The sequence below is a fragment of the Chiloscyllium punctatum genome, chromosome 51 (genome assembly GCF_047496795.1).
Source record: "Chiloscyllium punctatum isolate Juve2018m chromosome 51, sChiPun1.3, whole genome shotgun sequence".
Taxonomy (NCBI): Eukaryota; Metazoa; Chordata; class Chondrichthyes; order Orectolobiformes; family Hemiscylliidae; genus Chiloscyllium; species Chiloscyllium punctatum.
In genome coordinates, this window is record NC_092789.1 from 37,328,806 (window position 1) to 37,400,705 (window position 71,900).

At 51.6% G+C, this 71,900-nt stretch overlaps 2 protein-coding genes across 2 annotated transcripts in view; both read left to right on the forward strand.

Moving 5' to 3' along the window:
* Window positions 1–7,314: 7,314 nt before the first annotated feature.
* On the forward strand, window positions 7,315–34,241 carry LOC140470500 (cardiotrophin-2-like). The gene is made up of 3 exons (XM_072566609.1): window positions 7,315–7,433; window positions 21,974–22,110; window positions 33,540–34,241. The coding sequence occupies exons 1-3, from the start codon at window positions 7,418–7,420 to the stop codon at window positions 34,002–34,004; spliced, it is 618 nt and encodes a 205-aa protein (XP_072422710.1). The 5' UTR covers window positions 7,315–7,417; the 3' UTR covers window positions 34,005–34,241.
* A 35,028-nt stretch (window positions 34,242–69,269) lies between these two features.
* The window catches only part of LOC140470493 (uncharacterized), a 3,849-nt gene continuing 1,218 nt past the window's right edge, over window positions 69,270–71,900 (forward strand). The window contains exons 1-2 of the mRNA XM_072566604.1: window positions 69,270–69,439; window positions 70,940–71,900. The exon at window positions 70,940–71,900 is cut by the window's right edge and continues 1,218 nt beyond it. Coding sequence (XP_072422705.1) covers window positions 71,273–71,900 — 628 coding nt within the window. The 5' untranslated portion in view covers window positions 69,270–69,439; window positions 70,940–71,272. The remainder of the gene's footprint in view (window positions 69,440–70,939) is intronic.

The window sequence follows — 71,900 nt, forward strand, 5'->3', positions numbered from 1 at the left end:
TGTGATAGATACACTGTCCTTTCCCCCTCTGGGGCTGGGGGGGTCACAGTGTGATTGATACACTGTCCTTTCCCCCCTCTGGGACTGGGAGGTATCACAGTGTGATAGATACACTGTCGTTTCCCCCATCTGGGACTGGGGGTCACAGTGTGATAGATACACTGTCCTTTCCCCCTCTGGGACTGGGGGTCACAGTGTGATAGATACACTGTCCTTTCCCACTCTCTGGGACTGGGGGTCACAGTGTGATAGATACACTGTCCTTTCCCCCCTCTGCGACCAGGTATCTCAGTGCCGTACGGCTTTGTTTACCCCGGAGTAGTTTCCCGGTGTTCGGGAATGAGTGCCTGGAGAATTGTGCCATGTTTCCGGATCTTCGTGGAACTGACGGACACGATGGTGTGACTCAGTCACGTGGTGAAAGAGAGAGAGAGAAAGACAGGGAGACCAGGCGGGTCACTGGCCCCAGACCATCTCCCTCTCCAGCAGCTCCTGGTGCATTCTGGCTTCTTTCCAGGAGCTGGTGACAGACCGTCCGTTGTCATGGAGCTGTGGGATTGGCATTGCAGCTTTGGTGGTTTCTGTGTGGGTCAGACGATCGGGTTTACTCACTCATTGCTTCATCGCTTTTGTGAGGTTATTACTGAGTCTGAAATCAGCACTGCGGATGACCCGGTCATACACTCACCTCCTCAGGGATTTCTCAATTACTTCCTCCTCTCCCGAAACCGCTGCATTGGGTCGAGCTGTGTCGAAATCTCATTACTTTCCATCTCTGATGGCCATCCCCACAACCCCTGACAGCAATGTTGCATTCCCACAGCACTGACCCTCCGACAATGCCCACTCCCACAGCACTGACCCTCCGACAGAGCCCACTCCCACAGCACTGACCCTCCGACAGAGCCCACTCCCACAGCACTGACCCTCCGACAGTGCCCACTCCCACAGCACTGACCCTCCGACAGTGCGGCACTCCCTCAGCACTGACCCTCCGACAGTGCCCACTCCCACAGCACTGACCCTCCGACAGTGCGGCACTCCCTCAGCACTGACCCTCCGACAGTGCCCACTCCCACAGCACTGACCCTCCGACAGTGCCCACTCCCTCAGCACTGATCCTCTGACAGTGCAGCACTCCCACAGCACTGACGCTCCAACAGTGCCCACTCCCACAGCACTGATCCTCGACAGTGCGACACTCCCACAGCACTGACCCTCTGACAGTGCCCACTCCCACAGCACTGATCCTCCGACAGTGCCCACTCCCACAGCACTGACCCTCCGACAGTGCGGCACTCCCTCAGCACTGACCCTCCGACAGAGCCCACTCCCACAGCACTGACCCTCCGACAGTGCCCACTCCCACAGCACTGACCCTCCGACAGTGCCCACTCCCACAGCACTGACCCTCCGACAGTGCCCACTCCCACAGCACTGACCCTCCGACAGTGCCCACTCCCACAGCACTGACCCTCCGACAGTGCGGCACTCCCTCAGCACTGACCCTCCGACAGTGCCCACTCCCACAGCACTGACCCTCCAACAGTGCGGCACTCCCTCAGTTCTGACCCTCTGACAGTGCACCCTCAGCACTGATCCTCTGACAGTGTGGCACTCCCACAGCACTGACCCTCCGACAGTGCGGCACTCCCTCAGCACTGACCCTCCTACAGTGCCCACTCCCACAGCACTGACCATCCAACATTGCGACATTGTGTGTTGACCCTGTTTGTCAGTGATGGAGGTTCAGCTGCTGGGACAGTTTGCCTAACCTTCACAGACAGAGCTCCGTCACTGAACATTGTCCCCCCATAATGTAAGGTCTGTCCCCTGAGAGGAGATTCCATGTCTCTGGGATGGAATTGTTCAGAGTGTGTGTGTGTGTGTGTGTGTGTGTGTGTGTGTGTGTGTGTGTGTGTGTCTGTCTGTCTGTCTGTCTGTCTGTCTGTCTCAATGGGTGATTCAGATATGTAGGGAGAGAGCAGGGCAGTGGGATTAGTTTGGGGACTGATACAGGGCTATGGGCATAGAGATCGGGGTATTGGGATTAGTTTGGGGACTGATGCAGGGCTATGGGGAGAGAGCGGGGCAGTGGGATTAGTTTGGGGATCGATACAGGGCTATGGGGATAGAGAGCGGGGGCAGTGGGATTAGTTTGGGGACTGATACAGGGCTATGGGGAGAGCGATGGGCAGTGAGATTAGTTTGGGGAGTGATACAGGGCTATGGGGAGACAGCGGGGACAGTGGGATTAGTTTGGGGAGTGATACAGGGTTGAGAGCATAGGGCAGTGGGATTAGTTTGGAGATTGATACAGAGCTATGGGGATAGAGAGCAGGGCAGTGGGATTAGTTTGAGGACTGATACAGGGCTGTGAGCATGGGGCAGTGGGATTAGTTTGGAGATTAATACAGCGCTATGGAGATAGAGAGCGGGGCAATGGGATGAGTTTGGAGATTGATTCAGGGCTATGGGGGGAGAGCACGGGGACAGTGGGGTGAGTTTGGGGATCGATACAGGGCTATGGGGTGAGAGCAGGGGGCAGTGGGATTAGTTTGGGGATCGATACAGGGCTATGGGGTGAGAGCAGGGGGCAGTGGGATTTGTTTGGGGATCGATACAGGGCTATGGGGTGAGAGCAGGGGGCAGTGGGATTAGTTTGGGGATCGATACAGGGCTATGGGGTGAGAGCAGGGGGCAGTGGGATTTGTTTGGGGATCGATACAGGGCTATGGGGTGAGAGCAGGGGGCAGTGGGATTTGTTTGGGGATCGATACAGGGCTATGGGGTGAGAGCAGGGGGCAGTGGGATTTGTTTGGGGATCGATACAGGGCTATGGGGTGAGAGCAGGGGCCAGTGGGATTAGTTTGGGGATCGATATAGGGCTATGGGGTGAGAGCAGGGGGCAGTGGGATTAGTTTGGGCATTGACTCAGGGCTATGGGCAGGACTTCAGATGACACATTACGTGATGTATAGAATTGCAATAAATTGGTAAGCTCACAGCTGGCCTGTAACCAGAGACACTGTTTGGAAACAGTCCCATCGTTGTCTGCCTTTGAACAATTTCTAAACACGTTGCTTTTCCTGGAATGGTGTTATATCCTTGTTCCCACTGTCATGGATACGCCCCTTTCCCACTGAAAAGGTCAGGGCTTGCCACATTGCCTCAGACATCCTTCAGCCCATTGAAATCTGATTCAATTCAAGCCACAAAATTCCCTCCTTTGAATTAATCATCCGGCCGAGGCCGTGATGCGGGTTGGGTTCAACTGATTGTCTCGGACCTGTTTCCTCATATATCAAAGACAACACCTTCCGTTTTTAGAAATGGAGCAGCTATGGGATCCTCCACTGCGGGCCTAGCATTGAACCCGCTGTGTGGGAGTGAGAGTATCTCCTTGACATGCATTCAGACTTGGCGAGACCCAGGCTCCACCTCGGGCCTAGTGTTGACGGTTTGCCGACCTGGCTTGTGAGGCTACAAGTGTCTGTCTCCCTTACACACACTCAGACTGCGCGAGGCCCAGGCTTCACCTCGGGCCTATCTGGATCGATCGCTTTCCCCCTCCCTCCCAGAGTGTGAGTCTGAGAGTGTCTCTCTTACACTGGGTGAAGCTCAGGCTTCACCTCGGGCCTAGCTGGATCGATCGCTCCCCACCCCAACCTCCAGTGTGTGGGCCTGAGAGTGTCTCCCATACACGAATCCAGACTGGGCAAGACCCAGGCTTCACCTCGGGCCTAGCCGGATCAATCCCTTCTCCCCCTTCCTGCCCCTCAGTGTGTGGGCCTGAGAATGTCTCCCTTACACCCATCCAGACTGGGCGAGGCCCCTGCTCCACCTCAGGCCTAGTGTGGGCCTAGCCTTGACAGACTGAGAGAATGAGTCAAGGTTCGAGTGGTGCCGGAAAAGCCCAGCAGTTCAGGCAGCATCCGAGGAGCAGGAGAATCGACATTTCAGGCAGGAGCCCTTCACCAGGACTGAGAGAATGCCAAGGAGATAGACAGTAATGTCCGATGATAGAATGATTCAGACAGCTCGCATGACGAAGTGTAGAGGGAGGGATGGAATGGCAAAGAGATCGATGAGAAGGCAAAGAGATGGATAAAGAGGCGAAGGGACTGACAGGAAGGTGGAAAGTGTTTGGCAAAACGGAGGGATAGATGGAAGGAGAGGTAGAACGTTGACAATCGAGAGTTGGAGAGAAAGATGGAGAGATTGTGAGTGGATTGGAGTGATTGGTGGGAACATGGAGAGAGACAGACAGTGAACTAGCCCAGATTTTTTGATTGCGAACAGGACAGTTATTATTCCAGTGTCAGTGCGAGTTATCTACAGGGAACTCCTGAGCAATCCCCATTATAGATCACTCCGAGGGCGGTGGAGAGATAGGGCAGAGATTGGAAGGGTAGAGAAGGAAATGGAGAGATCGAGAAAAAGGTGTAGATAGACAGAAAGATGGAGGGAGTTAAAGGCAGAGAGAAAGGTGTAGAAACAGAGAGAAAGATGGAGAGATACAAATGGACGGTGGAGAGAGGGAGGAAGATGGATGGGTAGAGAAAAAAGTGGAGAGTTGTAGGGAAAGGTGGAGAGCACAGAGCGACAGCGCATATGAGATAGACAGAAAGACGAAGAGAGAATGAACGAGGGAGGGATGGAGAGGAAAGTGGAGAGATAGAGAATGGAAGAAAGAATGTGAGAGATAGAAAGTTAGCAAGATAGGAGAAAAGTTGAAGAGATGGAGTCGAAGATGAACAGGTTGAGAGAAAGACTGCGAGAGATAGAGTGAAAGAAGGACTGAGAGAAAGTGGGAGAGATTGAGGGAAAGCGGGCAAGTTAGAGAGAGAGAGAGAGAAAAAACGAAGACGATGGAGTGATAGAGTGAAAGGTGGGGAGATAGAGAATGATGGAGAGATAGGCAGTGTGTGTTGGGGAGGTGGCATATTTGTGTGTGGAAGGGACTGAGTGAGTGTGAGAGAGAGTGTGTGTGAATGCATGTAAGATCCCGTGTGTGTGAATCTCTGTGTGTGTGTGTATGTGTCTGTGCATGTGTGTGTGTGTGAGTATGTGAGTCTGTGTATGTGAGTCTGTGTGTGTGTGAGTATGTGAGTCTGTGCATGTGTGTGTGAATCTGTGTGAGTATGCGTCTCTTTGTGTGTGTGTGGATCTATGTGTGGGTGTGTGTGAGTCTGTGTGTGTGAGTCTGTGTGAGTATGTAAGTCTCTTTGTGTGTGTGTGTGTGTGTGTGTGTGAATCTATGTTGGGTGTATGTGAGTCTGTGTGTGTGAGAGTATGTGAGTCTGTGCGTGTGTGTGTGTGAGTATGTGAGTCTGTGTGTGTGTGTGTGAGTATGTGAGTCTGTGTGTGTGTGTGTGTGAGTATGTGAGTCTGTGTGTGTGAGAGTATGTGAGTCTGTGCGTGTGTGTGTGTGAGTATGTGAGTCTGTGTGTGTGTGTGTGTGAGTATGTGAGTCTGTGTGTGTGTGAGAGTATGTGAGTCTGTGTGTGTGTGTGTGTGTGTGAGTATGTGAGTCTGTGCGTATGTGTGTGTGAGTCTCTCTGTGTTGCTGTGTGTGTGAATATGTGAGTCTCTATGTGTTGCTGTGAGTGTGTGTATGTGAGTCTGTTTGTGTGTGTGTGTGAGAGAGAGAGAGAGAGAGTATATGAGTCTTTGTGTGTGTGAGAGAGTGTGTGTGAGAGAGTATGTGAGTCTGTGTGTGTGTGAGAGAGTGTGTGTAAGTATGTGAGTTTGTGTGTGTGTGTGAGAGAGAGAACGTGAGTCTATATGTGTGTGCGTGTGACAGAGTGTGTGTAAGTATGTGAGTCTGTGTATGTGTGTGTGAGAGTATGTGAGTCTGCGTGTGTGAGTGTGTGAGTCTGTGTGTGTGTGAGTCTGTGGGAGTCTCTTTGTGTGCGTGTGTGTGAGTCTGTGTGTGTGGGAGTCTCTTTGTGTGTGTATGTGTGTGTGTGAATCTCTTTGTGTGTGTGTGAATCTATGTGTGTGAGTCTGTGTGAGTATGTGAGTCTCTTTGTGTGTGAGTATGTGTGTGTGTGAGTCTGTGGGAGTCTCTTTGTGTGCGTGTGTGTGAGTCTGTGTGTGTGGGAGTCTCTTTGTGTGTGTATGTGTGTGTGTGAATCTCTTTGTGTGTGTGTGAGTCTGTGTGAGTATGTGAGTTTCTTTGTGTGTGAGTATGTGTGTGTGTGTGAATCTATGTGTGGGTGTGTGTGAGTCTGTGTTTGTGAGAGTCTATGTGTGTGTCAGTGTGAGTCTCTTTGTGTGTTTGTGTGAATCTATGTATGTGTAGTGTGTGTGAATCTGTGTGAGTATGCGTCTCTTTGTGTGTGTGTGTGAATCTATGTGTGGGTGTGTGTGAGTCTGTGTGAGTATGTAAGTCTCTTTGTGTGTGTGTGTGTGTGTGTGAATCTATGTTGGGTGTGTGTGTGTGAGTCTGTGTGTGTAAGAGTATGTGAGTCTGTGCGTGTGTGTGTGTGAGTCTGTGTGAGTACGTGAGTCTCTTTGTGTGTGTGTGTGAATCTGTGTGTGTGTGTGAGTCTGTGTGAGTACGTGAGTCTCTTTGTGTGTGTGAATCTGTGTGTGTGTGTGTGTGTGAGTCTGTGTGAGTATGTGAGTCTCTTTGTGTGTGTGTGTGAATCTGTGTGTGTGCGTGAGTCTGTGTGAGTACGTGAGTCTCTTTGTGTGTGTGTGTGTGAATCTGTGTGTGTGTGTGTGTGAGTCTGTGTGAGTATGTGAGTCTCTTTGTGTGTGTGTGTGTGAATCTGTGTGTGTGTGTGTGAGTCTGTGTGAGTACGTGAGTCTCTTTGTGTGTGTGTGTGTGAATCTGTGTGTGTGTGTGTGAGTCTGTGTGAGTATGTGAGTCTCTTTGTGTGTGTGTGTGAATCTATGTGTGGGTGTGCACGTGTGCAAAAAGATCAAGCCTGATTCATGTAGCAGTGGATGGTGATGGGGCATCTCTCTCTCTCACACACACACACACTCAGAGTTCAGCCTCCGATTGTGAAAGAGCTGGTTTGCATCGCAGTTTGGTTGCATTTCTTTGAAGGAACTTAGAGCCTGTGATGGTAATAGTGAAGAATGCGCTGAGTAATCCCTGTGACGGAATGCCTAGGTGAGTAATGAACGGAAATAAGTGCCCATTCGAGAAAGGTGTTCACGGGAGTTCCCTTTTCTCACATGTGGCTCTCCCAGACAGAGGTTGAGAGACAATCTCTTTAAATATCCACACAGACTGTGTTGTCAGACACAATCACCCCAGTGGGGGTGGACTGGGGAGTTTGTGATCAACCAGCTTTTCCGTTTCAGGGAGGTATTTATAGAGGGTTTTGATGTCACCCAAACCCACACTCAGAATCATTCAAACTTTCAACATAGGTGCAGGCACCAAAGTCAGCTCACCATGCAGGATCTGCGAGGTAAGACAAGTATTCTCTCAACATTACCCTCCTCTCTAATTTCCCTCTCTTCCTCTCCCCCTCCATCCCTCTATTTCCATTTACCTCTCTCTATTTCTTTTTTACCCCTCCCTCTCTCCATCCCACTCTTTTCTATCTCTCTCTTCCTTTCTTCCTCCCTCTCTCTCATTTCCTCCCTCCGCCTTTCCTTCTCTCTCTCCCCCTTCTTCATCCCCATCCATCTCCCTCTCTCTCTCTCTCTTTATTTCTTCTTCCTGCCCTCTCCATTGCATTCTTTCTCTCTATCTTCCCTGTGTCTCGGTCCATCCATAGCTCTCCCTCCCTTCCTTTCTTCCTCCCTCGCTCTCACCATCACTCAATTTCCTCTCACTCTCTTCCTCTCACCTCCTCTTTCCCGTCGCTCTCCCTCCTTCTCCCTCTGTTTCTTTCTTCATCCCTCTCTCTCACTATTTCACTCTTTCTCTCTCCTTTCACTTGTTTCTCTCTCTCCCTCCTCTCCCCTCTTTCTTTCTTCCCCTTGCGCTTCACTTGCTCTCTCTCTCTCTCTCGCTCAATGTATCTCAGTCTCCCCCCTCCTTCTTTCCTCTTTTCTCCTATCTCCATTCTCTCTCTCCTCTCTTCCTCCAGCTTTCTCTCACTCCCCTTCTCTCTCTCTCTCCCCTCTCTCTCTTTCCCTTCTTTCCTCTTCTTGCTTTTTTCTTCCTCTCTGCCTTTTCCACCCCCTTCGTTTCTTGCTCCATCTCTCTTTCCTTCTCTCTCTCCCTCCTTCGTCCCCATCCATCTCTCCTTCGCTCTTTATTTCTTCTTTCTTCCCTCTCCATCCCACTCTTTCTCTCTAGTTTCCCTGTGTCTCTCCCTTCCTCCTCTCCCCATCCTTCCCTCTCTCAGTTCCTCACTCACACCTTCCCACTCGACATCCCCTCTTTCATTCCCCCATTTTCTCTCCTTCCACTGAGCACTTCAGCTGAAGACCATCTCTTGCTGCAGGTCAGCTGCAGATGGAGGGAGCAAGAGATGGGGAAGAGAGAGACAATGCTGGAGAGAAGGAGAGAGTGTGAGAGAGAGATAAGGGAAGAGAGAGAGAAGGAAGAAGAGGCAGAGGAAGAGGAACAGTAAAAGGGAGAGTGAGTGAAGGAGAGAGTGAAAGATGGAGCAGGAGAGATGGAAGAGAGATGGAGGGGAAGATAGGGAGTGAGAGAAAGAGAGCGAGACCAGGGGGGAGAGAAAGAGAGAGAGAGGCAGCAAGGAAGAGATCGAGGAGAGATCAAGGGAGACAGACAGAGGGAGTAAGAGATGGGGGAGTGAGACACAATGATGGAGAGAAGGTGAGGGTGAGAGAGAGAGGAGGGCAGAGAGAGAGAGAAGGATGAAGAGGCAGAGGAAGAGGAACAAAGGGATGGAGTGAAAGGGAGAGTGAGTGAAGGAGAGAGTGAAATATGGAGCAGGAGAGATGGAAGAGAGATAGAGGGGAAGATAGGGAGTGAGAGACAGAGAGAGAGAGAGACAGCGAGGAAGAGATTGAGGAGAGACAAAGAGAGACAGACCGAGGGAGTAAGAGATGGAGGAGTGAGAGACAATGATGGAAAGAATGAAAGGGTAGTGAGAGAGGAGGGAAGAGAGAGAGAGGGAGAAGGAAGAAGAGACAGTGGAAGAGGAACAGAGGGATGGAGTGAAAGGGAGAGTGAGTGAAGGAGAAGGTGAAAGATGGAGCAGGAGAGATGGAGGAGAGATGAAGGGGGAGATAGGGAGTGAGAGAGAGAAAGAGACAAGGGGGGAGAGAGAGAGAGAGAGAGAGAGAGAGAGAGAGAGAGAGAGAGAGAGAGAGAGAGGCAGCAAGGAAGAGATCGAGGAGAGACCAAGGGAGACAGACAGAGGGAGTAAGAGATGGGAGATGATGGAAAGAAGGAGAGTGTGAGTGAGAGAGGAGGGAAGCGAGAGAGAGAGAGAGAAAGAAGGAAGAAGAGCCAGTGAAAGAGGAACAGAGGGATGGAGTGAAAGGGAGAGTGAGTGAAGGAGAGAGTGAAAGATGGGGCAGGAGAAATGGTGAGGGAGACGCAGTGTATGTGTGAGAGAGAGAGAGTTAAAGGAAGGTGATAAGAGAGAAGGAAAGGCAGGTAGGGAAAACAACAGAGGGAGAGAGAGTATGGAGAAATAAGAGAAAGAGAAAGGGAGAGAGATGGAGGAAGAGAGAAGATGGAGGGAGAGGAAGACGGACGGTGGAAAACTAAAAGAGGGGAGGCAGGAAAACAGGGATGGAGCGAAGGAGTAAATGGCTGGAGTGCAGAGCAGGGAGTGGAGTCAGATGGGATTGACACGAAGGTGGGAAGGACGTCAGGAAGGACGGATAAAAGGACGGACATGAGGAAGAACTGAAGCAATAACGGGAGGAAGGATAAAACGGACAGAAGGAAAGAGAAATCAGAAATGGAGGGTGTGAGACAGGACAAAATGAAGAGGTGAAACAGAAAAAGGACACCGAAAATTGATGAGAAAAAGAGAGAGAGAAAAATTAAAGCCAAGCAAAGGGAAATGGCAATGATCAGGGAATAAAGGAAAAACACATTGAAAATAGAGGAGAAAAAGAGACAGCAAGATATAGGGGAGAGAGAAACACTCCGACAGTGCCCACTCCCACAGCGCTGACCCTCCAACAGTGTAGCACTCCCTCAGTTCTGACCCTCCGACAGTGCGGCACTCCCACAGCTCTGACCCTCCGACAGTGCGGCACTCCCTCAGTTCTGACCATCCGACAGTGCGGCACTCCCTCAGCAATAACCCTCCGACAGTGCGGCACTCCCACAGCTCTGACCCTCCGACAGTGCGGCACTCCCTTAGCACTGACCCTCCGACAGCGCGGCACTCCCTCAGCACTGACCCTCCGACAGTGCGGCACTCCCTCAGCACTGACCCTCCGACAGTGCGGCGCTCCCTCAGCAATAACCCTCCGACAGTGCGGCGCTCCCTCAGCAATAACCCTCCGACAGTGCGGCAGCACTCCCACAGCTCTGACCCTCCGACAGTGCGGCACTCCCTTAGCACTGATCCTCGGACAGCGCGGCACTCCCTCAGCACTGACCCTCCGACAGTGCCCACTCCCTCATCACTGACCCTCTGACAGTGCTGCACTCCCTCAGCACTGACCCTCCGACAGTGCCCACTCCGTCAGCACTGACCCTCTGACAGTGCGGCACTCCCTCAGCACTGACATCCAACAGTGTGGCACTCCCTCAGCACTGACATCCAACAGTGTGGCACTCCCTCAGCACTGACATCCAACAGTGTGGCACTCCCTCAGCACTGACCCTCCGACAGTGCGGCACTCCCTCAGCACTGACCCTCCGACAGTGCGGCACTCCCTTAGCACTGACCCTCCGACAGTGCGGCACTCGCACAGCACTGACCCTCCGACAGTGCGGCACTCCCTCAGCACTGACACTCTGACAGTGCGGCACTTGCATAGCACTGACCCTCCGACAGTGTGGCACTCCCACAGCACTGACCCTCCGACAGTGCGGCACTCCCTCAGCACTGACCCTCCGACAGTGCCCACTCCCTCAGTACTGACTCTCCGACAGTGCGGCCCTCCTTCAGCACTGACCCTCCGACAGTGCGGCACTCCCTCAGCACTGACACTCTGACAGTGCGGCACTTGCATAGCACTGACCCTCCGACAGTGTGGCACTCCCACAGCACTGACCCTCCGACAGTGCGGCACTCCCTCAGCACTGACCCTCCGACAGTGCCCACTCCCTCAGCACTGACCCTCCGACAGTGCGGCACTCCCTCAGCACTGACTCTCCGACAGTGTGGCGCTCCCTCAGCAATAACCCTCTGACAGTGCTGCACTCCCTCAGCACTGACCCTCCGACAGTGCCCACTCCCTCAGCACTGACTCTCCGACACTGCCCACTCCCACAGCACTATCCCTCCGACAGTACCCACTCCCACAGCTCTGACCCTCTGACAGTGCGGCACTCCCTCAGCACTGACATCCAACAGTGTGGCACTCCCTCAGCACTGACATCCAACAGTGCGGCACTCCCTCAGCACTGACCCTCCGACAGTGCGGCACTCGCACAGCACTGACCCTCCGACAGTGCGGCACTCCCTCAGCACTGACCCTCCGACAGTGCGGCACTTGCATAGCACTGACCCTCCGACAGTGTGGCACTCCCACAGCACTGACCCTCCGACAGTGCGGCACTCCCTCAGCACTGACCCTCCGACAGTGCCCACTCCCACAGCACTGACCCTCCGACAGTGCGGCGCTCCCTCAGCAATAACCCTCCGACAGTGCGGCACTCCCTCAGCACTGACATCCGACAGTGCGGCACTCTCTTAGCACTGACCCTCCGACAGCGCGGCACTCCCTTAACACTGACCCACCGACAGTGCCCACTCCCTCAGCACTGACCTTCTGACAGTGCTGCACTCCCTCAGCACTGATGGTCCGACAGTGCCCAGTCCCTCAGCACTGACTCTCCGACAGTGCGGCGCTCCCTCAGCAATAACCCTCCGACAGTGCTGCACTCCCTCAGCACTGATGGTCCGACAGTGCCCACTCCCTCAGCACTGACTCTCCGACAGTGCTGCACTCCCTCAGCACTGATGGTCCGACAGTGCCCACTCCCACAGCACTGACTCTCCGACAGTGCCCACTCCCACAGCACTATCTCTCTGACAGTGCCCACTCCCACAGCTCTGACCCTCTGACAGTGCGGCACTCCGTCAGCACTGACCCTCCAACAGTGCGGTGCTCCTTCAGCAATGACACTCTGACAGTGTGGCAGTCCCTCAGCACTGTCTCTCCAAAAGGGCCCACTCACTCAGCACTGACCCTCCGACAGTGCAGCACTCCCACAGCACTGACCCTCCGACAGTGCCCACTCCCTCAGCACTGACCCTCCGACAGGGCCCACTCCCTCAGCACTGACCGTCTGACAGTGCGGCACTCCCTCAGCACTGACATCCAACAGTGTGGCACTCCCTCAGCACTGACATCCAACAGTGTGGCACTCCCTCAGCACTGACCCTCCGACAGTGCAGCACTCCCTCAGCACTGACCCTCCGACAGTGCAGCACTCCCTCAGCACTGACCCTCCGACAGTGCGGCACTCGCACAGCACTGACCCTCCGACAGTGCGCACTCCCACAGCACTGACCCTCCGACAGTGCGGCACTCGCACAGCACTGACCCTCCGACAGTGCGGCACTCCCTCAGCACTGACCCTCCGACAGTGCGGCACTCGCACAGCACTGACCCTCCGACAATGCGGCACTCCCTCAGCACTGACCCTCCGACAGTGCCCACTCCCTCAGCACTGACCCTCCGACAGTGCCCACTCCGTCAGCACTGACCCTCTGACAGTGCGGCACTCCCTCAGCACTGACATCCAACAGTGTGGCACTCCCTCAGCATTGACATCCAACAGTGTGGCACTCCCTCAGCACTGACCCTCCGACAGTGCGGCACTCCCTCAGCACTGACCCTCCGACAGTGCGGCACTCGCACAGTACTGACCCTCCGACAGTGCGGCACTCCCTCAGCACTGACCCTCCGACAGTGCGGCACTCCCTCAGCACTGACCCTCCGACAGTGCGGCACTCGCACAGTACTGACCCTCTGACAGTGCGGCACTCCCTCAGCACTGACCCACCGACAGTGCCCACTCCCTCAGCACTGACCCTCCGACAGTGCGGCGGTCCCTCAGCAATAACCCTCCGACAGTGCGGCACTCCCTCAGCACTGACCCTCCGACAGTGCGGCGGTCCCTCAGCAATAACCCTCCGACAGTGCGGCACTCCCTCAGCACTGACCCTCCGACAGTGCTGCACTCCCTCAGCACTGATGGTCCGACAGTGCCCACTCCCTCAGCACTGACCCTCCGACAGTGCTCACTCCCACAGCACTGACCCTCCGACAGTGCGGCACTCGTACAGCACTGACCCTCCGACAGTGCGCACTCCCACAGCACTGACCCTCCGACAGTGCGGCACTCCCTCAGCACTGACCCTCTGACAGTGTGGCACTCCCTCAGCACTGACCCTCCAACAGTGCGGCACTCCCAAATCACTGACACTCCGACACGCAGCACTCCCTCAGCACTGACCCTCCGACAGTGCGGCACTCCCACAGCACTGACCCTCCGACAGTGCGGCACTCGTACAGCACTGACCCTCCGACAGTGCGCACTCCCACAGCACTGACCCTCCGACAGTGCGGCACTCCCTCAGCACTGACCCTCTGACAGTGTGGCACTCCCTCAGCACTGACCCTCCAACAGTGCGGCACTCCCAAATCACTGACACTCCGACACGCAGCACTCCCTCAGCACCGATCCTCTGACAGTGCGGCACTCCCTCAGCACTGATCCTCCGACAGTACGGCACTCCCTCAGCACTGATCCTCCAAAAATGCGGCACTCCCAAATCACTGACCCTCAGACAGTGTGGCACTCCCTCAGCTCTGACGCTCCGACAGCGCGGCACTCCCTCAGCACTGACCCTCCGACAGTGCGGCACTCCCCCAGCACTGACCCTCTGACAGTGCGGCACTCCCTCAGCACTGACCCTCTGACAATGCGGCACTCCCTCAGCACTGACCCTCTGACAGTGCGGCACTGCCTCAGCACTGATCCTCCAAAAATGCAGCACTCCCAAATCACTGACCCTCCGACAGTGCGGCACTCCCTCAGCTCTGACCCTCCGACAGTGCAGCACTCCCTCAGCACTGACCCTCTGACAGTGCGGCACTCCCTCAGCACTGACCCTCTGACAGTGCGGCACTCCCAAATCAGTGACCCTCTGACAGTGCGGCACTCCCTCAGCACTGACCCTCCGACAGTGCAGCACTCCCTCAGCACTGACCCTCTGACAGTGCGGCACTCCCTCAGCACTGACCCTCTGACAGTGCGGCACTCCCTCAGCACTGACCCTCTGACAGTGCGGCACTCCCAAATCAGTGACCCTCTGACAGTGCGGCACTCCCTCAGCACTGACCCTCCAACAGTGCATGACTCCCTCAGTATTGAAGCTCTTATGGTCGAGTTTTGTCGAGGCTAGGGGAGGTCTCTGTCGTCAGGCGGCATGTAGGGGCCTGGAGGAGGGTACAGAGATACAGAGACATGTAGGGGCTGGAGGAGGGTACAGATATACAGAGAGGTGTAGGGGCTGGAGGAGGGTATGGAGGGTACAGCGACACAGAGACGAGTAGGGGCTGGAGGAGGGTACAAAGATACAGAGACGTGTAGGGGCTGGAGGAGGGTACAAAGATACAGAGACGAGTAGGGGCTGGAGGAGGGTACAAAGATACAGAGACGTGTAGGGGCTGGAGGAGGGTACAAAGATACAGAGACGTGTAGGGGCTGGAGGAGGGTACAGAGGGTACAGCGACACAGAGACGAGTAGGGGCTGGAGGAGGGTACAGAGGTACAGAGATGTGTAGGGGCTGGAGGAGGGTACAGAGGTACAGAGATGTGTCGGGGCTGGAGGAGGGTACAGAGGGTACAGCGACACAGAGACGAGTAGGGGCTGGAGGAGGGTACAGAGGTACAGAGATGTGTCGGGGCTGGAGGAGGGTACAGAGGTACAGAGATGTGTCGGGGCTGGAGGAGGGTACGGAGGAGTATAGAGCCAGGTGGAGGTTGCCGAGATAGAGTGTGGGGCAGAGAATGCAGGAAATTGGAATGTTGGGGGGGATGCAGGGGACAGTAGGAGGTTAGATTCAGACTTGATTAGGGAACTTAATGTGAAGGAACCTGTCAGCATCCAAACATGACAAAACGTATTTTGCAGTTGGAGAGGGAAATAGTGGAATCAGATCCATCTGTATTATAGGAAGAGGCATGAGGGAAGAGCTGACCAGGATTGACCGGGAGAGGAGCCCAACAGGAAAGACAGTGGGACAGCAAAGCAGGAGTTTCTGGGAGTAATTCGGGAGACACAGCAAACATTCATCCTGAGGGAAAAGAAGCGTGCTAAAGGGAGGATGAGGGGACCGTGGCTGACCAGGGGAGACAGGGACAGCAGGGAAGCAGAAGAGAAAATGCATAATGCGACAAAGGGTAGTGGGAAGTCAGAGGATTGGGAAGCTTACCAGGACCAACAGAGGGCAACGAAGAAAGAAATGAAGTGGGGAGAAGATTATTAAAGGATTGGACACTCTGGAGGCAGGAAACATGTTTCCGCTGATGGGTGAGGGCCGAACCAGAGGACACTGCTTAAAAATACGGGGTAGCCATTTAGGACAGAGATGAGGAGAAACTTCTTCACCCAGAGAGTGGTGGCTGTGTGGAATGCTCTGCCCCAGAGGCCCAGTCTCTGGATTCATTTAAGAAAGAGTTGGATAGAGCTCTCAAGGATAGTGGAATCAAGGGGTATGGAGATAAGACAGTTACAGGATACTGATTAAGGATGATCGGCAATGATCATATTGAATGGTGGTGCAGGCTCGAAGGGCAGAATGGCCTACTTCTGCACCTACTGTCTATTGTCTATTGTCTAAGATTAAATATGAGGGTAAGCCAGCCAGTAATATTGGGAAAGATTGCAAGAGGTCTTTTTAGAGATATAAAGGGCCAAAAGAGAGGCAAAAGTAGATATTGAGCCATTGGAAAAAGATGCGGGAGATGGAGTAATGGGGAACAAGGAAGTGGATGAGGAACCGAAGAAGTACTTTGTGTCAGTCTTCATGGTGGGAAACAGGAGTAACTTCCTAAAACTTCAAGAGAGTCGGAGATGAGTAGGGCGGCCGTCACCAAGAAAAAGGTGCGAGAAAAACTGAAAGGTCTGAAAGTGGATAAATCACCTGACCCAGACAGACTGTGCCGCAGAGTTCTGAAGGAGCTAGCTGAAGAGGTAGTGGAGGCTTGAGTCGTGATACCTCTGGAGTCAGGGAGGGTCCCAGAGAACTGGGAGATCACTGAAGTAACGTTCCCTGTGTAAAGAGGGAGCGAGGCAAATTATAGGCTGGTGAGGCCTACTCTGTCATTGGTCAGACGTTGGAATCCATTGTGAAGGATGGCATTTCTGAATGCTTGGACGTTGCATGGGAGAACAGGGCTAAGTCGACATGCTCTCGTCAACGGGAGGGCATGCCCGGCAAATCTGTTGGAATTCTTTGCAGAGCTAACGATTAAATTAGATTCCCTACAGTGTGGAAACAGGCCCTTCGGCCCAACCAGTCCACACCGACCCTCCCGAAGAGTAACCCACCCAGACCCATTTCCCTCTGACTAACGCACCTAACACTATGGGCAATTTGCCATGGCCAATTCACCCTGACCTGCACATCTTTGGACAATGGGAGGAAACTGGAGCAGTCAGAGGAAACCCACGCAAAGACGGGTAGAATGTGCAAACTCCACCCAGACAGTTGCCCGAGGGCGGGAATCGAACCGGAGACCCTGGTGCTGTCAGGCAGCGGTGCTAACTACCGTGCCACCATGCCGCGCCCGAGCCACCATGCCACCCAGTAATGGGCAGGTTGGACATTGGACTTCAGGAAGGCCTTTGATAAGGTGCCGCACGGGAGGCTGCTGAGTCAGGTAAGGGCCCATGGTGTGAGAGGCAAGGTACTAGTGTGGATAGAAGCTCAGCTGCCTGGCAGAAGGTCATCTCAGGAAGGAAGATGGTGACTCAGGGTACAACACAAGAGTCAAGATCAGAGTAGCGCTGGAAAAGCACAGCAGGTCAGGCAGCGTCCGAGGAGCAGGAAAATCGACGTTCGGCCCTTGATCAGGAAGAGTCAGCGTTGGGACCCCAGCTTTTCACTTTCGACATTAATGAGCTGAATGAAGGAACTGAGAGCATTCTGGCTAGGTTTACAGATGTTAGGTGGAGGGGCAGGTCGTACTGAGGAGACAGGGAGGCTGCAGAAAGATCGAGACAGGTGAGGGGACAGGGCAGGACAGTGGCCGATGGAGTACAACGTGAAAAGGTTTTGGGAGGAAGATGGACGATTTCAAACATGGATGATTTTCAAAATGGGGAGAGAGTTCAGAAGGCTCGAGTGTAAAAGGGGACATGGGAGACCTGGTCCTGGTTTCTCTTAAGGTCAATGTGCAGGCTGAGTCGGTAGTTAGGAAAGCAAATTCAGTGTAACCTTCACCAATCCCCACGGCACTCCCTATCTCTGTAAACCCCTCCAGCCCCGACACCCCCTCCATACCTCTGCAACACCTCCAACCCCTATGCCTCTCCCTATAACTGTAACACCCTCCAGCCCTTAAACCCCCAGCCTATCTCTGTAACCCCCTAAACCCCGTCCCTATCTCTGGAACCCACTCCATCCCCTACACCCCCTCCCTATCTCTGTCACCTCCTCCAGCCCCTACACCCTCTCCATATATCTGTATCCCCCTCCAGACCCGACACTCCTTCCCTATTTCTGTATCCCCCTCCAGCCCCGACACTCCCTCCCGATCTCTGTCACCTCCTCCAGCCCCAACACCCCTCCCTATCTCTGTATCCCCTTCCAGCCCCGACACCCCCTCCCAATGTTTGTAACACCGTCCAGCCCCTACAACCCCCTCCCTAACTCTGTAACACCCTCCAGCACTTGCACCCCCTCCCTATCTTTGTAACCCCCTCCAGCCCCTACACCCCCTCCCTATCTCTGTAACCCCCTCCAGCCCCTACACCCCCTCCCTATCTTTGTAACACCCTCCAGCCCCTACACCCCTTCCCTATCTCTGTAACCCCCTCCAGCCCCTACATCCCCTCCCTATCTTTGTAACCTTCTCCAGCTCCTACACCCCCTCCATATCTCTGTAAACCCTACATACCCTCCCTATCTCTGTAACCCCCTACACCCACTCCCTATCTCTGTAACATCCTCCAGCCCCTACCCCCTTCCCTATCTCTGTAACCCCCTCCAGCCTCTACACCACCTCCTTATCTCTGTAGCCCTTTACACCCCCTCCCTATCTCTGTCACCCACTCCAGCCCCGACACCCCCTTCCTATCTCTGTAACACCCACCAGCCCCATACACCCCCTTCCTATCTCTGTAACCCCCTCCAGCCCCTACACCCCCCCATCTTTGTAAACTCCTCCAGCCCCTACACCTCCTCCATATCTCTGTAACACCCTCCAGCTCCTACAAATCCTCCCTATCTTTGTCATCCCCTCTAGCCCCTACACCCCCTCCCTATCTCCGTAAAGCCCTCCAGCCCCTACACCCCCTCCATTTCTCTGTAACCCCTACAACCCCTCCCCATCTCTGTAACACCCTCCAGCCCCTACACCCCTTCCCTATCTCTGTAACCTCCTCCAGCCCTTACAACCCCTCCCTATCTCTGTAACACCTACACCCCTCCCCATCTCTGTAACCCCCTCCACCCACCACATCACCTCCCCATCTCTGTAACCCCCTCGAGCCCCTACACCCCCTCCCTATCTCTGTAAACCCCTCCACCCCCTCCATCCCCTCCAACCCCTCCCTATCTCTGTAACCCCCTCCAGACCCGACACCCCCTCCCTATCTGTAACTCCCTCCTGCCCCTCACCCATTCCCTGCCTCTGTAACCCTCTCTAGTCCCGAGAGGACTCACATATAAAAGTGGGGATGCACATCTGAGGCTTTATCGGACTCTGGTTAGACCAGATGTGGAGTATTGTGAGCAGTTCTGAGCGCCATGCCTCAGGAAAGTTGTATGGGCCCTGAAGTGGGCCCAGAAGAGGTTCATGAACACGATCCCAGAAATGGAAGGCTGACCATATGAGGAATGTTTGAGGACTCTGGGACAATATTCGATGGGGTTGAGAAGAACGAATGGGTGGTGAGGGGGAATCTGATCGAAACGTTCGGAAGATTGAACGGCCGGGACAGAGCGGTGTTAGGGAAGATGTTGCCATTGGCAACAGAGATGAGGATCCAAGGGAACAGCCTCAGAGTAAAGGGAAGAACTTTTAGAATGGGGCAGCACGGTCAGTGGTGCCCTGACTTCCAGCACCAGGGACCCGGGTTCGATTCCAGCCTCGGGCGACTGTCTGTGTGGAGTTTGCACATTCTCCCCGTGTCTGCGTGGGTTTCCTCAAGGTGCTCCGGTTTCCTCCCACACTCCAAATATGTGTAGGTCAGGGTGAATTGGCCGTGCTAAGTTACCCATAATGTTTGGTCAGGGGTAAATTTAAGGGAATGGGTCTGGCTGGGTAAATCTTCGGAGGGCCAACGTGGACGTGTTGGGCCAAAGGGTCTGTTTCCAAACTGTCGGGAATGTCATCTAAAAAAACGACGGAGATGAGGAGAAACGTCTTCAGCCAGAGTGTCGTGAATCTATGTGCAGGCCAGGTCATTGAGTATATTTAAAACACAGGTTGATGAGTTCTTGATCACCGGGGGGATCAAAGGTCACGGGGATGAAGCGGAATAATGGGATCGGAAAACCTATCAGCCATAATCGTACGGCAGCGCAGATCTGATTGGCTGAATGGCCTTAACTTCTACTCAGACATGGTTAGAGATAGAGAGGAGTGGGGAGATTACAGAGAAAGGGAGGGCTTTAGGGGCCAGAGGGGGTTACAGAGAAAGGGAGGGGGTGTAGGGGCTACAGAGATAGGGAGGGGGTGTAGGGGCTACAGAGATAGGGAGGGGGTGTAGGGGGGTTACAGAGATAGGGAGGGGGTGTAGGGGCTACAGAGATAGGGAGGGGGTGTAGGGGCTACAGAGACAGGGAGGGGTGTAGGTGGTTACAGAGACAGGGAGGGGGTGTAGGGGCTACAGAGATAGGGAGGGGGTGTAGGGGCTACAGAGATAGGGAGGGGGTGTAGGGTGGTTACAGAGATAGGGAGGGGGTGTAGGGACTACAGAGACAGGGAGGGGGTGTAGGGGGCTACAGAGATAGGGAGGGGGTGTAGGGGGCTACAGAGATAGGGAGGGGGTGTAGGGGGCTACAGAGATAGGGAGGGGGTGTAGGGGCTACAGAGATAGGGAGGGGGTGTAGGGGTTACAGAGATAGGGAGGGGGTGTAGGGGGTTACAGAGATAGGGAGGGGGGGAGGGGGTGTAGGGGGGTTACAGAGATAGGGAGGGGGTGTAGGGGCTACAGAGACAGGGAGGGGGTGTAGGGGGCTACAGAGATAGGGAGGGGGTGTAGGGGCTACAGAGACAGGGAGGGGGTGTAGGGGGCTACAGAGACAGGGAGGGGGTGTAGGGGCTACAGAGATAGGGAGGGGGTGTAGGGGCTACAGAGATAGGGAGGGGGTGTAGGGGGGTTACAGAGATAGGGAGGGGGTGTAGGGGCTACAGAGATAGGGAGGGGGTGTAGGGGCTACAGAGACAGGGAGGGGGTGTAGGGGGCTACAGAGATAGGGAGGGGGTGTAGGGGCTACAGAGATAGGGAGGGGGTGTAGGGGTTACAGAGATAGGGAGGGGGTGTAGGGGGTTACAGAGATAGGGAGGGGGTGTAGGGGGGTTACAGAGATAGGGAGGGGGTGTAGGGGCTACAGAGATAGGGAGGGGGTGTAGGGGGCTACAGAGATAGGGAGGGGGTGTAGGGGCTACAGAGATAGGGAGGGGGTGTAGGGGTTACAGAGATAGGGAGGGGGTGTAGGGGGTTACAGAGATAGGGAGGGGGTGTAGGGGGGTTACAGAGATAGGGAGGGGGTGTAGGGGCTACAGAGACAGGGAGGGGGTGTAGGGGGCTACAGAGATAGGGAGGGGGTGTAGGGGCTACAGAGACAGGGAGGGTGTGTAGGGGGCTACAGAGATAGGGAGGGGGTGTAGGGGGTTTACAGAGATAGGGAGGGGGTGTAGGGGTTACAGAGATAGGGAGGGGGTGTAGGGGGTTACAGAGATAGGGAGGGGGTGTAGGGGTTACAGAGATAGGGAGGGGGTGTAGGGGGTTTACAGAGATAGGGAGGGGGTGTAGGGGCTACAGAGATAGGGAGGGGGTGTAGGGGGCTACAGAGATAGGGAGGGGGTGTAGGGGTTACAGAGATAGGGAGGGGGTGTAGGGGGTTACAGAGATAGGGAGGGGGTGTAGGGGGTTTACAGAGATAGGGAGGGGGTGTAGGGGTTACAGAGATAGGGAGGGGGTGTAGGGGTTACAGAGAAAGGGAGGGGGTGTAGGGGCTACAGAGACAGGGAGGGGGTGTAGGGGGCTACAGAGATAGGGAGGGGGTGTAGGGGGCTACAGAGATAGGGAGGGGGTGTAGGGGTTACAGAGATAGGGAGGGGTGTAGGGGCTACAGAGATAGGGAGGGGGTGTAGGGGCTACAGAGATAGGGAGGGGGTGTAGAGGCTGGAGGGGGTTACGGGGATGGAGGGGATGTAGGAGCTTGAATAGGTGACAGAGATAGTGAGGGAATGTAGAGGCCGGAGGGAGTTACAGAGTGAGGGGATGTAGGGGCTGGAGGGGGTTACAGAGATAGTGAGGGGATATAGAGGCCAGAGGGGGTTACAGAGATAGGGAGGGGTGGAGGGGCTTGAATAGGTGACAGAGAGAGGGAGGGAGAGCCCCTGAGCCACAGAGGATAATCCAGTTTTACTCTTCTCCGTTTCCCTCTCCACCCAATCCTCCCCCTGTTCCTTTTCTTCCAGGGATCCTGAGCCTTCTCCTGATCCAGTTGCTGGGTCACCCCCAGGGGGCGCCCATTCCAGTGCCCACTTTAATCGGGCAGACCCGGGACCTCATACTGCTCCTGCAGGAGAAAGCCTCCTCTCTGCTGAACTCCTACGTGAGTATCACCATAAGTGGGCAGCGCCCTTTGGGTTGGCATTGGGGACGAGGGTGAGAGGGATGCCTGTTGGGGGCGGGGAGTGGGGCAGAGATGGCGGGGCGGAGAAAGAGCGGAACTGGTCAATGAAGGATCGGGGGAGGGGGGAGTCAACATTTCAAGTCGGAACGTTTCAGGCAGCGGGGGAGGGGGGAATTTGCAAAATATATCCAGGAAGGGGGAACGTGGGCCTGGGGGAATGGTGCGTGGGGTGGCACTCGGCGGTTACAGGGCGGAGGAGGCTGGGATTGGGAATGGGGAGAGGTGGAGCAGGTCGGCAGGAAGGAAGATGGACACATAACAGAAGGGAGCATGGACAGGGTAAATAGACAAGGTCCCTTCCTTGGGGTGGGGGGGAGTCTAGAACGAGAGAGGGCATAGGTTTAGGGTGAGAGGGGAAAGATATAAAAGAGACCTACGGGGTAACCTTTTCACGCAGAGGGTGGTACGTGTGTGGAATGAGCTGCCAAGAGGATGTGGTGGAGGCTGGTACAGTTACAAAATTTAAAAGGCATCTGGATGGGGACATGAGTAGGAAGGGTTTACAGGGATACTGACCGGGTGATTAGATTAGGTTAGATTCCCTACAGTGTGGAAATAGGCCATTCGGCCCAACCAGTCCACACCGACCCTCCTGAAGAGTAACCCACCCAGACCCATTTCCCTCTGACTGATGCACCTAACACTATGGGCAATTTGCCGTGGCTAATTCACCCTGACCTGCACATCTTTGGACTGTGGGAGGAAACCGAAGCACCCGGAGGAAACCCACACACACACACACTGGGCGAACGTGCAAACTCCACACAGAGAGTTGCCAGAGGCTGGAATCAAACCCAGGTCCCGTGCGTTGTGAGGCAGCAGTGCCTCTAACCACTGGGCCACATACGTTTGTGCTCGGTTTGTCCGATGTAGAGCAGACCAGATCGGCAGCGACAAATGTCATCAATCAGATTAGAGGAGGTATACCTGAATCTCGGCTGGACTCGGGATGATTCTTTCCAGCCTTGGATGGAGGTGAGGAGGGGGAGATTTTGCACCTCCTGAGGCCGCAGGGGAAGGGTCCGCTGGTGGACGCAGGAGTCGGGAGGGGGATGTGGACCCGAACGAGGGAGTCGTGGAGGCAACGGTCCCTGTGAAACGTGAATCGAGGTGGGGAGGGGGAAACCATTTTGATGGCGGGGACAGTCCTAGAAAAACGGGGCGGCATGGTGGCCCAGTGGCTCAATGGTTAGCACTGCTGCCTCACAGCACCAGGGACCCGGGTTCGATTCCAGCCTCGGGTGACTGTCTGTGTGGAGTTTGCACATTCTCCCCGTGTCTGCGGGGGTTTCCGCCGGGTGCTCCAGTTTCCTCCAACAGTCCAAAGATGTGCAGGTTAAGTAAATTGGCCGTGCTAAATTACCCATAGTGTTTGGTGCATTAGTCAGGGGTGAATGTAGGGGAATGGGTCTGGTTGAGTTGCTCTTCAGAGGGCCAGTGTGGACTTGTTGGGCCTGTTTCCACACTGTAGGGAATTTAAAACACTTTCTGAACAGCATTGAAAAGGCATCTGGGTGGCTCTATGAAGAGATTAGATTAGATTCTCTCCAGTGTGGAAACAGGCCTTTGGGCCTAAAAGTCCACATTTGCCCCTCTCGAAGAGTAACCCACCAAGATCCATTCCCTGTATTTACCCCTGACTAACGCACCTAACACGGTGGGCAATTTAGCATGGCCAATTCAGCTGACCTGCACATCTTTGGATTGGTTGAGGGGTATATGGGCTGAGTGCTGGCAAAAGAGACTAGATTAGATATCTGGCCAGCATGGATGGGTCAGACTGAAGGGTCTGTTTCTGTTCTGTCCATCTCTATGACTTGATGACAGAGCATTGAATATCTGACCTTTCGGCCCACTATATCTATGCTGAACATGAGGCCCATTCTGAACTAATCTCATCTGCCTGCACATGCTCTGCATCCCTGTCTTGTCAGCGTGTTCACATCCGAATCTAAATGCTGGTGTCTTTCTTCCTTGAACAAGTTACAGACAACACTGACCAGAATGTTAGGAAAGAATTTGCCCACAATAATGAACCGGTCGAATCGATACGGTACAAGCCGGTCCCAAAGTGAAACAAACCCACTTTGTGAGGAACAAAATTACAAGAAACTCTTCCTAATCCTATCTGGCCCCCTCAGGTTCCCGAGTCTCTTGTAGGTTTATGCCGCTGCTCTCTCTGTAGTTCTGTCCCTGGGTCTGCAAAGTTGCTTATTCTCTTGCTCTCTCTCTCTCTCTCTTTTTGAATCTGAATTTGAATTGAATTTATTGTTACTTGTACCGGGGCACAGTGAAAAGCTTTGTTTCACTCTTTCTTTCTCTCTCGCTCACTCCCTTTATCTCTTTCTCTCTCTCTCTCTCTTTCTCTCTCTTTTACACTCTTTCTCTCTCTCTCCCCCTCTCTTTTTCTCTTACTCTCTCTCTTTCTGTCTCTCACTCTCTCTCCCCCCCCTTTGCCTCTCGCTCTCTTTCTCTCTCACTCTCTTTCTCTCTCTCTTTGCCTCTAGCTCTCTTTCTCTCTCACTCTTTCTCTCTCTCTATCTCTTTACCTCTAGCTCTCTTTCTCTCTCACTCTCTTTCTCTCTCACTCTCTCTTTGCCTCTCACTCTCTTTCTCTCTCACTCTCTCTTTGCCTCTCACTCTCTTTCTCTCTCACTCGCTTTCTCTCTTTCTCTCTCCCTCTCGCTCTCTTTCTCCCTTGCTCTCTTTCTCTCTCGATGACCAGTTGGTCTCTGTCTCTTGCCATACTGGTCTCATCTGAGGACCTCAAACGATTCCAGAGATTCCGAGAGCAGTTCCAAAAACCAACACAAGAGAGAGATTTGCAGGTGCACTCTTTTATTCTTATCGGATGGTTTTCTGGAACTTTCCATAGTTCTGGCCAACCAGGGAGATGCACTTAACGGTTTGAAACAAGAATCGGTCAGTGAAATGGCTTGCGACTGTTTTGTTTCTTTGTGGAGCAGGGCCATCCTGCCCTGGGCTGTCCTTTGTTCAGTGGGGAGGCTGTTGGGGGTGTCTGTGCAGGATAACTGCTGCCTTTTATGTGATGTGAATGTCATTAGCACTCAGTTGTTGTGCTGCATTGTGCCTGTTGTCTGCGTTTTGTACAGTTCTAGTCACTGCATTATCGGAAGGATGTGGAAGCTTTGGGAAGGGTTCAGAGGAGATTTACTAGAGTCACAAAGACGTGCTGCACGGAAACAGACCCTTCAGTCCAACCCGTCCATGCTGACCAGAAATCCCAACCCAATCTAGTCCCACTTCCAGCACCCGGCCCAGATCCCTCCAAACCCTTCCCATTCATAGACCTATCCAGATGCCTTTTAAATGCTGTAACTGTACCAGCCTCCACCACTTCCTCTGGCAGCTCATTCCACACATGTACAACCCTCTGCTGTGAAAAAGCTGCCCCTTTAGGTCCCTTTTATATCTCTCCCCTCTCACCCTAAATCTATGCCCTCTCTAGTTCTGGACTCCCCCACCCCAGGGAAAAGACTTTGTCTATTTATCTTATCCATGTCCCTTCATGATTTTATAATTTGGAGACGCTGGTGTTGGACTGGGGTGTACAATGTTAAAAATCACACAACCCCAGGTTAGAGTCCAACAGGTTTAATTGGAACAACTAGCTTTCAGAGTGCCGCTCCTTCATCAGGTCATTGTCACAACCAAAACCTAGTGCTTCGAATTAAACCTATTGGACTATAACCTGGTGTTGCATGATTTTATAAACCTCTATAAGGTCACCCCTCAGCCTCCGATGCTCCAGAGAAAACAGCCGCAGCCTGTTCAGCCTCTCCCTGGAGCTCAGATCCTCCAACCCTGGCAACATCCTTGTAAATCTTTTCTGAGCCCTTTCAAGTTTCACAACATCTTTCTGATAGGAAGGGGACCAGAATTGCATGCAATATTCCAACAATGGCCTAACCAATGTCCTGTACAGCCACAACATGACCTCTCCAAAATATTGCCTGGTATGGAGGGAAGGTCTCACGAGGAAAGGTTGAGGGCGTTGAGGATGTTTTGGTTGGAGAGAAGAAGGTTGAGAGTCGACTTAATTGAGACATATAAGATAATCAGAGGGTTAGATAGGTTGGACAGTGAGAGCCTTTTCCCTTGGATGGTGATGGCTAGCACGAGGGGATATAGCTTTAAATTGAGGGGTGATAGGAATAGGACAAATGTCAGAGATAGTTGCTTTACTCAGAGTAGGAGGGGCATGGAACAGTAGTAGACTCACCAATGAGGGGCTGCACGGTGGCTCAGTGGTTAGCATTGCTGCCTCACAACGCCAGAGACCCGGGTTCAATTCCCGCCTCAGGCGACTGTCTGTGTGGAGTTTGCACATTCTCCCCGTGTCTGCGTGGGTTTCCTCTGGGTGCTCCAGTTTCCTCTACAGTCCAAAGATGTGCAGGTCAGGGTGAATTGACCGTGCTAAATTACCCATAGTGTTTGGTGCATTAGTCAGGTGTAAATATAGAGTGGGGGAATGGGTCTGGGTGGGTAATTCTTCAGAGGGTCGGTGTGGACTGGTTGGGCCGAAGGGCCTGTTTCCATACTGTGGGGATTCTAATCTAATCTAAAAAAGACTTTAAGGGCATTTAAATGGTCATTGGATTGGCAGATGGATGAAAATGGAATAATGTAGGTTAGATGGGCTTCAGATTGGTTTCACAGGTCAGCTCAACATTCAGGGACGAAGGGCCTGTACTGCGCTAGAATATTCTATGTTCTAATGTACCCAGCATCCCCTGCTGTTTGACCAAGTTAGCAATCTCTCTGTGTTTTAACAGCCAGGAGGCTGCTAAAATGCCTCTTAAACAATGCTACCATATATCTGCGTCTCCCACCTCTTCTGACAGTGGTTTCCAAGCGCCCTCTGTGTAAAATAATTTCCTTTCAACCTTCCCTTCTCTCATGCCCCCATTTTTTGACATTTCCAGCCTGGGACAAAGACTCCTGACGACCCAATCTATCCGCGCCTCTCGTCATTTTTATACAGATTAGATTAGATTACTTACAGTGTGGAAACAGGCCCTTCGGCCCAACAAGTCCACACCAACCTGCCGAAGCGCAACCCACCCAGATCCATTCCACTACCTTTATCCCTTCACCCAACACTACGGGCAATTCAGCATGGGCAGTTCACCTAACCTGCACGTTTTTTGGACTGTGGGAGGAAACTGGAGCACCCGGAGGAAACCCGCACAGGCACGGGGAGAATGTGCAAACTCCACACAGAGAGTCGCCTGAGGCGGGAATTGAACCCGGGTCTCTGGCGCTGTGAGGCAGCAGTGCTAACCACTGTGCCACCGTGCCACCCATAACATACTTCTATCAGGTAATCCCTCGGCCTCTGACGCTCTTGAGAAAGCAACCCACGCAGGTCAAACTTCTCCTGATGGCTAACCCACTCCAATCCTGGCAACATCCTGGTCAACCTCTCCTGCCCCCACCCCCCCCTCCCCTCCAAGGCCTGCATGTCCTTGCTAGAGTGTGGCGATCAGAGCGGCACGCAATATACCAGATGTGGCCTCACTAAAGTATCAACCAGCTACAACGTGGCTCGCCAACTGTTATACAGGCCGCTATGTTCCAACGTGAGAGATGTGTCCCTCTGCGACCTCACGCGATGGAAAACCACTCCGGAAAACTGCGGGAAGGTCGCTAATAGGAAAATCGCCACACCTGTTCATGCGATTTTCCCAAACAAACATCCACAATTCATCAATCGTGTTTGAGCCAATTTGTGTTCCTGTTACAGTTGTATAAGACTTTGGTTCGGCCACATTTGGAATACTGTGGACACTTCTGGTCGCCATGTTATCATAAGGATGTGGACGCTTTGGAGAGGGTGCAGAGGAGGTTCACCAGGATGTTGCCTGGTAAGGAAGGTGCTCGCTCTGAAAGGAGGTTGAGTAGATTAGATTAAATTCCCTCCAGTGTGGAAACAGGCCCTTCGGCCCAACAAGTCCACACCGACCCTCCCAAAGAGTAACCCACCCCACTCTGACAAATGCACCTAACACTGTGGGCAATTTAGCACGGCCAATTCACCCTAACCTGCACATCTTTAGACTGTGGGAGGAAACCAGAGCACCCGGAGGAAACCCACGCAGGCACGGGGAGAATGTGCAGTCTCCACACAGACAGACGCCCGATTTTCACTGGAAAGAAGGCGGTTCGGGGGGGGGCCTGATTGAGGCCTACAAAATCATGAGAGGTAGAGACAGGGTGGATAGCAAGAAACTTTCATTCCCAGAGTGGGGGACACAATTACTAGGAGTCACGAGTTCAAAGTGAGGGGCAAAAAGTATAGGGGAGATATACAGGGAAGGTTCTTCATGCAGAGGGCGGTGGGGGCCTGGAACATGTTACCAGTAGAGTTGTTGGAGCGGGAACAATAGTGTCATTTAGATTAGATTACTTACAGTGTGGCAACAGGCACTTCGGCCCAATAAGTCCACACCCAGGCCCGTTCCCCCAGATTAGATTCCCTACAGTGTGGAAACAGGACTGTCAGCCCAACAAGTCCACACTGACCCTCTGAAGATCAGACCCATTCCCCTCTGACTACTGCACCTAACACTACAGGCAATTCGACATGGCCAATTCACCCAACCTGCACATTTTTGGACTGTGGGAGGAAACTGGAGCACCCCCACGCAGACACAGGGGAGAATGTGCAAACTCCACACAGACAGTTGCCTGAGGTGGGAATTGAACCCGGGTCTCTGGTGCTGTAAGGCAGCAGTGCTAACCACTGAGCCACCGTGCCGCCCGAAGTCGAAGACGTATCCAGACAGATACATGAATGGGCAGGAAGTGTGACTTCTACACATAGCAAATCCTTGTTTGAAACCTTTGAGCTATAATTGGGGCTGGAAATGCGAACAGGGTGAAACATTTCTGACACCAGGAATATATTTTGAATAGATTAGAGTAGTGCTGGAAAAGCACAGTAGGTCAGGCAGCATCCGAGGAGCAGGAGAATCAATATTTCTGGCAGGAGACCTTCATCAGTAATAGAGGCAGGTTGCCTGTAGAGTGGAGAGATAAATCAGAGGAGTGTGGGGGTGGGGAGAAAGTAGCAAAGAGTACAATAGGTGAATGGGGGTGGGGATGGAGGTGATAGGTCAGAGAGGAGGGTGAAGTGCAAAGGTGGAAAGGAAGATAGGCAGGTAGGACAGGGTCATGGGGACAGTGCTGAGCTGGAATTTTGGAACTGGAGCAAGGTGAGGGGAGGGGAAAAGAGGAAACTGTTGAAGTCCACATTGATGTCCTTGATGAAGTTTTAGATTAGATTACATTACAGTGTGGAAACAGGCCCTTTGGCCCAACAAGTCCACACCAACCCACCACCCACCCATACCCCTAACCGAACATTATAGGCAATTTAGCATGGCCAATTCACCTAGCATGCACATCTTTGGACTGTGGGAGGAAACCCATGCAGACACAGGAAGAACGTGCAAACTCCACACAGTCAGTCACCTGAGGTGGGAATTGAACCCGGGTCTCTGGCGCTGGGAGGCAGCAGTGCTAACCACTGTGCCACCCACAAGTGTTCTGAGGCGGAAAGATGAGGTGTTCTTCCTCCAGGCCTATCACCTCCATCCCCACCCCAACTCACCTATTGTACTCTATGCTACTTTTTAGATAAGATTACTTACAGTGTGGAAACAGGCCCTTCGGCCCAACAAGTCCACACTGCCCCGCCGAAGCGCAACCCACCCTACCCCTACATCTACCCCTTACCTACACTACGGGCAATTTAGGATGGCCAATTCACCTGACCTGATCTTTGGACTGTGGGAGGAAACTGGAACACCCGGAGGAAACCCACGCAGACACGGGGAGAATGTGCAAACTCCACACAGTCAGTCGCCTGAGGCGGGAATTGAACCCGGGACTCTGGCACTGTGAGGCAGCAGTGCTAACCACTGTGCCACCGTGCCGCCCATAAAGGGTGCCTACTTTCTCCCCACCCCCACCCCCATCCCCCTCTCATTTATCTCTCCACTCTGCAGGCACCCTGCCTCTATTCCTGATGAAGGGCTTTTGCCCGAAACGTCGATTTTCCTGCTTCTCGGATGCTGCCTGAATTGCTGTGCTTTTCCAGCACCACTCTAATCTAGACTTTGCTTTCCAGCATCTACAGTCCTTGTTTTTACCTTATATATTTTGAATATTTAAGAAGCTCTTTTTCCTGTCAGTTTGTAAAATAGACGGCAGTTTTAGACAGAAGATCTAACCCCCTGCAGCCCCTACACCCTCTCCCTATCTCTGTAACCCCCCTCCAACCCCTCCATCCTGTCCCTAACCCTGTATTCCCCTCCAGCCCCGACACCCCCTCCCTATCTCTGTAACCCCCCCTCCAACCCCTCCCTATCTCTGTAAACCCCTTCAGCCCCTACACCCCCTCCCTATGTCTGTAACCTCCCTCCAGCCCCTACACCCCCTCCCTATCTCTGTAACCCTCCAGCCCCGACAAGCCCCTCCCTATCTCTGTAACCCCCTCCAGCCCCTACAACCCCAATCTATCTCTGTAACCTCCCTCCAGCCCCTACACCCCCTCCCTATCTCTGTAACCCCCTCCAGCCCCTACACCCCCTCCCTATCTCTGTAACCCTCCAGCCCCTACAAGCCCCTCCCTATCTCTGTAACCCCCTCCAGCCCCTACACCCCCTCCCTATCTCTGTAACCGTCCAGTCCCTACAACCCCCTCCCTATCTCTGTAACCCCCTCCAGCCCCTACAACCCCACCCTATCTCTGTAACCTCCCTCCAGCCCCTACACCCCTCCCAATCACTGTAATCCCCTCCAGCCCGTACACGGCCTCCCTATCTCTGTAACCTCCCTCCAACCCCTTCTCCCCCATCTCTGTAACCCCCCGCAACCCCTACACCCTCTCCCTATCTCTGTAACCCCCTCCAGCCCCTACACCCCCTCCCTATCTCTGTAACCCTCTCCAGCCCCTACACCCCCTCCCTATCTCTGTAACCCCCTCCAGCCCCTACACCCCCTCCCTATATCTATAACCCTCTCCAGCCCCTACACCCCCTCCCTATCTCTATAACCCCCTCCAGCCCCTACACCCCCTCCCTATCTCTATAACCCCCTCCAGCCCCTACACCCCCTCCATATCTCTGTAACCCCCTCCAGCCCCTACACCCCTCCCTATCTCTGTAACCCCCTCCAGCCCCTACACCCCCTCCATATCTCTGTAACCTCTTCCAGCCGCTACACCCTCTCCCTATCTCTGTAACCCCCTCCAGCCCCTACACCCCCTCCCATATCTCTGTAACCCCCTCCAGCCCCTACACCCCTCCCTATCTCTGTAACCCCCTCCAGCACCTACACCCCTCCCTATCTCTGTAACCCCCTCCAACCCCTACACCCCCACCCTATCTCTGTAACCCCCTGCAGCCCCTACATCCCCTCCCTATCTCTGTAACCCCTTCCAACCCCTACACCCCCTCCCTATCTCTGTAACCCCCTCCAGCCCCTACCCCTTCCCTATCTCTATAACCCTCTCCAGCCCCAACACCCCCTCCCTATCTCTATAACCCCCTCCAGCCCCTACACCCCCTCCCTATCTCTGTAACCCCTTCCAGCCCCTACACCCCCTCCCTATCTCTATAACCCTCTCCAGCCCCAACACCCCCTCCCTATCTCTATAACCCACTCCAGCCCCTACACCCTCTCCCTATTTGTATAACCCCCTCCAGCCCCTCCACCCCCTCCCTATCTCTATAACCCACTCCAGCCCCTACGCCCTCTCCCTATTTGTATAACCCCCTCCAGCCCCTCCATCCCCTCCCTATCTCTATAACCCACTCCAGCCCCTACACCCTCTCCCTATTTGTATAACCCCCTCCAGCCCCTACACCCCCACCCTATCTCTGTAACCCCCTCCAGCCCCTACACCCCCTCCCTATCTCTGTAACCCCCTCCAGCCCTTACACCCCCACCCTATCTCTGTAACCCCCTCCAGAAACTGGACACGCTCCCTCCTTCGGTTTCGCTCTGCTGGCCTGACCTGACCACTGTGTTCCTCAGATGCTGACAGGAGAATGAGCATCCCAGAGTCCTGGACCATCCTGACCAGCTCGACAGTCAATAATCAAGCATTGACGACCGAGGGGAACCATGGAGGGGAGTTTTTCTTTTGACTGGGGGGATCTGGGACCGGTGGGGCCGAAGGGCCTGTTCCTGGGCAGGAACTCTCTTTGCTGTTTGTTGACCTGTATCCAATGCCCCGACCGATGAAGGCAAGCAGCCGTATGCCTTCTTTCCCAGCTTATCCGAGAGCTTTCCATGTTCAGGGGGTGGTGGGCTTGTGCTCCAAGATCCTTCCGAAGACCAGTGCTCTTAAAGGTCCAGCCATTTGCACGATACCTTCCCCTTGTGAACTGACCTCCCAAAGTGGGTCACCTCACCCTTGCCCAGAGTGAACTCCATTTGCCATATCTCCGCCCACCTTTCCAACCAATCGACACTGCAGAGGGTGGTACCTGTATGGAATGAGCTGCCAGAGGATGTGATGGAGGCTGGTACAATTGCAACATTTAAGAGGCATTTGGATGGGTATATGAATAGGAAGGGTTTGGAGGGATATGGGCCGGGCGCTGGCAGGAGGGACTAGATTGTATTGGGATAAGTGGTCAGCATGGACAGGTTGGACCGAAGGGTCTGCTTCCATGCCGTACATCTCTATGACTCTATGATATCCTGCTGTACGCTGCGATGAGCTCCCTCACTGCCCGCAACTCGTTTCAACAATTCTCACATGGTCTGCAAACCTGCAAACCTCGGAGCACGTTTTCATGTGACTCATTTTGAGGGACATTGCAAACAGCAGCGATCCCAGCACTGATCCCTGCGGAACACCACCGGTCCCAGATCCCCCTAGTCGGAAGAAAAACTCCCCTCCAGGGTTCCCCTTGGTCGTCAATGCTTGATTATTGACTGTCGAGCTGGTCAGGATGGTCCCGGACTCTGGGATGCCCATCTCCTGTCAGCATCTGAGGAACACAGTGGTCAGGTCAGGCCAGCAGAGCGAAACCGAAGGAGGGAGCGTGTCCTGTTTCTGGCGGGGGTTACAGAGATAGGGTGGGGGTGTAGGGGTTGGAGAGGGTTACAGAGATAGGGAGAGGGAGTAGGGGCTGGAAAGTGGTTACAGAGATAGAGAGGGGGTATGGGGATTGATCGTTGAGGGTAAATCTCTCTCTCCCCTGTGTGTATTAAACATTGTCTGGGGCCTGTGTTGAATGTTGGTGTTTTCCATGGACCCCCCCCCCACCCGCCACCCCCGGCTCACTTTCTCTCTCCCCACTCCACAGCTCACAGCGATGGGCCTCCCGTTCTCCGAGCCAGGTTTCCGCCTCCCGGAAGTGACCCTCGTCGGGCTGCCCTCGTCCTCCATCGGATACCTGGCCTGGCGCGGGCTGACGGACAGCGAGCGCCTCGCGGTAAACTACCGGGCCTACAGCCTGCAGCTGGAGTACCTGCAGCTGGTGCTGGACGACCTGCAGGCCCTGGGTCTGGGCCGGGGCCCGGGGCAGCTGACCGAGCAGCTCACCTTCACCCGGACCCAGCTCCAGGGCCTGGTGGCCAACCTGCGCTCCCTGCTGGAGGCCCTGGCTCAGCCCCTTCCCACCCTGGGCGAGCCCCTGGACTCCGAGGCCTACGGCTCCTCCGACTTTGAGAGGAAGCTCCGGGGATACATCGTCTGCCGGGAGTATGCCCGCTGGATCAAGCGGACGCTGAGGGATCTGAAACTCCTCTCCAACAGTTTCCCAGCCTAATGGGGAAGATGGCGGGGGGACCCAGCGGCCAACCTTTGCACTCCCGTCGTGACCGTTGACATAGGGATCGACAGTGGCTGACCTTAACTGTTCGAATTGACCAAACATAACGTGGCAAATGCACTTGTCTGCCATAGACGTCGCACAGAAACAATGTCACTGCTCAGGCCTTGCCTACTCCTGTGTGTCACCAGCCCCTCTCCTGCTCCCCATCCCCCCCACGGCAGCGTTTCCAGCCGCCTGTCACAATTTTAGAGTGATGCCGGAAAAGCACAGCAGGTCAGGCAGCATCCGAGGAGCAGGAACATCGACTTGGAGTGTTGTGTACAGTTCTGGTCACCGCTTTATGAGGAGGATGTGGAAGCTTTGGAAAGGGTGCAGAGGAGTGTTACGAGGATGTTGAACCCAAAAAAGAGAAAATGCCGGAAAATCTCAGCAAGTCTTGCAGTATCTGTAAGGAGAGAAAAGAGCTGATGTTTCGAGTCGAACTGACCCTTTGTCAAAGCTGGATGTTGCCTGGTATGGAGGGAAGGTCTTACTAGGAAAGGCTGATGGACTTGAGGCTGTTCTTGTAAGAGAGAAGGTTGAGAGGTGACTTAATAGAGGCATACAAGATAATCAGAGGGTTAGATAGGGTGGACAGAGAGAGCCTTTTTCCAAGTATGTAAAAAGGTAAAAACAATGACTGTAGATGCTTGGAAACCAGAGTCTGGATCAGAGGTGCTGGAAGAGCACAGCAGTTTTGCCCGAAACGTCAATTTTACTGCTCCTTGGATGCTGTCTGCTCTTCCAGCACCTCTAATCCAGACTTTTTCCAAGTATGTTGACAGCGAGCACGAGGGGCATAGCTTTAAATTGAGGGGTGATAGATATAGGACAGATGTCAGAGGTAGTTTCTTTACTCAGAAAGTAGTAAGGATATGGAATGCTTTGCCTGCAATGATAGTAGATTCGCCAACTGTAAGTGCACTTAAGTCGTCATTAGACAAGCATATGGACGTACATGGAATGTGTAGGTTAGATGGGCTACAGATTGGTATGACAGGTCGCACAACATCGAGGGCCGAAGGGCCTGTACTGCACTGGAATGTTCTCTGTTCTATCAGGAAGAGTCAGCCCTCAGCTCTGTCATGATTAGATTAGATTACATTCCCAACAGTATGGAAGCAGGCCCTTCGGCCCAGCAAGTCCACACCGACCCTCCGAAGAGTAACCCACCCAGACTCTGCATTTACCCCTGACCTAACACGACGGGCAATTTAGCATCAGATCATTAATGAAAAGCTGTGGTCCCAACGTTGACTCTTCCGGATGAAGGGCGAAATGTCGATTCTCCTGTTCCTCGGACGCTGCCCGACCTGCTGTGCTTTTCCGGCACCACTCGAATCTTGACTCTGATCTCCAGCATCAGCAGTCCTCGCTTTTGGCTGGGGAACCCGTCACACTGCACTCCAACCCTCTGACCACCCGATGGCGCCGCCGAGCGTGACGTGTTTACATAGCAAATCCCTGTTTGTACCGTTCGAGCCACATCTGGGGCTGGGAATGGGAACAGGGTGAAACATTTCCGACACTGCAGACACCAGGAATATATTTTGAATATTTAAATAGCTCTATTTTCTATTGGTTTTTAACTTATGCTCATTTACATGAAGGAAATTGTCCGTTATATTTTTACAGAGTAATTTATTCTAAATTAAGCACAGCTTGAAGTTGTGCATTGTGAAGGGAAATTATACGTGACTGAGACTTCCAGAAATGCCAATAAAACATGTGTTTCTAATGCCCGTGGTTGGCATCTTTGAATCTAGTGAATTAAAAAGGGGAAGATGTGTGCACAAACTCAAAGTCACTGTCTCACTCTCACACATACTCTCTCACACTCACACTCTCTCACACTCACTCTTCCCTTTCCCCTGAGGTAAGGGTCCAAATGTCCCCACTGCACCCCAGGAGAGTGGCCTTAACCAAGCTCCGACACAACTGAAGCCAGATTCGTGTACTCAAGCCATCTTGTGGTAAAAGGGACCAGTCCATTAGCCTTCCCGATAACTTGCCAAATCCGAGGGAGCGGGGGAGGGGGTGGGGGAGCAGGTTACCCTCAGTAACTTAGTGGCAAAATGAGGCAGTGACCCAATGTTATTATCTGGAGATGATTCACCCAGAGACACTGGTCAAATTCAGGGGGCCTGGGTTTAAATGTCACAATGGCAAATGGTGGAACTTGAACGTAGTAAGAATCAAAATTCATAAAAAAGAGAGGGCCTGTGTCCAGATACCTCCGAGAAAGGATCTGAAAGGTACCAGTCAGTGCACAGATATCTCCCCGACAGAGAAACAGGGAGAACTCAGAGACACCTGTCAGTGTACAGTTATCTCCCTGAGACAGAGGTCGGTGAGGGGGGGGGATTAAGAAACTCTAGTCACTGCACAGATATCGCCCTGATAGAGAAAGAGAGAGAGCGTGTTGGGGTGGGGACGGGGCGGGGCGGGGGGAAACTGAGGGAAACCAGTCCGTATTTGGACTTATCCCTGTGAGACAGAGAGTGGACTGAGAGACAGCAGTCAGCGGACAGATATCTCCCTGGGAGAGAGAGGGGGGACTGAGAGACACCAGTCAGCGTACAGATATCTCCCTGGGAGAGAGAGGGGGGACTGAGAGACACCAGTCAGTTCAGTGTACAGATATCTCCCTGTGAGAGAGAGGGGGGACTGAGAGACACCAGTCAGTGTACAGATATCTCCTCAGAGAGAAAGTGGGGAAATGAGAAACACTAGTCACTGTACAGATATGTCCCTGAGAGAGAAAAAGAGAGAGAGAGAGAGTGAGACAGAGATAGAGTGAGAGCGAGAGAGGGGACACTGAGGGAACTGGTCAGTGTATAGACATATCCCTGTGAGGTAGAGAGGGAACCTGGAGATGCCGGTCAGTGTACAGATATCTCCTTGTCAGGGAGAGAGGGGAGTGAGAGACATCAGTCAGTGTACAGATATCGCCGAGACAGAAAGGGGGAACAAGAACCAGTAGTCACTGTCTCGATATGTCCCTGAGAGAGAGAGAGAGAGAGAGAGAGAGTGAGAGAGTGTGTGAGAGCGAGTGGAGAGAACTGAGGGAAACCAGTCGGTGTTTGTACTCATCCTTGTGAGGCAGAGAGGGGACTGAGAGATGCCATTCAGTGTACAGAAAACTCCCTGAGAGAGAGAGAGAGAGAGGGGACTGAAAGAAAACGTTAGTGTACAGATGGCTCCCTCAGAGAGAGAGAGGGAGAACTAAGATACACCAGTCAGTGTACAGATATCTCCCTGAGAGGTGGGGGGGGGGGGGGGTTACTGAGAGACACCAGTCAGTGTACAGATATGTTCCCGAGAGAAAGAGAAAGAGACAGAGAGAGGGAGGGCACTGAGGGAATGAGTCAGTGTATGGACATATCCCTGTGAGGGAGAGAGGGACCGAAGAGATGCCGGTCAGTGTAGAGATATCTCCCTGTGAGGAGACGGGACTGACAGACACCAGTCAGTGCACAGACATCTCCCTGGGAGGGAGCGAGGTTACTGAGAGACAGCAGTCAATTTATAGATATCTCCCTGAGAGGGAAAGGGGGAACTGAGAGACACCAGTCAGTGTACAGATATCTCCATGAGAGAGAGAGGGCACTGAGGGACACCAGTCAGTGTACAGATATCTCCATGAGAGAGAAAGGGGGGAATGAGAAACACTAATCACTGTACAGATATGTCCCTGAGAGAGAGAGAGACAGACAGACAGACAGAGAGAGAGAGAGCGAGAAAGAGAGAGAGGTCACTGAGGGACACCAGTCAGTGTATGGACAATATCCCTGTGAGGCAGGGATGGAACTAAGAGACACCAGTCAGTGTACAGATATCTCCCTGAGAGAGAGGGGGGACTGAGAGACACCAGTCAGTGTACAGATATCTCCCTGAGAAAGAGAGGGGACTGACAGACACCAGTCAGTGTACAGATATCTCCCTGAGAAAGAGAGGGGACTGAGAGACACCAGTCAGTGTACAGATATCTTCCTGTGAGGGAGAGGGGACTGAGAGACACCAGTCAATGGACAGATAACGCCCTCTGAAGAGACAGAGGACTGAGAGATAACAGTCAGTGTACAGATATCTCCCTGAGAGAGAGAGGGGGGACTGAGAGACACCAGTCAGTGTACAGATATCTCCCTGAGAGAGAGGGGACTGAGAGACACCAGTGTACAGATATCTCCCTGAGAGAGAGAGGGGGCTGAGAGACACCAGTCAGTGTACAGATATCTCCCTGAGAGAGAGAGGGGACTGAGAGACACAAGTCAGTGTACGGATATCTCCCTGAGAGAGAGAGGGGACTGAGAGACACCTGTCAGTGTACAGATATCTCCCTGAGAGAGGGGGGACTGAGAGACACCAGTCAGTGTACAGATATCTCCCTGAGAGAGAGAGGGGACTGAGAGACACCAGTCAGTGTACAGATATCTCCCTGAGAGAGAGGGGGGACTGAGAGACACCAGTCAGTGTACGGATATCTCCCCGAGAGAGAGGGGGGACTGAGAGACACCAGTCAGTGTACAGATATCTCCCTGAGAGAGGGGGGGGACTGAGAGACACCAGTCAGTGTACAGATATCTCCCTGAGAGAGAGGGGACTGAGAGACACCAGTCAGCGTACAGATATGTCCCTGAGAGAGAGGGGGGACTGAGAGACACCAGTCAGTGTACGGATATCTCCCTGAGAGAGGGGGGGGGACTGAGAAACACCAGTCAGTGTACAGATATCTCCCTGAGAGAGAGAGAGGGGAGTGAGAGACACCAGTCAATGGACAGATCTCTCCCTCAGAGAGTCAGGGACTGAGAGACACCAGTCAGTGTACAGATATCTCCCTGGGAGAGAGGGGGCTGAGACCCCACTCAGTGTATATACATCTCCCTGAGAGAGGGGGGGAGGGGTGTTAAACTCTGGACAGTTCCAGCATTCCTCACATTCCTGAGCTAGGCCGAGAGGCGGCAGGAGGGACGCTGGGGACGGCACTGAAGAAAAGCTCAGTCTGTTGCTGCCTGACCAGAGAGAGGGTGATTGATGGAGACAGGGAGCACAAAAGCCAGATAGACAGAGAGAGAGGGAGAGAGGGGGGGGAGAGGGTGGCAGTGACGGGGAGGTGGGGGGGGGGGGGGACCGACAGAGAGAGACATGGAGAGGGAGGGAGAGAGAGACACGGAGGGATAGAGACAGAGAGAGTCAGACAGATGGTGGCAGAGAGAGAGGGAGCCAGAAAGGGGGGGGGGGGGGGGGGGGGGGGGGGTTGGGTGGAAGAGACAGAGAGAGAGAGACGGGGGAGGGAGGGGAAAGAGAGAGACACACACACACACAGGAAGAGGGAGAGAGAGAGAGAGAGAGAGACAGAGGGAGGGGATGAGAGAGAGAGATGGAGGGGGAGAGAGGGAAGAGAGAGAAACAGAGAGAGAGAGAGAAAGAGTGCGTGATTGTGTTTGGTCAGAGAGACTGCAGTCTGACTGAATCACTCCTTCCTCCCTTCAGGATAATTCCTGAAATTCGCAATCCTGGAGAGATGTGGATCAGTCCCTCCGTGACACATCACATTCCACTCTCTTCCTCCGCCTGTTCAAAAAAAACTATCACATGTACCTATATACACACACACACGCACAAAGACACACACTCAGACATGCACACACAGACACACCGAGAGTCACACACTACGCACACATGCTCACACACACCTAGACACACACACACATGCACATGCTCATACACACATACACACACCCAGAGACGTGCACACACACACACCTAGAGGCACAGACGGTCTATGCACACACATACACACACACACACATATACACACATCCAGAGACACAGACACACATACAGAGGTGTAGGTGTGAGGTAGGGACAGGCATTGTGGGTGAGAAGGGGATGGTGGGTGAGCTGGTGGCAGGGGAGGGGAAGAGAGGGCGGGGTACAAACAAAGAAAAAATGTTTGCCCAACCCCTGCATTTCTACCCCAAGACCTGGGGCCTCAGGAATGCTGTGAATGCTAAGTAAATAAATATCACCCACAACATTAATCAAACAAAAGCTTCATTGTCAGCCCAAGAAATATTAACAACCCCCCCCCCCCCCCCCCCCCCCCAGAACTCAACATCAAACAAGTCAAAAGGGCAGCAGTATCACATACAAATGGGTGGATGAAGGGCTATCATTCGGAAATTAAACCTTGGTCAATGTTTGATTAGTTTTCCGCCCACTCCCTTGGTGGAAACACAGTCATATGATCGGACCAGCTGGTCAACTACAGGGTGCTTCATTAACCAGAGGATCCCACATGCAGCACTAGGCCCTGGATGAAGCCTGGGCCTTGCCTTCACAGTGAGTGATTGGGGATGGAGGCAAGGGGCAATTTCCATCCCCGCAGCCCTCAGACTCTTTCACCAGTCGTCCTCAATCTGTGGCCCCGGTCTCCACAGCTGCCATCAACCACGACACTCTCTCCCTTTCTTGAATCTCCTCCAGCCTAAACTTGCCTCCAGGTCCCTGTCACCCTGTCTAGCACCTACACCTCCTCCTGATCTCCATAACCACCCCCCCAGCCCCAAATCCACTCCCTATCTCTGTAACCCCTTCCAGCCCCAACAACCCCTCCCTATCTCTGTAACCCCCTCCAGCCCCAACACCCCCTCCCTAACTCTGTAACCCCCTCCAGCCCCAACACCCCCTCCCTATCTCTGTAATCCCCTCCAGCACCTAAAGTCCCTCCTGATCTCTGTAACCTCCTGCAGCCCCACAACCCCCTCCATATCCCTGTAACCCCGTCTAGCCCCAACACACAATCCCTATCTCTGTAACCCCCTCCAGCCCCAACACCCCCTCCCTATCTCTGTAACCCCCTGCAACCCCTAAAGCCCCTCCATCTCTCTAACCTCCTCCAGTCTCTACACTCCCTCACTATTTTTGCCACCTCCTCTCGCCCCTCACTTCCTCCCTATCTCGGTAACGTCCTCCAGCCCCTACACCCCCTCCCTATCTCTGTAACCTCCTCCAGCCCTTACACCTCCTCTACATCTCTGAAACCTCCTTGAGCCCCTACACCCCCTCTCTACCTCTGTTACCCACTCCAGCCCCTACACTCCCTCCCTATCTCTGTAACCCCCTCCAGCCTCGACATTCCTTCCCTATCTCTGTAATTCCCACCAGACCCTACACCCTTTCCCTATCTCTGTAAAACCCCCAGCCCCTACACCCCCTCCCTATCTCTGTAAGCCTCTCCATCCCCTACACACCCTCCCCATCTCTGTAACCACCTCCATTACCTACACCTCCTCCCTAACTCTGTAACCTCCTCCAGCCCTGACACCCCTCCCTATCTCTGTAACCCCCTCCAGCCTTGACATCCCTTCCCTATCTCTGTAACTCCCACCAGAGCCTACAACCCCCTCCCTATCTCTGTAACTCCCTCCAGCTTCCAAACTCCCTCCCTATCTCGGTAACCCCCTCCAGCCCCTACACCCCGTCCCTATCTCTTTAATCCCCACCAACCCCTACATCCCCTCCCTATCTCTGAAAGCCCTGCCCATCCCTACACCCCCTCCCTATCGCTGTGACCACCTCCAACCCCTACGTTCCCTCACTTTCTCTGTAATCCCTTCCAGCCCCTACATCCCCTCCCTATCTCTGTAACCCCCTTCCAGCCCCTACACCCCCTCCCTATCTTTGTAACACCCACCAGACCCTACACACCCTCCCTATCTCTATAACCCCCTCCAACCCCTACACCCCTCCCTATCACTCTAACCCCTCCAATGCCTCCCGAGCTCTGTCACCCCCTCCAGACCCTACACTCCCTTCCTATTTCTGTAACCCACTCCAGCCCGTACACCCCCTCCCTATCTCTGTAACCCCCTCCCACCCCTCCCTAGCTCTGTCACCCCCTCCAGCCCTTACAGCCACTCCCAATCTCTGTAACCCCTTCCAGCCCGTACAACCTCTCCCTATCTCTGTAACCTCCTACACCCCCTCCCTATCTCTGTAAGCCCCTATGGAGCCTACAGCCCCTCCCGATCGCTAACCCCCTCCGGCCCCTACACCCCCTCCCTATCTCTGTAACCCCCTCCAGTCTGTACATCAGTTTCTTATCTCTGTAACCCCCTCCAGCCCGTACACCCCTATCCTATCTCCGTCACCTCCTCCTGTCCCTACACTCCCTCCCTATCTCCATCACCTCCTCCAGCCCCCTAAACCCCCTCCCTATGTCTGTCATCATCTCTTGTCCCTACACCCCCTCCCTATATCTGTTACCCCCTCCAGCATCGATATCCCTTCCCTATCTCTGTAACACCCACCAGAGCCTTCACCCCCTCCCTATCTCAGTAACCCCCTCCATCACCTACACTCCCTCCCTATCTCTGTAATCCCCTCCAGCCACTACACCCCCTCCCTATCTCTGTAATCCCCTCCAGCCACTACACCCCCTCCCTGTCTGTAAACCCCTCCAGCCGCTAACCCCCTTCAGCCCCTACACCCCCTCCCTATCTCTGTGACCACCTCCAACCCCTACGTTCTCTCCCTATCTCTGTAATCCCTTCCAGCCCCTACACCCCCTCCGTATCTCTGTAACCCCCTTCCTGCCCCGTCCCTATCTCTGTAACTCCCACCAGACCCTACACACCCTCCCTATCTTTGTAACCCCCTCCAACCTCTACACCCCCTCCCTATCGCTGTAACCCCCTCCAACCCCTCAATAGCTCTGTCAACCCCTCCAGCCCCTACACCCTCTCCCTATCTCTGAAACCCCCTCCAGCTGCTACACCCCTCCCTATCTCTGTAACTCCCACCAGACCCTACACCCCCTCCTTATCTCTGTAAGCCACTCCAGCCCCTCCCTATCTCTGTAACACCCCCAGCCCCTACACCCCTTCCCTATCTCTGTAACTCCCTCCAGCCCCCAAACCCCCGACCTATTTGTGTAATCCACTCTAGCCTTGACACCCCTTCCCTATCTCTTTAACTCCCACCAGATCCTACACCCACTCTGTATCTCTGTAACCCCCTCCAGTCTGTAAAACCCGCTCCCTAACCCTGTAGTCCCCCTAGCCCCTACAATCCCTCCCTATTTCTGTAACCTCTCCAGTCCCTACAACCCCCTCCCTATCTTTGTAACCCCAGCCAACACCTACACCCCCTCCCTATCTCTGTAACCCCCTCCAGCCCCTACATGCCCTCCCTATCTCTGTAATCCCTTCCAGGCCCTACACCTCCTCCCTATCTCTGTAATCCCTTCCAGGCCCTACACCTCCTCCCTATCTCTGTAAACCCCTCAAGCACCTACACCCCCTCCCTATCTCTGTAAACCCCTCAAGCACCTACACCCTCTCCCTATCTCTGTGACCTCTTCAGCCCCTACACCCCACCCATCTCTGTAACCTTCTCCAGCCACGACACTCCCTCCCGATCTCTGTGACCACCTCTGACCCCTACATGCCCTCCATATGTCTGTAATCCCTTCCAGCCCCTACACCCCCTCTTCTCTGTAACTCCCACCAGACCCTACACACCCTCCCTATCTCTATAACCCCCTCCAACCCCTACACCCGTCCCTATCTCTCTAAACCCCTCCAATGCCTCCCTAGCTCTGTAATCCCTTCCAGGCCCTACACCCCCTCCCTATCTCTGTAAACCCCTCAAGCACATACACCCTCTCCCTATCTCTGTGACCCCTTCAGCCCCTACACCCCACCCATCTCTGTAACCACCTCCAGCCCCTACACCCCCTCCCTATCTCTTTAACCCCTGCCCACCCCTACACCCCCTCCCTAACCCTGTAAACCCCCAGCCCCTACAATCCCTCCCTAACTCTGTAACCCCTCCACCCCTGAATCACCTCCCTTTCTCTGTAACCTACCCACCCCTACACCCCCTCCCTATCTCTGAAACCCCCTCCAGCCCCCTACACCCCGTTCCTATCTCAATAACTCCCACCAGTCCCTACTACCCCCTCCCTATCTTTGTAACCCTCTGCAACGCATACACCCCCTCCCTATCTCTGTAACCCCCTCCAGCCCCTTCACCCCCTCCCTATCTTTGTCACACCCTCCATCCCCTACACCCTCTCCCTACCTCTGTAACCCACTCCAACCACTAACCGCCCTATCTCTGTAACCCCTTCCAGCCCCTTCACCCCCTCCCTATCTCTGTCACCCCCCTCCTTACCGTACACCCCCTCCCTGTCTCTGTAAACCCCTACACCCCTCCCTATCTCTGTAACCCCCTACTGACCCTACAGCCCCTCCCTATCTCCGTCACCTCCTCCAGGCCCTACAGCCCCTCCCTATCTCCGTCACCTCCTCCAGCCCCTACACCCCTCCCTATTTCTTTAACCCCATCAACCCCTACATCCCCTCCCTCACCCTGTAACCCCGCTAGCCCCGACAATCCCTTCCAGCCCCTACACCCCCTCCCTATCTCTGTAACTCCCACCAGACCCTACACACCCTCCATATCTCTGTAACCCCTTCCAACCTCTACACCCCCTCCCTATTGCTGTAACCCCCTCCATAGCTCTGTCACCCCCTCCAGCCCTTACACCCCCTCCCTATCTCTTTCACCCCCTCCAGCCCCTACACCCTCTCCCTATCTCTGTAACCCCTTCCAGCCCATATAACCCCTATCTCTGTAACCCCTAGACCCCCTCCCTATCTCTGTAACCCCCTATGGACCCTACAGCCCCTCCCGATCTCTTACCCCCTCCGGCCCCTACACCTCCTCCCTATCTCTGTAACCCCTTACAGACCCTACAGCCCCTCCCTATCTCCATCACCACTTACTGTCCCTACACTCCCTCCCTATCACCGTCACCTCCTCCAGCCCCTACACCCCCTCTCTATCTCTGTAACCCTTTCCAGTCCGTACATCCGTTTCCTATCTCTGTAACCCTCTCCAGCCCGTACACCCCTACCCTATCTCCATCACCTCCTCCTGTCCCTACACTCCCTCCCTATCTCCGTCACCTCCTCCAGCCCCTCCCTATCTCCGTCACCTCCTCCAGCCCCTACACCCTCTCGCTATTTCTTTAACGCCCGCCAACTCCAACACTCCCTCCCTAACCCTGTAACCTCCCCTAGCCCCTACAATCCCTCTCTATTTCTGTAACCCCTCCAGCCCCTGCATCGCCTACCTATTTCTGTCATCCACTCCAGACTCAACACCCCCTCCCTATCTCTGTGACCACCTCCAACCCCTACGTTGCCTCCCTATCTCTGTAATCCCTTCCAGCCCCTACACTCCCTCCCTATCTCTGTAACCCCCTTCCAGCCCCTACATCCCGTCCCTATCTCTGTAACCCCCTTCCAGCCCCTACACCCCATCTCTATCTCTGTAACACCCTCCAGCCCCTACACCCCCTCCCTATCTCTGTAACCCCCTCCAACCTCTACATCCCCTCCCTATCGCTGTAACCCCCTCCAACCCCTCCACAGCTCTGTCACTCCCTCCAGCCCTTACACCCCCTCCCTATCTCTGTCACCCCCTCCAGCGCCTACACCCTCTCCCTATCTCTGTAACCCACTCCAGCCCTTACACCCCCTCCCTATCTCTGTCACCCCCTCCAGCGCCTACACCCCGTCCCTATCTCTGTAACCCCTTCCAGCCCGTATAACCCCTCCCTATCTCTGTAACCCCCTAGACCCCCTCCCTATCTCTGTAGCCTCCTATGGACCCTACACCCCCTCACTATCTCTGTAACCCCCCTATGGACTCGACAGCCCCTCCCGATCTCTAACCCCCTCCGGCCCCTACACCCCCCTCACTATCTCTGTAACCCCCTATGGACCCTACAGCCCCTCCCTATCCCCATCACTTCCTCCTGTCCCTACACTCCCTCCCTATCTCCGTCACCTCCTCGAGCCCCTACACCCCCTCTCTATCTCTGTAACACTTTCTAGCCTGTACATCCGTTTCCTATCTCTGTAACCCCCTCCAGTCTGTACATCAGTTTCCTATCTCTGTAACCCCCTCCAGTCTGTATATCAGTTTCTTATCTCTGTAACCCCCTCCAGCCCGTACACCCCTATCCTATCTCCGTTACCTCCTCCTGTCCCTACACTCCCTCCCTATGTCCATCATCTCTTGCCCCTACACCCCATCCCTATATCTGTTACCCCCTCCAGCATCGATATCTCTTAACTATCTCTGTAACACCCACCAGAGCCTTCACCCCCTCCCTATCTCAGTAACCCCCTCCATCCTCTACACTCCCTCCCTATCTCTGTAACACCCCCAGCCACTACACTCCTTCCCTATCTCTGTAAGCCCCTTCAGACCCTACACCCCCACCCTATCTCTGTAACCCCCTCCAGCCCATACACCCTCTCCCTATCTCTGTAACCCCCTCCAGCCCCTATACCCCATCCCTATCCCTGTAACCCCCTCCAGCCTCGACATTCCTTCCCTATCTCTGTAACTCACACCAGACCATACACCCCCCCAATCTCTGTAAGCCCCTCCAGACCCTCCTGATCTCTGTAACACCCCAGCCCCGACATTCCCTCCCTATCTCTGTAACCCCCTCCAGCCCCTCCCTATCTCTGCAACCCGCCCACTCCTACACCCCCTGCCTATCTGTGTAGCCCCCTCCAGCCCCCTACTCCCCTCCCTATCTCTGTAACTCTCGCCAGACCCGACACCCCCTCCCTATCTCTGTAACCCCCTCCAGCCCCCATATCCTCTCCCTATCTCTGTAACCCCCTCCAGCCTCGACACCCCCTCCCTATCCCAGCAGTCCCTACAACCCCCTCTCTATATTTGTAAACCCCTGCATCCCATACACCCCCTCCCTATCTCTGAAACCCCTCCAGCCCCCTCCACCCTCTCCCGATCTCTGTAAGCCACTCCAGCCCCTCCCTATCTCTATAACACCCCCAGCCCTTACACCCCTCCCTATCTCTGTAACTCCCTCCAGCCCCCAAACCCCCTCCTTATCTCTGTAACCCCCTCCAGCCTTGACACCCCCTCCCGACCTGTAACTCCCACCAGATCCCACACCCCCTCCCTATCTCTGTAACCCCCTCAAGCACCTACATCCCCTCCCTATCTCTGTGACCCCTTCAGCCCCTACACCCCACCCAACTCTGTATCTCCTCCAGCCACTACACTCCCTCCCTATCTCTTTAACCCCCTCCAGCCCCAACACCCCTCCCTATCTCTTTAACCCCCGCCAATCCCTACACCCCCACCATATCTCTGTAAGCCCTGCCCACCCCTACACCCCTTCCCTAACCCTGTAACCCCCACTAACCCTACAATCCCTCCCTATCTCTATAACCCCTCCAGCCCCTGCATTACCTCCCTTTCTCTGTAACCCACTCACCCCTACATCCCCTCCCTATCTCTGAAATCCCCTCCAGCCCCTACACCCCATCCCTATCTCTGTAACCTCCTCCAGCCACTACACTCCCTCCCTATCTCTGTAACCCCCTCCAACAGCTTACACCCCTCCCTATCTCTATAACCCCCACCAAACCCTATACCCCCTCCCCATCTCTGTAACTCCCTCCAACGCCTCCCTATCTCTGTAACCCCCTCCAGTCCCTACAACCCCTCCCTATCTGTGATCTCCTTCAGCCCTTACACCCCACCCATCTCTGTAACCTCCTCCAGCCAATACACCCCCTCCCTATCTCTGTAACACCCTCCAGCCATTACACCCCCTCCCTATCTCTGTAACACCCTCCAGCCACTACACCCCCTCCCTATCTCTGTAAAACCCTCCAGCCACTACACCCCCTCCCTATCTCTGTAAACCCACTCTAGACCCTATACCCCCTCCCTATCTCTGTAAACCCATTCTAGCCCCTATACCCCCTCCCTATCTCTGTAACCTCCCCCAGCCCCTACACTCTCCTCCCTATCTCTGTAAACCCACTCTAGCCCCTATAACCCCTCCCTATCTCTGTACGACCCTCCAGCCTCCACACCCCCTCCTTATCTCTATAATCTCCTCCGGCCCATTCATATCCCTGTACGACCCCCCAGCCCCCAAACACCCTCCCTAACTCTGTAACCTCATCTGGCCCCAAAAACTCCTCCCTATCTCTTTAACCCCTGCCAACCCCTACACCTCCTCCCTATCTCTGTAAGCCCTGCCCACTCCTACACCCCCTCCCTAACCCTGTAACCCCCCTAGCCCCTACACTCCCTCCCGAACTCTGTAACCCCTCCAACCCTGCATCGCCTCCCTATTTCTGTAATTGCCTCCAGACCCTACACCCCGTACCTATCTCTGTGACCACCTCCAACCTCTACACCCACTCCCTACCTGTGTAACCCCCTCCAACCCTTACACCCCCTCCCTATCTCTATAACCCCCCAACACCTACACCCCCTCCCTATCTCTGTAAACCCATCCAACCCCTCCCGAGCTCTGTCACCCCCTCCAGTCCCTACACCCCCTCCCTATCTGTCACCCCCTCCAGCGCACTACACTCACTCCCTATCTGTCACACCCTCCAGCACCTATACCCTCTCCCTATCTCTATAACCCACTCCATCCCCTACACTCCCTCCCTATCTCTGTGACCCCCTCCAGACCCTACACCTCCTCCCTATCTCTGTAACCCCCTCCAGCCTTGACACCCCCTCCCGACCTGTAACTCCCACCAGATCCCATACCCCCTCCCTATCTCTGTAACCCCCTCAAGCACCTACACCCCCTCCCTATCTCTGTAACCCCCTCCAGCCCGTACACCCCCTCCCTATCTCTATAACCCCCTCCAGCCCGGACACCCCCTCCCTATCTCCATCACCTCCTCCTGTACCTACACTCCGTCCCTATTTCCGTCAACTCCTCCTGTCCCTAAACTCGCTCCCTATGTCTGTCTCCTCCTCCTGTTCCTTCACCCCGAAGGCGTCATCTCGAAGCCCCACCCCCGAGGACGTCATCGCGGAACCCTGCCGCTGAAGCCAAACCACGCCCCCACCCCAAGCGCACCGCCCTCCTCCGCACAAACCACGCCCCATTTACGTCGCCCTCTGCCAAAAACACCGCCCCTCTCCCCCTTCCACCCCAAACCAAAACCACAGCCGCCGGTGGCCCCACAAGTCCCCATTCCCCAGACCCCGCCTCCTCCCCGCCGTAGTGACCCTCCCCTACTCAAACCCCTCCTGCATTCAATCTATACCGCCCCTTCCCTAACCACGCTCCGACCACGCCCCATTTCATATCCACGCCCCATTTCATAACCACGCCCCATCTGTAACCACGCGCCCAACACGCCCCAGTCCCTAACCGCGCCCCATTGCCTAACCACGCCCATCTCCAACCATCCCCTTTCCCTATCCACGCCTTACTTGCTAACCGCGCCCCCACCACGCCCAATCCCTAACCACGCCCAATCCCTAACCACGCCCCATCCCTAACCACGCCCCACCACGCCCATTCCCTAACCGGCCCCATCCCTAGCCACGCCCCCGCCACGCCCACTACCTAACCATGGCACGCCACAGCATATGCCCTAACCACGCCCACTCATCCGAACCACGCCCCATCCCCGAACCACGCCCAACCTCTGCCCGCGCCCCACACTAACACGCTGGGACCACGCCCCATTCTGTCCACGCACAACCCTCTCCATAACCACGCCCCAACCTCGCCGCCACTCGCTCACCGCGCCCCATTCCCGAACCACGACCACGCCCCCTGCAACCGGTCTGACCCTCGTCACGGCCTATTCCCTGCCAGGTTGTCCCACACCCGCCCACTTCCTGAGCCCGCCTCAATCGCTTCATGAGACCCGCCCCTTCCTCGACCCTCCCCATTCTTCCAACCCCGCCCCCTCCCTTAGCCACGCCTATTGCCCCGCCCTAGCCACGCCCTCCCCTGTGCCTCATTCAGCCCACCAAGCCCGCGGACCCATACACCCCACTCCCCCACCATCCCCCATTCCCCTCACCTTACAGGGTGAGGAGGAAAGGAGACCTCGTCCCGCCACCGTCCACAGGAGGAGATGGCCGAACTCCTTGGAAATGTTGCTTTTTAATCCATGCTCTCTCCCACAGTCCCACTTGGCCATACTTGACCGAACCTCTTTGTCGTCAATTGCAGCGACGTCAAGATTAATCCAGTCCTGAAGTTAGAACATAAAAAAAGTACAGCACAGCACAGGCCCTTCGTCCCACGGTGTTGTGCCGAGGATTATTTCTAATTTAAACTAAAATAACTTCACCTTCGCACCCCTCAATTCACTGCTGTCCATGTGCATGCCCAACAGTCGCTTGAATGTCCCTAATGACTCTGCTTCCACCGCCTCCGCAGGCAGCGCATTCTATGCATTCACAACCCTCTGCGGAAAGAACCGACCTCTGACGTTTCCTCTATATCTTCCTCCTCGCACCTAAAAACTGTGACCTCTCGTGCCCATCAATCTTGCCCTGGGGAAATGTCTCCGGCTATCAACTCTAATCATTTCTGTTTTTGTTTCTGACTTGCAGCATCTGCAATTCTTTTGGTTTTTCTCAGGAGTGAGATTGTCTCAATAAGCCTGAGGTCTGAGATGCAGCCTGGGCTGAAATTTCTCTGTGGGCCGATGGTTGCTCAATCAATTCAAAACCGGGAGTGAGATTGGTTAACTCAATGCTAGGCCCAAGTTTCAGCCTGATACTATATATCCCTGCTCTGTGAGATTCAATTACAGTATATCTGGATCAGTTATAAACACCAGGCCCAGGAATTGGATCATGAGCCTAAATCTCTCTGTGCTGTGGGTCTCCATTCAGTCCACATGATAGAGTCATAGAGATGTTCAGCATGGAAACAGATCCTTTGGTCCAACTCGTCCATGCCGACCAGATATCTCAACCCAATCTAGTACCTCCTGCCAGCATCCAGCCTATACCCCTCCAAACCCTTCCTATTCATATACCTATCCAGATGCCTTTTAAATGTTGCAATTGTACAAGCCTCCAGCACTTCCTCTGGCAGCTCATTCCATACACGTATCACCCTCTGCCTGAAAAAACAAATCTCACCCTAAATCTCACCGTAAACCTATGCCCTCCAGTTCTAGATTCCCCCACCCCAGAGAAATGACTTTGTCTCTTTATCATTGCCCCTCATGACTTTATAAACCTCTATAAGGTCACTCCTTAACTTCCGAAGCTCCAGGGAAAACAGCCTCAGCCTATTCAACCTCTTCCTATAGCTCAAATCCTCCAACCCTGGCAACATTCTTGTTAATGTTTTCTGAACCCTTGGGCTGAGAATGAGGCCTGGGCCTCTCCTGCCGTGTGTGTGTGTGTGTGTGTGTGTGTGTGTGTGTGTGTGTGTGTGTGTGTGTGTGTGTGTGTGTGTGTGTGTGTATCTAGCTGTGAGCTTGAACGTCCTTATTTAATGTCATTCTGTAACATGAGCTCACATTAGGCCCAAGATGAAGCCTTGACCTCCATTTAACTGCTTTGTTGACTCTTGATCATTCACAGAAGGAAAAATCAAGAAAACTAGTCGATGAAGTGTACTGGTCTGAGTCACCTGGTGTACGCCAAAACAGAGGACCAGTAGGTTTACCAGCAATGGTAACTGGTTTTTATTCTCTCTGGATAGGGATGAGATTAGCCATCTCGACAGTGGAATTTGGAACTTTTCTGTTGTGTATATCTGTGCATGAACGGGCTTTCAGTCCTGTATCTGGTATAGCATGAGCAAGCTCTGGACTTGAGATGGAGCCAGCACCTCAATATCCCTGCATGGATCACGAGAAGTCCTGCACTGAGTGGAATTATTGTATTCAGTGCTTGTTTGGAAATGGAGCCTCCAAGGGGCTCAAATATTCCACGTTGAGTGAAATTCATTATTCAGGACTCGGCTCAAGATGGAACCTGACTGCTCCATTTTAAAAAAGAAATTGCATTTCACCATTTTCAATTTGAGTTTATTATGGGGAAAATATTAGATAATGCAATTTAGCAAGTGGAGGACTTGAACATTATTCATGCAAAAATGCATTTAATCATATTCAATTAGTGCTGACAATGGATATAGATAATTTTCTTTGAATTTATTATGGGAAAAATATTAGAACATGTGATTTGGCAGAGAGAGGACTTGAGCATTATTTCAATGGAGAAAGACTGCAGAAAGCTACAGTACTGAGGGATTTGAAAGTCTTTGCACATAAATTTGTGGGCAGCACGGTGGAGTATAAAATCAGGAAGTTCATGCTGAAACTGTACAAGGAACAGTGGTTAGCACTGTTGCCTCACAGCGCCAGAGACTCGGGTTCAATTCCCGCCTCAGGCAACTGTCTGTGTGGAGTTTGCACGTTCTCCCCATGTCTGCGTGGGTTTTCTCAGAGTGCTCCGGTTTCCTCCAACAGTCAAAAAATGTGTAGATTAGGTGAATTGGCCGTGCTAAATTGTCCTTAGTGTTAGGTGAAGGGGTAAATGTAGGGGAATGGGTCTGGGTGGGTTGATCTTTGGAGGGTCGGTGTCGACTTGTTGGGCCGAAGGGCCTGTTTCCACACTGTAAGTAATCTAATCTAAAATCACCAAAAACCGAGCCGACAAGGTCAGGAGATAGTTGAGAAGGCAAATGGAATGCTGGCCTTTACAATAAAGAGGATGGAGTATAAAATCAGGGAGTTGATGCTGAAACTGTACAAGGCACTTGTCAGAACACAGCAGGGAAACTGAACAGCTATAATACGCTTACCTGAGAAAAGATAGACTGGCGTTGGTGGCAGTCACTAAACCAATCCCTCATGCAGAGGGAATGTCTCATGAGGAGAGGTTGAGTCATTTGGGACTTGAACTCATTAAAGTTTTTAAGTACAAGAGGCAAACATACAGCAAAGGACAAACTATCGTGGAGAGATGGCGGGAAACAAAGAATGAAAAGTTGTAATAAAGGAAAGATAATTTCATGGAAAGCGTGACGTGGCTAGAGAGATGGAGGCCGACTGTGAGATAGAGAGAAGGATGTGCAGAATGTGAGTGAGATAGATAAAGAGAGCGAGGGAGTGAGAGGGTAGGACAGACGATGAGACACAAAGTGAGAGGGAGAGAACATGAGAAACACAGCTACTGAGAGAGAAAGATAGTGTGAGGGACACAGAGACAGAGAGGGACCGTGAGAGCGATCAAGGCAGAGAGCGTGAGGGATAGAAATGGTGAGAGAGAGAGAGTAGTCATGGACTCATAGAGATGTACAGCATGGAAACAGACCCTTCAGTCCAACTAGTCCATGCCAACCAGATATCCCAACACAATCTACTCCCACCTGCCAGCACCTGACCCATATCCCTCTAAACCCTTCCTGTTCATATACCCATCCAGATGAGTTTAAATGTTGTAATTGTACCAGCCTCCACCACTTCCTCTGGCAGCTTATTCCATACACGTACCACCCTCTGAGTGAAAAGGTTGCCCCATACATCTCTTTCCTATCTTTCCCCTCTCATTCTAAACCTCTGCCCTCTTGTTCTGGACTCCCCAACCCCAGGGAAAAGACTTTATCTATTTACCCTATCCATGCCCCTCATGACTATATAAACGTCTATAAAGTCACCCCTCAGCCTCTGACACTCCAAGGAAAACAGCCCCAGCATATTCAACTTCCCCTCTAGCTCAAATCCTCCAACCCTGACAACGTCCTTGGAAATCTTTTCTGAATCATTTCAAGTTTTTATAACATCCTTCCAAGAGGAAAGAGACCAGAATTGCACACAATATTCCAAAAGTGGCCTAACCAATGTCCTATCCAGCCACAATATGACCTCCCATCCTGTACTCTGTATCCTGACCAATAAAGGAAAGCATACCAAACGCCTTCTTCACTATCCTATCTAATTGCGACTCCACTTTCAAGGAGCTATGAACCTGCACTCCAAGGTCTCTTTGTTCAGCAACACTCCCTAGGACCTTAACATTAAGTGCATAAGTCCTGCTAAGATTTGCTTTCCCAAAATGCAGCACCTCACATTTGTCTGAATTAAACTCCATCTGCCACTTCTCAGCCCATTGGCCCATCTAATTAATAGCCCATTGTAATCTGAGGTAACCTTCTTCGCTGTCCGCTACACCTCCAATTTTGGTGACATCTGCAAACTTACTGAGTATACCTATTATGCTCACATCCAAATCATTTGTATAAATGATGAAAGGTAGTGGACCCAGCACCGATCCTGGTGGTACTCCACTGGTCACAGGCCTCCAGTCTGAAAAACAACCCTCCACCACCACCGCCCTCTGTCTTCTACCTTTGGGCCAGTTATGTATCCAAATGGCTAGTTCTCCCTGTATTCCATGAGATCTAACCTTGGATCTCATGGTTAGATGAGACTATCCCATGGGGAACCTTGTCGAACGTCTTACTGAAGTCCATATAGATCACATCCACTGCTCTGCCCTCATCAATCTTCTTTGTTACTTCTTCAAAAAGCGTCAATCAAGTTTGTGAGACATGATTTCCCACGCACAAACCCATGTTGACTATCCTGAATCAGTCCTTGCTTTTCCAAATACATGTTCCTCAGGATTTCCTGCAACAACTTGCCCACCACCGACATCAGGCTCACTGGTCGAAAGTTCCCTGACTTGTCCTTACTACCCTTCTTAAACTGTGGCACCACGTTAGCCAAATTCCAGTTTTCCATCTGGACCTGTGACTATTGATGATACAAATATCTCAGCTAGGGACCCAGCAATCACTTCTCGAGCTTCCCACAGGGTTCTAGAATAGCCCTGATCAGGTCCTGGGTATATCTCCAACTTTATGCATTTCAAGACATCCAACATTGCCTCCTCTTCAATAGAGACACTTTTCAAGGTGTCAACATGTATTTCCCTACATTCTATATCTTCCTCGTCTTTTTTACACAGTAAATACTGATGCGAAACACTCATTTAGTATCTCTCCCATCTCCTGTGGCTTCACACAAAGGCCGCCTTCCAGATCTTTGAGGGGTCGTATTCTCTCCCTAGTTATCCTTTTGTCCTTAATGTATTTTTAAAAACCCTTTGGATTCTCCTTAATTCTATTTGCCAAAGTTAACTCATGTCCCCGTTTTGCCCTCCTGATTTCTCTCTTAAGTATACTCCTACTGCCTTTATATTCTTCTTAGGATTCACTCGATCTATCCTGTCTATATGCTTCCTTCTATTTTGTAAACAAATAGTCAATTTCTTTCGTCATCCAGCATTCCCTATACCTACCAGCCTTTCCTTTCACCCTAACAGGAATATACTTTCTCTGGATTCTTGTTATATCATTTCTGCAGGCTTCCTATTTTCCAGCTGTCCCTTTACCTGCAAACATCTGCCCCTAATTAACTTTTGAGAGTTCTTGCCTAACACCATCAAAATTAGCCTTCCTTCCATTTAGAACTTCAACTTTTAGATCTAGTCTATCCTTTTCCAGCACTATTTTAAAACTAATACAATTATGGCTGCTGGCCCCAAAGTGCTTCCCCACTGACATCTCAGTCATTTGACCTGCCTTATTTCCCAAGAGCAGGTCAAGTTTTGCACCTTCTCTGGTAGGTACATGCAGAAAATTTTATTGTCACACACTTACTAAATTTCTCTCCATCTAAACCCTTAACACTATGGCATTCCCAGTTTATGTTTGGAAAGTTAAAATCCTCGACCATAAAAAAACCTATTATTCTTACATATAACTGAGATATCCTTACAAATTTGTTTCTTAATTTCCCTCTGACTATTTGGGGGTCTATGATACAATCCCAATAAAGTGATCATCCCTCTCTTATTTCTCAGTTCAACCCAAATAACTTCCCTGGACGTATTTCTAGGAAAAACCTCCCTCAGCACAGGTGTAATGCTATCCCTTATTAAAAACACCACACCCCCTCCTCTCTTACCTCCTTTTCTGTCCTTCCTGGAGTATTTGTATCCTGGAACAGGAAGCTGCCAGTCCTGTCCATCCCTGAGCCAGATTTCTGTTACATTTAGTGATTGAGCGACAGATAGGGAGAGTGACTGAGCCTGGGGAGGGAGAGAGAGAGGGGAAGAGAGAGAGAGATAGAGAGAGAGGGATAGAGAGAGACAGAAGGAGGTTGAGATCATAGACTGGTGTATGTTGCTCCTGCTTGTTTGTTGTATTCTCAGCTACTGACCCTCCGTGTGTGAGTCTGAGAGTAATGAGCTGTATGATGTGACTGTCACGGATTGGGGGTGTGGCTGCAGATTACAGCTTGCTGGCACCCCCTCCCTCCCTGGGGCTGGCATATCCTTGTCAATGAGGCATGGGTATAAACACAGCCCACACGCTTGCAATCTGGTCCAGCTCACTGAGGGTCAAGGGTGTTTGGAAGTTTCAGGTCCCTGTCAGAGCAACATTGGCATCGTTGTTAATTGCAGGATGGAGAGAGAGAGAAAGAGAGAGAGAAAGAGAGAGAGAGTGAAAGACAGCTGTTGACAAAGAAAGAGAGAGTGTGAGAGATATAAATAGTGAGTGAGGGACACTTCACGATTGAGACAGACAGGGGAAAGAGAGACAAAAAGAGTGTTATGGACCTGACTAGACCCCCTTAAAACATTTCAGGAAAATAGAACTGACTCTAACGTTGCTCGGTGTTTTAAGGAGGCGTAGGGTGGATATTCCAGGAGTAATGCAGTTGGCCCAACCGCTTAGTTTTAATATTTTTGCTCGATGACTGAATGAAACACAAACAAACGAGAACAGAATACAGATAAATGGAACCGAAAACCTGACAGATTACCCGACCTTAATGATGCTGTTCCAAATGCTTGCGTTTGGGGCAGCATGGTGGCTCAGTGGTTAGCACTGCTGACTCACATCGCCAGGGACCCGGGTTCAATTCCCACCTCCGGTGACTGTCAGTGTGGAATTTGCACATTCTCCCTGTGCCTGCGTGGGTTTCCTCCCACAGTCCAATGATGTACAGGTGAGGTGAATTGGCCATGCTAAATTGCCCATAGTGTTCGGGGCATTAGTCAGAGGTGAACGTTGGAGAATGGGTCTGGGTGGGTTGTTCTTCGGAGGGCCAGTGTGGACTTGTTGTGCCGAAGGGCCTGTTTCCACACTGTACAGAATCTAATCTAAACACCCCTTGGCAAGAAAAAAAGTAAAATTGAGCCCAGGGTCTTACAAGAGAGAAGGAGGATCAGCAAGGACCTGCTTCTTTGGGTCCAGCAGCTTCACAACTGACTGCCTGCTGAAAGCAAACCAAACAAGAGAGAAGCTGAGCTGGAAGAACTGCCCACTCCTCTTTTTGTGTGCAAGTGTGCTTTTTTAAAACTTAAAAGCTTCTTAAAGTAGATCAACCCCAGACATTTTGGAACCTTTGCCCTTAAGACCTCCTTACAAAAAAAAAGCGAGGACCATATAGTCTTGTTCGAGGAGAAGCATCATCACAAGTGGAAGAGTGACTTAGCGCTTGAGACAGTCAGGAAAGAGAGAGAGAGTCGCTGAGGGAGAAAGAGAGCGAGACACAGAAAGAGAGAGATTACAGACCTGGGTGTATTGTTGCCTGTCATACGTTTGTTAGGAGAAAGTGAGGACTGCAGATGCTGGAGATCAGAGCTGAAAATGTTGCTGGAAAAGCGCAGCAGGTCAGGCAGCATCCAAGGAGCAGGAGAATCGACATTTTGGGCATGAGCCCTTCTTCAGGAATGAGAAAGGTGTGCCAAGCAGGCTAAGATAACAGGTAGGGAGGAGGGACTTTTGGGAGGGGCGTTGGAAATGCGATAGGTGGAAGGAAGTTAAGGTGAGGGTGGGGGCAGAGAGGTCAGGAAGAAGATTGCAGGTTAGGAAGGTGGTGCTGAGTTCGAGGGTTGGGACTGAGACAAGGTGGGGAGAGGGGAAATGAGGAAACTGGAGAAATCTGAGTTCATCCCTTGTGGTTGGAGGGTTCCTAGGCGGAAGATGAGTCGCTCTTCCTCCAGCCTTCATGTTGCTATGGTCTGGCGATGGAGGAGTCCTAGTACCTGCAAGTCCTTGGTGGAGTGGGAGGGGGAGTTGAAGTGTTCAGCCACGGGATGGTTGGGTTGGTTGGTGCGGGTGTCCTAGAAATGTTCCCTGAAACATTCTGCAAGTAAGCGGCCTGTCTCCCCAATATAGAGGAGGCCACATCGGGTGCAGCGGATGCAGTAAATGATGTGCGTGGAGGTACAGTTGAATTTGTGGTGGATATGGAAGGATCCCTTGGGGCCTTGGATGGAAGTAAGGGGGGATGCGTGGGTGCAAGTTTTGCAATTCTTGTGGTTGCAGGGGAAGGTGCCGGGAGTGGAGGTTGGGTTGGTGGGGGGTGTATACCTGATGAGGGAGTTACAGAGGGAGTGGTCTTTTCAGAACGCTGATAGGGGAGAGGGGGTAATATATCCCTGGTGGTGGGTTCCGTTTGGAGGTGGCGGAAATGACGATAGATGATGTGATGTGGATGGAGGTTGGTGGGGTGGTAGGTGAGGACCAGTGGGGTTCCGTCCTGGTGGCGATTGGAGGGGCGGGGCTCAAGCGTGGAGGAGCGGGAAGTGGAGGAGATGCGGTGAACATCCTTGTCGATCATGTTTGGGGGGAAATTGTGGTCTTTGAAGAAGGAGGCCATCTGGGTTGTTCGGTATTGGAACTGGTCCTCCTGGGAGCAGATGCGGCGGAGACAAAGGAATTGGGAATATGGATGGCGTTTTTACAGCGGGCAGGGTGGGAGGAGGTGTAGTCTAGGTAGCTGTGTGAGTCGGTAGGTTTATAGTACATTTGTTGCCATACGCCCCATGTGCCTGGATAGGTGCAGTCTTAGCAACATTAGCACGGCAGAAATTCACCAAAGATCCTCGGACAACAACTTCTAAACCCATGACCTTTGAAGTCTGGAAGGATAAAGACAACAGATGCATGGGAATATCACCCCCTGTAAATTCCGCTCCAGGTCATTTCTCATTTGCAAACCTGACTTGGACATATATGTGTGTATGTATAATATATAATATATAATAGATAGATAGATAGATAGATAGATAGATAGATAGATAGATAGATAGATAGATAGATAGATAGATAGATAGATAGATAGATAGATAGATAGATAGATAGATAGATCGATAGATCGATAGATAGATAGAAACAAACAAAGTGCTATTCCTCCTCTGTGGTTGGGCGAACCTGTTGGAACTCAATCCCCCCCCCCCCTCCAGAAGTATGTTGGGTGCACTGCAGCAGTTCAAGAAAACAGCTCATCCTACCTTCTCAAGGGCAACTGGGACTTCATCATAGATACCTACCAAACCCACAATCCCCATATCCCCATATCCCATGAGACAATAAAAATGAGGCTACGAGGTCTCAGATTTAGAAGACCGATGAGGAGGAATTATTCATTCAGGTGTTGGTCAAACGATGGAGGAAGTCTCATTCCTGATGTAGGGTTTGTGCTCCTTGGATGCTGCTTGACCTGCTGTGCTTTTCCAGCACCACGCTCTCAGTTGTGAAACAAAGAACACAGGACAAATAAAATGTACAGCCCAGGAACAGGCCCTTCAGCCTTCCAAGCCTGAGCCAATCCAACTGTACTGTCTAAAACTGTCGGTCAATTCCTCATCATCTGTATTGCTCGGTTCCCCACCTCCTCATGAATCTGTCAAGTCATGAATCGACCGTGCCTGCCTCTCCCACCTCTGCTGGCAATGTGTCCCAAACGCCCACCACCCACGATGGAATCCATTTCCCTAGAGTGTGGTGGATGACAGGGCATTGAATAAATTAAAAGATGATAGAGACAGATTTTGAATCAGTAACTGGTTGAAGAGTAGCGTTGAGGCCTAGATGAGATCAGCCATGGTGGTAAGAGATGTCAGAGCAAGGGGTTGAATTCCCCAGTCTTGCTGCTGAATCTTGCATTCTGATGCTATTACCGAAGTGAGATTCTTCAGCAGTAGCATTAGAGAGTACCATTGAGAAGAGAGACAGAAAGAGAGATGAAGATGCCTTTCCTAAACTTGCAATGATTAATCCTGGTTTTCCCAATTGGAATAATAGAATCCCTATAGTGTAGAAACAGCCCTTCAGTCTAACAAGTCCACACCGACCCTCCAAGGAGAAAACCCACCCAGACCCATTCCCCAACCCTATTACTCTACCCTGTCTAAGGCACCTAATCCTGATTGAGGGCTTTTGCCTGAAACGTCGATTTTTCTGCTCCTCGGATGCTGACCTGCTGTGCTTTTCCAGCACCACTATAATCTAGACTAATGCACCTAACCTACACAATTTAGCACGGCCAATCCACTCTAAACTGCACATCTTTAGACTGTGGGAGGACCCGGAGCACCCGGAGGAAACTCATGAGGACATAGGGGGAGAACATGCAAATTCTCCACAGGCAGTCGCACTGAAAGTGGAATCAAACACGGATCCCTGGCGCCGTGAGGCATCAAATGCAAAATCACAGAACCACCGTGCTGCCTCTGAGCCACCGTGGGGTTGAGGGGATGGTGGTACAGTCTAGCACAAAACAAAAAAAAAAGCCCACTGACTCTCCCACTGCACTCAGTGTCAGAACAGGCAGGAGGTTCAGTCCTGGGGGTGACCCACAACAGCGTCACCAGCAGAATCGGACTTTTGGGAGCACCGGTGCACCACGCTGGTGCCCTATCAAGTTGGAGGATGACACAAAGCTCTGCCCGAACTCGGAGTAGGAAACAGAAATCCAGCAGCGAAGAGCTGCTTGAATTTGTGAGCAGTGGTCTGTTTGAGCAAGGACCTGGGGACATATAGGTGTTCAAAAAGGCATGATAAATTCTCTCCATGCGTACATATGAGAGCCCAGGTGTACTGGACGTAAAGCACAAACGCCCTCATCTCTACTTGATTAAATTTAAGAAAAAAAATACAGAGAGAATAGGACCCCTCAAGACCAAAGTAGACATGTATGTGTTGAACCACAGGAGATGTGCAAGGTTCTCAAAGAATATCTGGGGCGGCATGGTGACTCACTGCTGCCTCACAGCGCCAGGGACACGGGTTTGATTCCAGCCTCGGTTGACTGTCCGTGTAGAGATTGCAAATTCTTCCTGTGTTTCCTCTGAGTGCTCCAGTTTTTCTCCCACAATCCAAAATGTGCACTTTAGGGGAAATTGACCATGATAAATTGCCCCATAGTGTTAGGTACATTAGTCAATGGCTAATATAAGATAGGGGAGTGTGTCTGGGTAGGTTACTTTTCAGAGAGCCAGTGTGAACTTGTTAGGCCGAATGACCTGTTTCCATACTGAAGGGAATCTAAGCTAATTTAGCTTCTCTGGCTTTACCGAACTGAAAGACATGTAGATTCGGGAATTTAGTGGTCATAACTTGAGAACAGTTCACAACAGTGTAGAGGAGGTGTTTCATGTATTAGAATTTATGAACATGAGTAATCTCCTTCTCCTGACCAGATATATCCAAGAACACTGCCAGAGGCTAGGGAAGCAATTGTGGGGGCTCTGGCTCATACTTTCGCATCACCGTTAGCTCCAGGTGAGGTCCGAGAAGACTGGGTGGGAGCGAATGCTGTGGCCTTATTCAAGAAGGGCTGCAAAGAAAAATCTGGGAACCGATGACCAGTGAGCCTAAACTATGTGCTAGGTAAGTTACTTGAGAAGATTCTAAGAGATAAGATATGCATATATTTGGAAAGAAAAGGTTTGATTAGGAATAGTCAGCATAGCTTTGTGCGTGGGAAACCATGGCTTACAAATTTGTGAGAGTTCTTTGATGAAGGTTGACGTGGGCAGGGTGGTAGGCGTAGTTGTTATGGACTTCAGAAACGCCTTTGATAAGGGTTCATATGGTAGGCTGCTCTCGAAGGTTAGATCACATGGAATCCGGGGAAGCTGGCAAACTGAATACACATTCGGCTTGATGGTAGGAACCAAAGGGTAACAGTGGAAGGATGCTTGTTGGATTGAAGGCCTGTGACTCCTGTTCTGCCTCAGGGATCGGTGCTGGGCCAGTTGCTATTTTTATCGATATCAATGACTTGGATGAGAATGTAAAAGGCACGATTATTTAGTTTGCAGTTGTCACTAAAATAGGCGTTATCATGGACAGTGAGGAAGGTTCTCAGAAATTGCAGGTGGACCTTAATCAGCTGAGGAAGTGGGCAGAGAAATGGCAAATAGATTTTAATATAGATACATATCAGGTCTTGCATTTTGGAAAGTCAAATCAAGGCAGGAGTTTCATGGTGAATGGTCAGGCCTCAAGGAGTGGTAGAGATGGACCTTGGAGTTCAGGTGCACGTTTGTCTGCATGTGGAGTCGCAGGTAGGCAGGGTAGTGAAGGTGGCTTTTGGTACACTGGGTTTCGTCAGTCAGGATATTGAGTGTAGAAGTCGGGAAGTTATGTTGCTGTTGTACAGGATGTTGGTGAGGCGACACGTGGAGTATTGTGTTCAGTGTTGGTGACCTTGCAATGGGAAGAATGCTATTAAACTGGAAAGAGCGCAGAATAAATTTACAAAGATGTTGCCAGGACTCAAGGCTCTGAGTATAGGGAGAGGCTGGGCAAACTAGGACATTTTTCTTTACAGCAATGGAGGCTCAGGGGGGATTTTACTTACTCATATAAGTACAAGAGATTCATTGATAGAGTGAATGAACTCAGTCTTTTCACCAGGGCTGGGGATCGAGGACTAGAGGGCATTGGTTTAAACTTAGAGGGAACTTGAGAATCAACTTTTTTTACACAGAGTGTATCATGCATATCGAATGAGCTGCCAGCAGAAGCAGTTGAGGTGGGTACAAAGGCTTATGCCTGTAACGTCGACTCTCCTGCTCCGCGGATGCTGCCTGACCTGTTGTACTTTTTCAGCACCCCAATTTTTATAATCTGTTATTGTATGTATAAACCATCAAGCTCTTGATTAGATTCCAATCTGTGACTCTCTCCTGTGTACATGTTCTTCTTTCCAAAAACATACATCCCCTCGATTGAAATCTAGTCTGCACCTTACACCCAAGTACCTGTTACTCTGCATATAAATCAGCCCGAAAACCTTGATTTCATTACAGTCTATAACTCACATCCTGCTACGTCTTATGGTAAACATAAACCCGCTGAGACCATCAATTATACTCCAGTCTCTAAGTTACTATAAGCTAAATGGCCGAATGTTAAACAGGGAGCAGCCACGGTGAAAGTAGCACACAGTCTTAGAGTTATCGAATCCTACAGCACGGAGTCAGGTCCTTTACCCCAAATTGGTCTTAGCCAGCAAAACCTTTCCTAGCTAAACCTTACCTATCCGTGTATTTGTCCGAATGACTTTTAAACGTTGTTAATGTAACTACCTAAAACGCATTTGCTGGCAGCTTATTCCGCATGCATGCCACCCTCTGTGTAAAAAAAAAGTTGCCTCTCAGGTTTCCTTTGATCCTTTCCCCTCTCAGCTTAAACTGATGCCCACTAGTCCTCGAATTCCCAACCCCGGGAAAAAGACTAAGTGTGCTCACCCTATCCATTCCTCCATGATCTTAAAGAGTTATGTAGGATCCCACGTCGATCTCCTATACTCTAAAGAATAGAGTTTTGGTTTGTCCAAACTGTCCCTATAACTTGAGCCTTGAGTCCTGGCAACATCTTTGTAAGTTTATTCCGCGCTCTTTCCAGTTTAATAACATTCTTCCCAACGCAAGGTGACTAAAACTGAACACAATACTCCATGTACAGTCTCACCAACATCCTGTATAACTGCAACATAACTTCCCAACTTCTTTACTCAATGCCCTGACTGATGAAGGCTAGTGCACCAAAAACCGCCTTCACTATCGTGCCTCCCTGTGACTCCACTTGCTGAGAACAGTTCACTTGAACTCTAGGATCCCTCTGTTCCACTATCTTCCTGAAGGCCGTACCATTCACATGAAACTCCGACCTTGATTTAACTTTCCAAAATGTAAGACCTCACACTTATCTATATTAAGCTTTCATTTCTGTTTCTCAGCCCAGTTCCCCAGCTAATCAAGGTCCAGCTGTAGCTTCTGAGAATCTTCCTCACTGTCCACGATAACTCCTATTTTAGTGTCATCTCTAAACTTACAAATCATGCCGCTTACATTTTCATCGAAATCATTGATATAGATAACAAACAGTAATGGGTTCATTACCGACAGCACTTCAGTAGTCACAAGCTTCTCATCTGACAAGCATCCTTCCACTATTACGCTCTGCTTACTACAATCAAGCTAATTGGTAGTCAATTTGCATTTCCTCCTGGATTCCATGCGATCTAAGCTTTCAGAGTCGCCAACCATGTAGAACCTTTGCAAAGGCCTACTGAAATCCACATAGATTACGTCTACTGCACTGCCCTGGTCAACTGCCTTTGTCACTTTGATCAAAGTAATCTAACGAATTTGTAAGGCATGATATCTCGCGCACAAAACCAAGGTGACTTTAGAAATGCATGGATAACTTTCTCTGAGAAACTTCCCAAGTAACTTACCTCACACAGAGGTGAGGCTCACTTGAACACACTTCTCAGACTTTTCTTTGCAGCCCTTATTGAATAAGCGCACAACATTCGTGACCCCGTAGTCTTACAGACCTTTACGCGTGGCTAATAATGATGCACAAATATGAGCCAAGGCCTCCACAATTTCCTCCCTAGCCTCTGGCAGTGTTTGTGGATGTAGCGGTCAGGACAAGGAGATTTCACCACATTTATACATTCTAATTCATGCAACACCTCCTTTACTGTGAGATGGACTTCGCTCAAGACATGACAACTAAATTCCCAAAGTTTCCAAGTCTTTACGTCTTTCTACACGGTAAACACAGAGGAGAAATGTGCATTGAGAACTTCGCCCATCTCCTGCGGTTCTACACATGCATGCCCACTTTGGTCCTTGAGGTGTCCACTTCTTTCTCTAGTTACTTTTTTCCTCCGTGAATATATTTCAAGGACCTCCTTGGATTCACCTCAATCTTCTCAGCCAAGGCTTTCTCGCGCCTCCTTTTCGCCATCCTGATTCTCTTTTTCAATAAACTCCTGTATCCTTTACATAACTCCATGGAACCCTTGATCCCAACAGCCTGTACCTGAGCCACACCTCCTTTTTCTGCTGGTTAAGGCCTCGTTATCTTTTGTCATCTCGGGTTTCCTATTCCTGTCGAATTTGGCTTTTACCCTCACAGTAGCATATAGACTTTGAAAACTAACGACCTCACTTTTAAAGGCCTCCCAATTGTCAGAGGTCCCTTTGCCTGCAAAACAAACTACTCCAATCTCCCCCTGCAAACTCCTGTCTAATTTCATCAAAATTTCATTGGCCCCAAATTAGAATGTGAACTTGTGGACAAGTTTTTTTTCCTTCTCCATAACTATTTAAAAATTAATAGAACTATGATCACTGGTACCAATGTGCTCCCCCTACTTTTACGCCAGTTACCTCTCCTGCATTATTTCCAAAGAATAGATTGGGTTTTGCCACTTCCTGAGTAGGACCCTCTATATACTGCTTGAGGAAACTTTCCTGAACAGACTTAACAAATTCCATCCCAGCTAAGCCCCAGTCCATGTTAAAAAAATTAAAATCCCCTATTATGACAACCATATTGTTCCAGCAAGTCTGCCCAATCGCCCTGTATATTTGTTCCTCTAATTCCCATTGACTCTTTTGGGGCCTATAGTAACACATCAATAACGTCACCATCCCCTTCTTGTTTCTTAGCTCCTCCCATAAAGTCTCATTTATTTAGTCTCTGATTACCAATGTGATCCTCGCCTTAATCAAAAACGCAACTCCTCTTCCATTTTTTCTTCCTGCACTGTCGCAACTGAAGCACCTGTACACTGCCTGTCCTGTCCTGCCCTTCGCCATGTTTCTGTAATCTAATATCCCAGTGTACCTATCCACGCCTTGAGTTCGTCGACCTGACATATCAGGCCTTTGCATTAGAAATGCATCCAATTAAATCCTACAGACTTTCCTTCATCCCTGCTGTGTTCAAGCCTGACCTGTCCCTTCACTTTTCTATTCCTGTATCTCCTTCAACCTCGCACTTGCTTCCCTGTTGTTAAGGATCTCACCTCTTGCCTATCTAGTTTAAACCTTCCCTTTAACCCCACAGTTTAATTACTTCTGCTTCCTGTTTTCCAAAGGAATCAGAATCTGGAATTCCGTCATTTTCATGGCGTGCAACAGGTTAAAACGTTACCATTTTCCCTAGGGCTGTTAGGAACAGAGGATATCGTGTGGCCAGCCTGTGAGTCCCACTTCCTATGAAAGCATGAGGAAAAAGCAACACAATTTCTTTGCATTTCCATTCACTCACTATTTCTGTAGACTAACTCAATGTAATTAATCTCCAAGGGCACACAGTTCCCGCTGTACCTCAGACTTATAAAGTCATAAGGACGTACAAGCACACCAACAGGCCCTTCGGTACAACTGACCAGATATCCGAAATAAACCTAGTCCAATTTTCCAGCATTAAGCCAATATCCCTCTAAGACCATTCTATTCATACGGGCATCGAGATACCTTGTATTTGTTGTAATTGTACTAGCGTCTATCACTTCCTCTGGCAGCTCATTCCATACACGCATCACCCTCTGCATGAAAACATTGCTGCTTCCGTCCCTTTCGAATCTTTCTCCTCACATCTTAAAAGTATGACCTGTACTTTTGGAGTATCCTATCCTGAGGCAAAGACCTTGCCTGTTTACTCTTTTCATGCTCATCGTGATTTTCTAATCCTCTAAAATGTCACCCCTCAATCTCCGACACTTCAGGGAAAATAGCCCCAGTCTGTTGCATTCAGCCTCTCCCTGTAGCTGAAACCCTTTGATCAGTGTAGATTGTTTCCGAACTCTTTCAAGTTTCACGACATTTTTCCTATAGCAGGGAGACCAGAATTGCAGGCAGTATTACAATAGTACCTAACCAATATCCTGTACAGCCCCAACATGATCTCCCAATCCCTATTCTGAATACTGACTTCTTCAATACACTGTAGACCTGCGATTCCATTTCCAAGTAAATAAGTAAGAAGCTGCACTCCACGGTCTCCTTTTTTTTTTGATTAGATGACTTACGGTGAGGAAACAGGCCCTTCGGCCCAACTCGTCTGCACCGACCCTCCGAAGAGCAACCCACCCAGTCCCATTCCCCTCCAGTTAGCCCTTCACCTAACACTACGGGCAATTTAGCCTGGCCAATTCACCTGACATGCACATTTTTGGACTGTGGGTGGAAACCGGAGCACCCAGAGGCCGGAGGGTGCTTACGCAGTGACAGGGAGAATGTGCAAACTCCACACAGGTAGTTGCCCGAGGCGGGAATTGAAACCGGTTCTGGTGCTGTCAGGCAGCAGTGCTAACAACTGTGCCACCATGCCGCCTAGCACAGCCTTGTTCAGCAACACTCCCCAGGATCCTACTATCAAGTTTCTAAGTCCTGTCCTGCCATTCCAAAATGCAGCACCTGACATTTATCAGAATTAAACTCCATCTGCCACTGCTCGGACCATTGGCCCAATTCATCAAGATCTCACCATGCTCTGAGGTAATCTTTTTCACTGTCCGGTTCACCTTCAATTTTGGTGTCGTCTGCAAACTCACGAAACATACCTCCTCTTTTCACACCCAAATCATTTATATAAATTACATAAAGCAGTGGAACCATCGTTAATTCTCGTAGTACACCACTGGTCACACGCCTCCAGTCTGAAAAGCAACCCTCCACCACAACTTCGACTTTCGACCTTTGAACCAGATCTGTATCAAATTGGCCAGTTCTCTTGGTACTTCATGTGATCTAACCTTGCTAACTGGTCTACCATGAGCAACCTTACTGAAGTCCATATAGATCATGTACACCGCTCTGCCCTCAGCAATCCTCTCTGTAGCCTCTTCAAAAAAAATAAACTCAGTTAGTAAGGAAAGATTTCCATGCACAAACCTTTGTTGACTATCCACAATCCGTCCGTGCCTTTCCAAATACATGTAAAGCACGTTCCCCAGGATTTCCTCCAACAACCTGCCCACCACTGATGTCAGAGACATAAAAAAAAACCCTGCAGATGCTGGAATCCAAGGTAGAGAAGCAGTTGGCTAGAAGTAGGCAGCAACGGGAGGTGCAGAAGTGAATGTTTCGGGAAGAAGGGCTACACCCACAATTTTGACTTCTCTACGTTCTGATGCTGCCTGGCTTGCTGTGTTCTTCCGGCCTCCTGCTTGTCCACCACTGATGTCAGACTTCCTGGTCTATAGTTCCCTGGCTTTTCCTTACCATCTTTCTTAAATAGTGGCCACCATGTTAGTCAACTTCCAGTTGTCTGACATCTCACCTGTAGCTATTGATGCTACAAATCTCTCAGCAAAGGGCTCTGCAATCGTTTCCCTAGCTCTCCTTGCAGCACCTCCCCATTTAAATTAAAGTTCTTTTTTGATTTCTGCTGAGAAACACCACACTTTACAATTTTTTCTGCATTGGAAAATATTTTATGCTCTCACTTATGATTTCCAGCATCGCTGAATTTGAATACACTTCACATCGTCTTCATAAATTACAACAGACTCTTGGGTTTTGTTTCACCTCATGTTTTGCCCCTTTTCCAAATGCCAGCCGGGCATCTGAATCTTTAGTAAATATCGAAAGAACTGCGGATGATATAAATCAGAAACAAAAAGAAACTTGGCTGGAAAAGCTCAGCAGGTCTGGCAGTATCTGTACAGAGAGATCAGAGTTAACATTTCAATTCGAGCGACCTTTCCTCAGAACACGAATGTTCAGTCTGATGTCTGTCCGTAGATGCTGCCCAACACGTTAAACTTTTTCCAGCAATTTCTGTTTTTATATCAGAGTCTTTAAGCCTGAATTTAACAAGTTCTTTTGTTAAGAACGCGGGACCTTAACAAGCAAATTAAACGACTCGTTGTTTGAGGGTTTTCTCGTGCAGCATATCGAATTTGCATCCTTTTCTCGCAAAGTTGTAAATTAGGCTCCCACTGGGACCTGGTAGCGAGTGGGACCACAATGCACTGCGCTATTGAAACCACTCTATTGGCCGCATCTTGTGGAGCTGGGTGGGGTGGGGTGGGGTGGGTGTGGGGTTGGGTGGGGGGTGGCGGGGAGATGGAAGCGCGGATGCGCACGTGGTGCGAAAGAACATGTGCCATCAATTGAAGGACTTCACTGTTGGCCAATGGAAACTCGGAGGGCCGGAAGCCAGATCGTCCTCCAGCCAATTGACGCTCCCCTATTGTCTGAATGCGGATGTTAGACCCTGTGTTCTGAAGCTGTTCATTCCTGCCCGGAGAAGTTGCTGCTACTCCTTATCTCTGTCTGAATGAAGATTGAGCTTCACCCAAACTGAAACATCATGTTCTGCCCATCATCCATGATCATTCCACTACTTTTCAGTTCTTTTCTCATTCGGGGTTAAATTGTTGACTTGCAAGAATTGAACGGTAAGGAAGTGAATCCAGGGAAGGGGTAGATTCTGGAAAGGTTGGCCCAGGTCTTCCACTCTGTAAAGGAAGGTGACATCGTTGACTGTGCTGAGGAAGGGTCACTCGACCCGAACCGTGAACTCTTGATTTCTCTCCACTGATGTTGGCAGACCTGCTGAGTTTGTCCAGCATTTGCATTTTTGTTTGTGACATCTTTTACTCACTCAGCTCGGCACCCTGAGTTGGAGACAGTGAGATCTGCAGATGCTGGAGACCAGAGTTGAGAGTGTGTGTTGCTGGAAAAGCACAGCAGGTCAGGCAGCATCCTAGGAGCAGGAAAATCGAAAGAGCCCTTCGTCAGGAATTGCCCGAAACGTCGGTTTTCCTGCTTCTCAGATGCTGCCTGACCAAATGTGCTTTTCCAGCAACACACTCTCAACTCGACACACTTGTTTTTCTGGCTAACAGAATGATGTCTTTTCTTATTATTCATAATTAAAAGGGGTGATTTCCAGCGAAGAGCTGACATGTGATGAGGCATTAAATTAATATGATTGAGCTGTGCCCAGTGTTGTTATTGTGTACATATTTGATATTATCACACTGTTACAACATTCTCGTGTTGTTTCCACTCTTGTATGAGAGTCTTGCTGCGAAATGTAACATTTCAGTTTTGTATTCATTAAGGCACTGGGCTCATTTTGGCAATTTGAAGCTGTGCCAACTCTTTAACAATCCAGTCACTCTCAGTCTTTCTCTGTGTCTCTGATTGATATATAGCAAGTTATTTCCCTCAACTGCCCATTTGGTTTTGAATCAACTGTTTGACACATGCTTAATGCTTCCTCATATATTAAAATTTTCAGGATGCGTCCAATTGATGCCAAAGTAATATTCTCCCTTACACCTCCTTGTGTCTTTCATTCGGTTGTGGTCCAGTTAATCTGAATATTTTTGGTCGAGTAATAGAGGTTTACAAAATTATGAGGGGCATGGAAAGAATAAATAGACAATTTCTTATCCCTGGGTGGGGAGTGCAGAACTAGAGGGCATAGGTTAAGTGTGAGAGGGGAAAGATTTAAAAGAGAACGATGGGGCAACATTTTCACACAGAGGGTGGTACGTGTATGGAATGAGCTGCAAGAGGAAGTGGTGGAGGGTGGTACAGTTACAACGTTTAAAAGATATCTGGATGGAGACTTGAATAGGAAGGGTTTACAGGGATATGGGCCGAATGCTGGCAGGTGGGATGAGTTTCGGTTTGGGAAATCTGGTCGGCATGGACTGGTTAGACCGAAGGGTCTGTTTCCGTGCTGTACATCTCTATGGCTCTAATATATCCTGAAGAACAAGCATTCAACAATACAGCATAAAAGAAGCTGTTTGGCACATTGAATCTGCACCAATTGTGAATAGAAATCTATCAATTAGCATGAATTAGCAATATTTTTATAATATTTTCTTTTGAATTTTTATCTTGCACTGAGATATTTATGACTTCTACAAATGCTTTTACAGGATAGAAGAAGGGAAGGATTTGAAGAAAGAAATCTAAACCTAACGAGGATCTGAACGTCATGGGCCTTTCACTGTGGAGGGAGAAATATTTCTCTGTTCTGTCTGCTTCCAAGGTATTAAAAGTCAATTTGACTGGTAAAGCATTGTGATGCACAAGCATACCTGATTGCGAATATTTCAGTATACCGACAGTGAAAAAAACATTAACCAGCAAAACAGCCTGCAAAAACGATTGCATAATTCACAGCAGAGAGAGACTATGCATATGTTTTGGGTGTGGACAAGGTTTCAACTGATTATTAAAACTGGAGAGGGAATGAGAAAAGTCTCTCCATGAATAAATCCTGGAAATGTGGGCACTATAGAAAGGGATTCCATTACCCATCTGCATTTGAGATTTATGAGCACAGACATACTGGGGAGAGGCCGTTCATCTGCTTTCTGTGTGAGAAAGGATTCAGCGCTATCTCTGATCTGCTGACAGTGCAGCAAGTTCATGCTGAGGGCAGGCCATTCATGTCTGACTGTAGGAAGGGACTTGCTGATATATCTACCCAGCTGACACACAAGCGTATTCACACGTGGAAGAAGGTATTCCCCTGCTTGGATTGTGGGAAGGGATTCACCAATTCAGCAAACCTCTTGAGACACAAGCGAGTTCACACTGGGGAGAGACCGTATACTTGCTGTGAGTGTGGGAAAGGATTTGCTCAGTCGTCTGGCTTGGTTATTCACCAACGGATTCACACTGGGGAGAGGCCATTCACCTGCTCTCAGTGTGGGAAGGGATTCACTGATTCGCACACCCTGTTGCAACACGAACGAATTCACACCGGGGAGAGGCCTTTTGTCTGTTCTCAGTGTGGGAAGGGATTCACACAGTTATCCAACCTGCAAGCTCACCAGCGGGTTCACACTGGAGAGAGGCCATTCTCCTGCTCTCAGTGCGCGAAGGGATTTA

What these genes read in the sequence shown, in the direction of transcription:
- LOC140470500 (XM_072566609.1), top strand. An exon ending in CCTCTCTGCTGAACTCCTAC is followed by an intron (nt 22,111 to 33,539) that starts GTGAGTATCACC and finishes CCCACTCCACAG; the next exon opens with CTCACAGCGATGGGCCTCCC.